The sequence below is a fragment of the Leptodactylus fuscus genome, chromosome 4 (genome assembly GCF_031893055.1).
Source record: "Leptodactylus fuscus isolate aLepFus1 chromosome 4, aLepFus1.hap2, whole genome shotgun sequence".
NCBI lineage: Eukaryota > Metazoa > Chordata > Amphibia > Anura > Leptodactylidae > Leptodactylus > Leptodactylus fuscus.
In genome coordinates, this window is record NC_134268.1 from 47,981,599 (window position 1) to 48,053,687 (window position 72,089).

The 72,089-nt window shown below is 43.8% G+C and overlaps 2 protein-coding genes across 2 annotated transcripts; both read left to right on the plus strand.

Moving 5' to 3' along the window:
• Positions 1-5,576: 5,576 nt before the first annotated feature.
• ELOC (elongin C) lies at positions 5,577-12,309 on the plus strand. The gene is made up of 4 exons (XM_075272128.1): positions 5,577-5,657; positions 9,254-9,290; positions 10,646-10,789; positions 11,863-12,309. The coding sequence occupies exons 2-4, from the start codon at positions 9,287-9,289 to the stop codon at positions 12,051-12,053; spliced, it is 339 nt and encodes a 112-aa protein (XP_075128229.1). The 5' UTR covers positions 5,577-5,657; positions 9,254-9,286; the 3' UTR covers positions 12,054-12,309.
• A 2,227-nt stretch (positions 12,310-14,536) lies between these two features.
• Positions 14,537-47,369, plus strand: UBE2W (ubiquitin conjugating enzyme E2 W). Its single transcript, XM_075270377.1, has 6 exons — positions 14,537-14,606; positions 21,334-21,425; positions 31,773-31,875; positions 38,445-38,600; positions 41,285-41,360; positions 44,146-47,369. Exons 1-6 carry the CDS (start codon positions 14,592-14,594, stop codon positions 44,157-44,159), a joined length of 456 nt encoding a protein of 151 aa, XP_075126478.1. The 5' UTR covers positions 14,537-14,591; the 3' UTR covers positions 44,160-47,369.
• The last annotated feature ends 24,720 nt before the right edge of the window (positions 47,370-72,089 follow it).

Genomic DNA, 72,089 nt, shown 5'->3' on the forward strand with positions numbered 1-72,089 from the left:
GTTACAGGGATAGTGGCCGGGGATTACTGCTGCTCCAGCAATGTTACAGGGATAGTGGCCGGGGCTTACTGCTTCTCCAGCAATGTTACAGGGATATTGGCCGGGGCTTACTGCTTCTCCAGCAATGTTACAGGGATAGTGGCCGGGGCTTACTGCTTCTCCAGCAATGTTACAGTGATAGTGGCCGGGGCTTACTGCTGCTCCAGCAATGTTACAGGGATAGTGGCCGGGGCTTACTGCTGCTCCAGCAATGTTACAGTGATAGTGGCCGGGGATTACTGCTGCTCCAGCAATGTTACAGGGATATTGGCCGGGGCTTACTGCTGCTCCAGCAATGTTACAGTGATAGTGGCCGGGGCTTACTGCTTCTCCAGCAATGTTACAGTGATAGTGGCCGGGGCTTACTGCTGCTCCAGCAATGTTACAGGGATAGTGGCCGGGGCTTACTGCTTCTCCAGCAATGTTACAGGGATATTGGCCGGGGCTTACTGCTTCTCCAGCAATGTTACAGTGATAGTGGCCGGGGCTTACTGCTTCTCCAGCAATGTTACAGGGATAGTGGCCGGGGCTTACTGCTGCTCCAGCAATGTTACAGGGATAGTGGCCGGGGCTTACTGCTGCTCCAGCAATGTTACAGGGATAGTGGCCGGGGATTACTGCTGCTCCTAAAGTGTACGCCAATTACTGTGCTGAGGTGTGAGGAGGAAGATTACATACACTAGGACGTAATCTGTCTGGCTGCCACTAGGTGGCGCACTCCCTCCATTAAACAGGCGCACTATACAGACTTCTGCAGCTTGCTCCCCCTACTGGTGAATGCTTTCTATCTTTCTGAATGGTCAGATCAGATATATCATATGTTTTACATGCACTGCAATAGCATACACCAAGGGTGACCAATGGACACCATTGACTAGAATAACAAATAAGTTGCCCTTGCTTTATTTCTTCAGGCGATTTTTGTCAGTCACTGCAATGGAGACTGCATTGAATGCAGCGTCCAGTATGCGCACATCTGCACCCGAGTGTATGTTGTTCTGGTCCATCAGAGGACAAAAGCAAGGGCCAACATGGTCACTGTATGCAGTTAAAACAATAGCGTTGAAGCCCAAGCTACTCTGTATGCAGTAGGCCACACAGTCCCGGGCCATTCTGGGCTACTTCAGGAAGTTGGGTTGATTCTATATTTTTTGGTTAAAGGAAAAAAGTAAAGAGCTTTCAAAAAAGTTTCATAATAAATGAACGATTTCTGGTGTAATTATTATGGCCATAAACAGGGGTCTGTGTTTCACTGGGGACTAATGGGTTGTTCTTGCAGTGGCTTAGCTGCCATGATGGCTTACTCGCTCTCACGTACAGTAACTGTTGCATGGTGGATGATATTTTTACAGAGCTCATACACACATTACGACTCAAACCCACAGTGATCTGTGCTGCAGGTTGTAAACTCACAGCATGGTCAGCTATTGATAGGGGTTCACCTGTGGCGTTCAACCTTTGCAATGCCAAAAGAGATAGGATAGGTCATCAGTATGGTCCAACACCGGGGGGCACATAGATCAGCTATTTGGCAGCATCTAATTCAAAAGGGGAAAAATCTTTTTCTACCACCTTTTTAAGCATATGCTAGAGAGTCTTATTAAAGTGCTTCACTAACCCATCTGTCTGGGGGTGATACAGAGGTCTGTATGCGGGTAATTTTAAACAGCTTGCATCGCTCTTAGCTCTTTCATCACCTTTGACATGAACGGTGTGCCTTGGTCGGTCAGTATCTCTTTAGGTATGCCTGTCCTTGAAAGCATATAGAATAATTCACAGGCAATACTCTTTGATGTCGTATTACGCAAGGGAACCGCCTCAGGATAGCGAGTAGCGTAATCTAAGACAACCAGAATATATTGGTGACCTCTAGCTGACTTGACTATTGGACCGACCAAGTCCATACCAATCCTTTCAAAAGGCACTTCAATGATGGGCGGGGGAACCAAGGGACTACAAAAATGTGGGGCTGGGGCATGTACCTGACACGTAGGACAGGACGCACAGTAGTCCTTCACTTCCCTGTACACGCCTGGCCAATAAAATCTTTGGAGAATCCTCTCCTGTGTTTTCTCCGCCCCTAGGTGTCCCCCAAGCACATGATTATGGGCCATATCAAGTACCATACGGCGGTATGGCTTTGGTACGATAAGCTGCTCCACAATTTCCCCATTACTTTTTGCAACTCGATACAAGAGGTCATTATTCATAGCAAAATGTGGGAATTGGTGGTCAGCATCAGGTTCCTGAAGCACATTGTTAATAACTGTCACATTATCATGAACATTAGCAAGAGTGGGATCTCTCAACTGTGCAGTACCAAAATTAGCCCGTGAGACCTCTAATTCAGGTATGTTAGGCTCAGGAGCTGGGGAAGAGACATCATCTTCCTCTCCAGCTAGGACCCGTAACAGAAAGGTGTCATCTTACTAATACACTTTGGGCATAGGCAGGGTTTCCACCTTTGGCTGTGTGGTTGTACCTTTCAATGTGATACGCGCGTATCACATTGAAAGCAATAGGGAAAAAAGCAGCCCATTCATTTCAATGGGGAGTGCACGTAGGCCGGCTCCCATAGAAATGAATGGGATCTGCGGCTTCTGGGTTCTCATTCTGAACGTGTTTTACGCTCAGAATCAGCTGAGCGTAGACTCAGTGTGAATGCACCCAAACAGATCCTAATATCTCTATTGTGACCTTGGACATGGGGTAGTCTTTGACATCCCCATGGATACAACAAACACTCATACGTTTGTCCGGGATAAAGTCCCCAGCTATCAAGCTGGCATGCACCAGAGTGACCAGGCTACCAAAGTCCAACAAGGCCTGGACAGAATGGCCATTCACCTCAACTTGACAGACCTGAGGCCCAGTCTTTAGTCCCGATGCCACAGCACAGACAGGTCTGGCAAATAATGATCGACGCCCACCAGGGTCACAGTCCATTGGCTCAGAGGTGACTGGGCACTGGGCAGCAATATGTCCCTCACTCATGGCATCTCCAACACTGTACCAGCCCTGGTTTCTCCAGCAGAGAGTCCCTTCTTGGGCTGGTGGACTGCCTAGAAAACACATCTCCAGCTCTTTTCCCTCCGTTCTCAAATAACGGAACAGTCTTAAAGGGAAGTGCCCTTCATCGGGTGTTCCTGGGGGATGGTTGCGCTGTAGGGTCATCACAGAGTTCTGCCTCAGTCGCCAGGTATCTCTCCAGAAGGCTGACGAGCTGGTTGGCATCTTTGGGGTCTCCATGTCCAACCCAGCGCTGCAATGCAGGAGGAAGAGCTCTGGTGAACCGGTCTAGGACAACCTTCTCCACCATCTTTGCAGGGGTACAGGTGTCTGATTCCAGTCACTTTTTCACCAGGTGAATCAGGTTGTACATCTGGGATCTAGCAGGCTTGTCCATATGGTAACTCCAGGTATGTACCCCCCGGGCACGAGCAGCAGTGGTTACCCCCAGCCGAGAAAGAATTTCCGCCTTCAACTTATCATAGTCCTGGACATCTTGCTGGCAGAGGTCATAATAGGCCTTCTGGAGTTCACCGGTCAAATAGGGTGCAATGGCGTCTGCCCAGTCAGCAGCTGGCAGTTTCTCCCGTTCGGCCACTCTCTCAAACACAGTCAGGAAGGCCTCCACGTCATCACCTGGGGTCATCTTTTGCAAAGCTCTTTGCACAGCCCGCTTCTCATCTCTGTGCTCCACAGGTCTGTGCAGGCTAGTGACACCATTCTCTTTAAGGAGCGCAATTTGCTCCATCAGCAAACTATTTGTTTGTTGTTGCTGCACATTGGACTGTACAAGATGCTTCAGTATCTCCTCCATAGTCTGGGTCTGTATAGCGGCAGCAGCCTTCACCCAAGACAAAAAAAAAAAAAATTATCCAGCAAGGAGTGGTCGTGTTGTTGCCCCAAGCAACCACTGTATGCGCGCATCCTCCGCCAATTGTCAGGGTCTGGGGTTGCTAGGTGGGGTGGCATAGACACACAAGTCCAGTTTCTTTTAGTCCAAAACAAAGGTAGAGTTTATTTTCACTCAAAAAGGTAGCGCAGCAACAAAAGGAAACAATACAAAAATAAATACCTGCCCGGCTAGGCTCTAACTAATCATAGAATAGGTTACCTCACCTAGAATAACAGAAATCCAAAAGCCAGTAGAATCATTCAGGACACAGCTCCAAAAATATGACCTCTCTGTCAGCTCTCCAGCCAAGCTCTGCCTAAAGTCTGCTGCTGGAGCTGGCTTCTTAAGCCTCCTTGACGAGGAGACTCTTTGAGTTGCTGCCGGATCATCCCCAAAGTGTGGACTGTAGGGGGGGTGGAATGACAGGTCCCACTACCAACCTACCTGTCATTCCTAAAAATCCAGCCCAATACTGACGATTTACCAAAATGCTCAGCAGATGAAAGTTGTCTGCTGAGAACAAACATTCCTGGAGTTTTCTCATCTCACCCACCTGAGTAGTCTGGGTGATATGTACACCCCCTCCATTACCAGCCATCGGCTTACAATAGCTATTGGCCCACTGTCCCAAGTAGGATTCACAATCTAAATTCCCTATCAGTATGTTTTTGGAGTATAGCCATACAAACACAATGAGAATGGATGCTTCCCACTCCGAAAGAGTTGTCAATTATGCTTAAAGGGGTTGCCCCCCATCAATGAGATAGGCCGTTAAAACCTGTAGGGAGGGTTACCAACTTTGAGGCTAGGGCTACAGAGTAAATTTGGTAGCGACACCAGAGATTGCTGTGTAACTTTTCCACTCCTTCACTAATGTTAGTGAATGGATTCGCATTGCAAACTTGAGTGTTGCAACTGCGACTTCTACTTACAAGAAAATCAGACATGATCCGAACCTATTGTGACTAGAAACCACTGTTGCGGCATCCTCGAGGTCACAATGGGACATCATCCACTAACATTAGGGGTTACCCAGAAATCTTTGGTCTCGTGACAGGAATAATAGAGGCCAAAGTCCTTCTGTAGCCCCGGCCTAAAGGTGGGTATAGTCAAATTTTCTTTGCCAGTTTATTCCCTGCTACAGCAATTCTTAGGGTCCATTCACACAGAGTAACGTGCCGTGTGATGTGGCACGTATACGGCATGTGAGATTTTGAGCGCCGTTAAAGCTCCCATTGATTTCAATGGGAGCCTGGATCGTATATGCCGCGTTATTTTGCGGCCGCAAAATAACGAAATCAATGGGAGCTTTAACGGCGCTCAAAATCTCACATGCCGTATACGTGCCAGGTCACGCGGCACGTTACTCCGTGTGAATAGACCCTTAGGCTCATAAATAGCTAGGTCAGCCTCCATGGCTATCCCGCATGTATGACTAGTGTGACACTTTATATCACAGGGATGAATGTCATAGTTCACACTGATGCTTTATGTTAATGCGTTTCTGCCTATTTGCATTCAGCTGATTAGAATTTCTGCTGCGTTACCGGCCATACTACAAAGCAGCTTCGGTTACCAAGGTTACTAAACAATCTATTTGACGCACCGAGTTGACGTAATTTCCTGTTCCGCTGCGGGGGCGAGACCTACCGGAAGTGATTGTGACTGCCGTCTCTCGGTGGTCAGCGAGCCTGTGGGAGGAGCGAGTGCCCGGCCGGTGAGTGTCCGCAGTGTGGTGTGGGGGCCCTGTATGTTATATGGGTGACACGGGGGTGTTATAGCTATCTCCATGGAAACAGCACGTCATGGAGGCTGCTCTGTTACCCCAGCGGTCTCTGGGTATAGCCATACACCGGGCATAGGGGATCGTGCAGGGCCTCTCCGACCACTGCCACAGGGCCCCACAGCGCAAACTCCTGAACTGCAGATAGTGATGGGTATATACACAGAGCTGTATGACAATAGGTGTATACACTCGGGCATAGGCCAATAGGTGTATATACAGAGATATAGGCCAGTAGGTGTATATACACTCAGATATAGGCCAATAGGTGTATATACTCCGCTATATGACAATAGGTATATATACACAGATATATGCCTATAGGTATACACACATAACTGTAATTGTATGCTAATGATAATACATTTTATATAACAACGTATTCTGCAGCACTTTATAAAGCAGAGGGTTCATGAACAGACAGAATGAGACATTACAGAGTAATAAATCAATTCACACGATAGAAATGAAGACCTTGCTCACAAGAGCTTGCAATCTGTTAGGTAGATGGGGCGGCATAAGGAGTAAAATGAAAGGTTGTTTTAATCATTCAGTCATATGAGTTATATACCAACAGTTACATGTACACCGCCACAATAACTCGCGGCAGAATCAACGCTGATAAAAAGACTCCCATTGTCTTCAATGGGTTCCATTTAACGCGTGGAACACATTAAAATCAATGGGAGGTTTTTTAACCCATAAGCGAATTATCGTGGCAGAATCAGCGCCACTTTACTCCGTGTGAGTGCCCCTTTACACTATTTTCACACTCCGTTCTCAGCTTTCTGTCTTCTGCCAGCAGAAGACAGAAAGCTGTCAGAGCGTGTCCGGCTGTGAGCGGCGGTGAGCGTTTTATGCTCTCCGCCGCAAAACCGGTTTTTTAAAACCGGACACAGAGTACTGCATGTCCGACTCTGTGTCTGACTTTAGAAAACTGGTTTTACGGCGGAGAGCATAAAACGCTCACCGCCGGACATCTTTCAAACCCATTCAAATGAATGGGTATGAAAGAGTCCTGCAGGTTTCCGTATCCTGCCTCTGTTTTGTGCAGGAAACGGAAACCTGCAGAACGGAGACCGGGCGCAGATGTGAACGAGCCCTAATAGTGTTTTTCCTGCATTATGATATAGTATAAACTCCACCTAGTCAAGGCTACAGTGCCCACCTGAACATTGCGGCTGGGGACAGCGCTGTATACTGTCGGCCAACTGTGCTTCACATTGCATCTTAGCCATAGTCTCTTGAATGGGACTGGCTTCAAACTGGCCATTTGACTAATAAACTTGATGTCACTGGCCTGTGAACCAGTTCAGGACTGGGCCAATTTCCCTGGTTCAGGAACACTTTTTTTTTTTTTTTTTTTTATAGGTTTTATTGTACAATTTTGAGGGCTCTAACATTTTTTCCGTTTGGGTTATTCAAACAATTTTTTGTCTTTTTCTGAGACACGAAGGTTTTTATTTTTATATATCAGTGAAAATGTTAACAAAAAAAAAAAGAGGAAACGTGTCTGGTTTTCACATGGTTGACGTTTTTTTTTTCTTTTACTAGTATGTGAAGCTTTCGCTCTCCATATGTTGCTGACTCCTATTGTGATTCGCTGGGGGATGGGCCAGAGCCTGTGATGTGGGCATGGTATTGGGGTCCCAGCAGCCTTTACAGTTCCCAACCTCTGGCAGATCACATGACAGGTCTTAGGAAACCCACATCATGGTGGCTCCCAATGCTGTGTACACCTGCCTTGTCTATGGGAGGACTGGCTGTACATAGTCATTGGGTGGTCTGGAACTGATTGGTGAGGGGTGCTGTGTGTCAGAGCCCCTCCGATATCATCCCATACTAATCCTAACGATAGGACATCAATATTATAATCCTAGAAGCCCCCTTTAAACCTTGGGTCATCCATATAATGCAGAAAAACGGTTTCTAATCATTTATTAGAAAGGATTATTGTGTGTAATGATCCTCCAGCACGTCTACCTCCTGTTTAACCGAACAAGACCTACGTCATCACAGGTTTATTTGGTAATCTCACTTCAGTTCAGGTGCTCTGACTGTATAGGGATGAGCCTGGTGATGTCACAGCACATATAGAAATAATGTCACACAGTATAATAAATATATTAATAAAGACAATACAGAAAAACCTGAGACTTCTGACTGTGGACTAAATGTTCAGTTAACTTGTACTGAATGTGATAGACTTTAATATACACCTTCCTTTGTTATTCAACAGCCAGGGGTGTCTGGCACAGCCTTGCCTCCCTCTTGGCACTGAATAGAGCATGCATGCTCCAAGTGTAGATGGTAACTGTTGGCTAAGTATTCATCTGGTTGACAACTGCAGTATTGTCTGTGCTTGTGTAAATGTGTAACTATTATCTGAGCTCCCACAATGCACCACTGTTCAGTACCAGGAAACCAGAAATGTGCTTCCTTGTGGAATGGATGCAAACTAATTGAAATAATCGATGTGAGCAAGTTCACTTTAATTAATTGAGCTGACTTTTAATTTCGATTATTTTTCAATAATTGAGCAGCCCAAACTCCTTTACAAAGACGTACAAGTCATTGGAATGTTGTGACTGATTAGAATTGGGCTTCATGCACACGTCCGAGTGCGCCATCCAAGGGCAATCTGATGAAAATAGAGCAGGTCCTAATCTGTTCTGTTTCATCGGAATAGAACGTTTCAGTAGCCCCATAGAGGTAAGTGCATAATGCAAAGCACTCGGATATCACTCCAAGTGTCATTCATCTGGATTCTGCTGCCAAATCTGCCCCAACTCGGATGCAGACTTGGCCGTGTGCATGGGGTCTTGGGCTCGTATTTGTGCCAGTGTCTTCATTAGAAGCTTGAATCATAGAATCTGTTATTAATTGCAAAATGACAGACACTAGAATGGAAGAGACCCAAGTGGCGAGGCTACGGGTCTAACCCCACATCAACTCCCCCTGAGGTGTATAGCGGCACAGTGTGACCAGTAGCCTCACCGCTTGGGTCGCTTCACTATTGAATGCAGCCTGATATATACATTTATATTATATGTTTTGTGATGAAGAGATTCTACTCTGTACTCTGGTTGAGGGAGATCAAAGACATGTGAGGGCGATTATCCTTGCACCCCTCCTTAGCACACTGATTTTCAGTTCCCGTATATATATATTTTTGGCATGTGGGTGGATTGTATTGACTTCTCTCCCCTTCCTCTTTGGCTGTGATATAGATTCTTTTTATTCTTCTTATTATTATTATTGGTTACAAATAGACACACTGTATTTATTAAAGGTTCTATTTTAACCACACTTCTCTCTATTTAGAAGCCTGTCTTACTTTACAGATCTCCTCCTTGACTAGTTTTCTTCTCTGTGCTCACACAATGTACTATTAATGTATGAAGGTTAGGTATACTTTCTAAATCCCGCAGCCCTATTCGATGTGTATAGATAGACCTGTGCTATATTTAATATAATATGTATTGTACTTCCATGTATTGATGTATGAATTCTGTTTGTTTTTCCTCTAGACATCACTATCCGGAAAATACATCATCATTAGGATGGGTAGGTTCAGTATTATATGCTATGCGGCATACATGTAAATGTCATGATTTACTCTTCCCTCTTTTATCTACTTTCATTACATTTGGACTAGAAAATAGGGAAATTATCTAAAAGGAAGTAAAGATTGCTCAGTATTATGTTCAGCGATCATGGAGGGGTGGAGAAGTGTAAGCCAATAGCAGACTCTCCTGTACACACCAGTAACATGCTGGAGTTTATTATTTCATGTTATTTCCATATTGTAAAGTAAAGGCAGATCACTAGGACATGCTATAATTTTATAATTGGTGGTCCAATCTCTGTGACCCCCCCCCCCTTCCACATGAGCTTTTATATACCGCTAGAAAGCCCAGTGTGGGCTGAATTCAGCGCACGGTCTGCTTTCATGTTATGTGCCCTGGGGCTGGAGAGGCTGGTGTTATTAGTTTCAGCACCGATCTCTTGCCCACTGTCAGAAGGGTGTTCCTGACAGTCTAGCTGGGCTATGAGGAACGCCCCTCCTGACAGTATAGTATATAATGTGTTGGCATGTCCCTAATATACATATCCTAGTATAGTATAAAAATGTAGGTATGTAGCAGGTAAAAAGTTCTCACATTGAAATTGAGCACATAGCTCTAACATATGCAGTCACCTCCTAATCATAAGAATGTAGTTGCTACAGCATTGGTGTAGCCTGCAGGCCTTTCATAGGATTTCCTTATAAAGTGGTGCTTTCAGCTGTGCAGGGACCCGTTCACTTTGTAAAGGTATGCCATCACTTTCTGTTATGGGGGGACCTTTATAGGTGTCATCCTGGTGACAGACTCCCTATCTATCCAGGTTGTTTTTTTAATAAGCAAGACTCACCTGAATGTAAAGCCCTTTTCCCCATGTAATGTCTCTGTGCAGAGAGATTCAATACGTAATTAAGGAGTATGGAGCACCGAGGGCAGGTCCATTGCTCTCACCGCTCAGGAACACCTTCCTCCACCACTCCCTTCTTTGCATGAAAGGGCCAGGCCTACCTGTCCTGCCTGGCCCCGTCACTCAAAGAAGGGAGGGGCAAGAGGTGCGTATTATAGTTTGGAGCAACAAAGCTGACCTCAGTGCTCCAGACTGCTCATTTGCATATTGTGAAGTAAAGGAATATTTCTACAATGGAGGTATGAATTTTCATGGGGTAAAACGAATTACATTCAAGTGAATCTGACCTATTCAGTGTACAAAATAAGTTTATATAATTAAAAGACAATGTACGGTACATCAGACAGAGATGAAGCACTTTAATGTCTTTGTGATTCGTTGCAGTTCACTAGATTTGTTATTCAAGGTTAATAAATGGGTCACAGATTCTTATTGTAATGTCTTTCCAGATGGTGAAGAGAAGACATATGGCGGCTGTGAGGGGCCAGATGCTATGTATGTGAAGCTTATTTCCTCAGATGGCCATGAGTTTATTGTTAAAAGAGAACATGCTTTGACATCTGGAACAATAAAAGCCATGTTGAGTGGTCCAGGTATGCTTGATTTTCATTCTATACCAAATTTTAGTTTCCACAAAAATTGGGCTAGATTTATTTATTTTCTTAAATGAGGGCGGGTTCACACCTGCGCCCGTTCTCCGCTTTTAGGTTTCCGTCTTCTGTCGACAGGAGACGGAAACCCGGCAGTAGTCTATGAAGTCTGTGTGCTTTCTTAAGCTCATCGCTTGTCAATGCGTTCAGTTTTCCGTTTGGGGGGGTTCCCATGTGTACTCCCTGAATGGAAGACCGAACGCAGATGTGAACTGGGCCCAAAAACTCAACTAATTGCTTTATGGTACTACAAAACAAATGATCCCTGTTGTGCCATTTGTGCAGCTGTAGCCTTACTGTAACTGCATGTTCTGCTTTTGGAGCATGTTATGCAATAGACCATAGTAATACAATGTGCAGAGGCTGCGGATAAAGCCATATACAGTGTGTTGTTTGAGTGTGTCAGGACCAGGTTGTTAGAAACAATGATGGGAAATGGTAAGTAACAGTGAGGACAGCTTTAATTTAAAAAGAGGGGGGGAACCCTCCAAGATTGGAGCACTGTGGAGGATATGAGTTTGTGAATTTTACTTTTTTGAACGCTTGGTTCACAGCAGTTGTGGGACGGGTCATGTCAGCAGTGAGCCAAACATCGGTCAAATATTTATATACTGCTGATATGCTGTAAATATCTGATATGGCAGTGCCCCGTTACACTTCATTGTGCACTCTTAATGTGCTATAATCAATCCAACCATTGCTGCCATCCTTAGGGGTTGCTCATACTTGTGTCCGTCCACTGGGGTCAGTATGCAGCCTTTTTGCGAGGAAACCATTTTTTTTTTTTTTTCCCCAGACACAAAGTACTGCATGTTCGATTTTGCGTGTGGGCCAAAAAAAACCACCAAAAACTGTTTTCCTGCAGACGAGCTGCATACAGGCCTCGACGGTTTGCTTTAAAACCCATTCAAATGAAGCCGTCTCCTAGGCACAAGTGCGAACACCCCCTCACACTGACTCATTTAAAGATTTTTACATTTGTATTAAAAATTCCTATTTTACATCTTTTGTTACAGGACAGTTTGCTGAAAATGAAACCAATGAAGTGAATTTCAGAGAGATCCCTTCTCACGTCCTGTCAAAAGTGTGCATGTACTTTACCTATAAAGTCCGTTATACAAACAGTTCAACAGAAATCCCAGAGTTCCCCATTGCACCAGAGATTGCACTGGAGCTCCTGATGGCAGCAAACTTCCTAGATTGTTGAATAAAATAAATTATGGGAAATTACTATGTTAAATGTTTTTCTTTTGTATTTAAAACCAAACCCGTCTCCTGATGAGTAATTTTTTTGGGTCATTTTAGCATGTTTGCACCTTTTCTGTTTTTGTTTTCTCAGTTATGTATATTATGCAACAAGATCTCCATACTACTTCGCAAAGCACTGAAACCCTTTGCATCTGCATACGTATTCTTTTCCCACATGGTAACATGAATAAACCAATATGAGAATTGGATATTTCTTTTATGGTCTAGACATTTTTCTTGTTTCTGGTGTTCAATGTTAAATATATGGGATAAATTATAAGGAGAGTAGATGTCAACAAGGAGTTCCATGGTCATAGAAAAGACCAAGATTCTATGGAGAAACAGCGCAGACCCACAGGGACATCCACACTGGACCCCACTCCTGCCAGGTAACTTTCTCATGCACCTCTTGTCTACCCCGTAATAGGGACAGGAAAAAAACACTGAAGAAGGGGAGGTAGGGAGGGGCTATTTTAACCTCTTGTGTACTTTTTCCCGTCCCTAATAAGAGGTGGAGATTCAACCTCCTGTGGTGCTGCCATGGAGGGCGTTTTGAGAAAATAACATTGTTGAGCATTATGTGATTATTAAGGATCCCAGAATCAGATCAGAACAGAGTCACAACTTCTTAGAATGCTCTTCCAATTGAGAGTGCTGCTCCACTTTACCAGTACAATTGGAATTTTCTTTATAGCCCCCCAGTTCCTGAGTAAAAAGCACAGTTAGTTTGCGTGCCTGATGTGCCCCAATCAGAGGCAGCCAATGTCTGTGCTCAAACTCATACCCCTTGTCTGCTCCTACCTGACACCGCCCTCTGGAAAGTACAGAGCCTAAACAGTATATCAGGCACCAAAACTCACAGCACTGATTTCTCAGGGACAAAGGGGCTGTGCCAGAATCCATGGAGTAGCAACAATTGAATGAAGTAAAAAACTGCACCTGTTGGAGGTGGTAAAAGGTTCTCTTTAAAGTGATCCTTTCTGATCCCCTGGCCGCAGCGTCCTAACAACCTCCTGCCGACCAAGACGGTGGGACACAACCCGGAATCCGGGACAGTTGGGAGAGGGTCCAACTGTATTGTTCACCACCTATCACTTGAGAAAGGGGCAGTACCCCGAAACGCTTTTACAAGCGTCGTGTATATTATGGAAATTGGTCTACAATTAAGGATCATCATTGAAATCTACAGGTCAAGCGCAGTGTTGATTTTGGGTCCTTGATTCTAAGGCACATCCATTGCTTTGTGATTCCAGGATAGACCATCACTCTCATGAAAACTGCCACCAGGTAATATTTACAAAGACCTGAAGGGCAGCCCCTGAGATTTAGGGTGGCAGATGGTTTGGAATCCGATCTGCAGTTTATAGGTTTCCCGGACAAGGAATACAAATAAGACCTCATGAAAAAAAAGAGGACTTTGCCCCAGAGCCTATAGCTCCCAATTATTAATCTATAGCCTGTAGCTTCCTATAGATTAATACCTGGTTCACAAGGAAACCCAAGGGTACAATTTGGGGATATTGGTGAGGCCAATAAACTTCTCCAGAAGGAAGAGTTTCCATCTGCAGACAGCTGTTTTCAGGCTCTTGGCAGGTATTAATCTATAAGTAGCTACCTCCCAATAGGTGGTGCTAGGGGCAAATTCCTCTTTTTGGGTCTGTTCACACGGAGTATTTTGCAGGCAGATTTTGAAGCGGAATCTGCCATTTCATTGGGAGTCCCTTGCTTTTCTTTCCCGCTAGCGGAAAAAAGTAGTGACATGCGCTATCTTCCCGTGGATTCTGTAGCTGACTCCGCCACGGCTCCATATTCCGATTAGGCCCATTCATTTGCCTAATCAGGAGCGGGATGGCGATGCTGCACCAGTATCCCATTGCGGCTAGCCGCTCAGAGAACTCATGCGATGGAGAAGGTATCCGCCATGTGAGTGCGCCCTTCACCACTCAGGTTTTGTATTCCTTACCCAGAATTCTTAGCAGGGCATCGTCTCATAAGTCCATGTGCCAGTCTATCCCTAATCACAGGTATAGCAGATGAAATGGTTTCTGGTCAAGTGTCTGAGAAAGGATTTCTACACAAAACAGACAAGGACAAATCGGGGCACAACATTAATTTTAACCCCAATGATCCTTCCGCACCATAAGATCTTTTTCAGTTGTGGTCTTAGAGGTCCTGGATTGTCTTGAGAAGTAAAGACAACTATTTCAAGGACTGACTCTAGCTCAGTCAGCTCAGGTGGGATATGGGATCTCTAGTATATACAAGCACACCCGCCAAGTTATAGCTTTTATCAGTTATCAACAGAGAGTCCAGAAGCTAAACACAATGATGGCACTACAGGACACAGCAGGACACATGCGCAGTACTATCGACTACGGCAGAGAGTAACGCATGCGCTTTGCAACCGCTTAGCAATGCGCATGCGGCGAAGGGCTTCGGACGTGCAGGTCACGTGAGATGTGACGTCACCCCAGGCGGGAGGGGGCGGGTTCCCATCATGGCGTCAATGCAGGTGAGTGCTGCGCGAATTTAACACCCGGCTGACCCGGATCCGCACCCTTCGTGTGCCGCACGTTTTTAGGAGTTTGTTGAGGGTGGGGGGTCCTAATGTCACGGTCCTGTACGGCCGCCATGAGTTCACTGACAGATGCGTGTCCCTTCCGTGTTGTCAGTGTGGAAGTACGTGTTGTGACTTGTGACCTAATGGGCTCTTGCACCTGTCTGTTATTATATGGGAAGTGTATGGGCGCACTTGTAACTTCTAGGGGACAGACCGAGCACTTGTCTAATAACACCCTTATGTGTATATAGACCCGACACCTGTATATACATCCCTCCTATACATGCTTATTATATACCTTGTATGTATATCCCTCATATACCTGTCTGTTATATTCCCTGTATATTCACCTCTAGTCTACCTGTCCAGTTCTGTCTCTATGTATATATCACTCCTATACCTGCCTGTTGTATATACATCCGTAGTACAGGAAATAGAACAATATATAGTTATTATGTTACTGTATATACATCCCTTGTATAAGGGTCCTGTTATCTCTTCATGTACATCCCTAATATCCCTTTATTATAAGCATTACTCATATACCTGGTCTGTTATACCACCTGTGTATACATCCCTCATATACATCCTATATACTTCAATATACCTCTCCTGCTTTATATCCCCTGTATATACATATTCTATCTCTTGTACATACATCCCTTGTATACGTGTCCAGTTATGTCCTTGTATATACATCCCTCATATATCTGTCCTGTTATATTCCTGTACACACGTCAGCTATATCTGATATCCCCGTATATCCATCTCTCCTATTCCTGTCGTGTTATATCCTGTATATACATCCCTCATATACATCCTGTATACTTCAATATACCTGTCTTGCTTTATATCCTCTGTATATACATCCCTTGTATACGTGTCCAGTTATGTCCTTGTATATACATCCCTCATATATCTGTCCTGTTATATTCCTGTACACACACCAGCTATACCTGATATCCCTGTATATCCATCTCTCCCATTCCTGTTGTGTTATATGCTGTATATACAGCCCTCATGTACCTGTCTTATCCCTGTACATACATCGCTTATACTTGTATTGTTATACCCCTGTTTATACATCAGCTGCACCTGTCCTGTTACATCCCTGTGTACATATTCCATACACGTCTTATTATATCCCTGTTTATACAGCCATCCTTTTTCTCCCCTGTATATACATCTATTCTGTCCCGTTATACCACTGTATATACAGCCCCTAAACATTTCCTTTTAGTCTGTAAATACCGCTTTACCCCTGTCCTGTTATACCCCCTTGTTCCTGCCACCAGTTTTAGCAACATCCTTCTATACATCCCCATACATATGTAATGATATCCCCCTATCTGTCCTCCACGCTGTCCTGTTATACTGACCAAGCCCCCTTTTCACATCTAGTATCTATTTAGTAAACACCCCTACATCTGTAAGGTTATAACCCCATATAGATATGTATATAATGCCCATCTACTTCATTTACCCCAGTGTATACATCCCGTACACCTGTCTTGTCTTATCTACTTATATACTTCTCTCATTTATTTCCCCACCCTCCTGTCCTTGTTATACTTTCCAATGTTTTTTTCCCAGATATATTTTTCCATACCCCTGCCCAGTTATGCTTCCTTATATGTATGCCCTATACCTATCCCGTTATACCTCCTGATCTGTATGCCCTGGTTTACACCCATTTACTAATCCCCCCCCCCCCCCAAAAAAAAAGGAACAGCTGTTTTATTATGTGCCCTAATGTTCTCCCCTCCAGCTATGCCCCAGATCTGAGCCTTCCCACGTAAACCCCGGCACATCTAGTTCTTGCCTTTGTAAATGAAGATGTTTGCATTGTAATGGGACAGAAAATGTCATCCAGTCCTCTAAGTGGTAATGTGATGATATTGTCCATGGGTATAAACCTGAATGGATACAGGACAAACGGAAATTGATGAGAAGCTACAAGAAAATGCTCCTAAAGTCTCTCTCTTTTTGGTTGTAATATATATGGTAGGGAAGAGTGGGAATGGTGCTGCTATGGCACTCGCTCATGCTATAATGTCAGGCTATAGCAAACCCACACTGAAATATTCACATCAGTACATTGACAGGTCTAGGTAATATGCCGAACTGGCCTTAAAGGAGATGGGGTGCCTGAAAGAAATAATATAAGTGATATGTCAGAGGCTGGATACAGGGCGTTGATATATAGAGAGTGCTGTGTTCTTCCCTATAACCCCTGTTTGGGGCTGTTTTACCTTCTTCTGGATCACTGCTGGATGGGGATAAGTTTACATGGACTTATTTTCTTTGTACAAACCATGTTACTTATGTCACTGGCCACTATAACAAAAAGTGGGGATGGTCTATTCTCCATGAATGTATAGTCTTTTCTAGATCCATATGGCAATTGGAATGGGAGATGTTGCTACTTACAGACATGAATTCATCTAGACTTTCCCTAACAAACAAGTCCCTAAGACCATGTACAGAGACATATTAGTAAAACTTTGCACATTGCGCCATACAACAGCAACATGTGCTTTGTTAGGTGATCCACATGTTATGGGCTTATAGGACCCGCTCCTACTCTCACCCAGGCAGCCTAACTCCATACTCAAATACGGTCCACAAATGGACGGTTCTTCCCGCCCGAGACTTGGTTATGTAGAAGCAGCCGTACACTGATGTGGAGACGTCTGTAGCATGTCTCCAGTAACATCCTCTTCATGTCACTAACCTTGAGAGCTGTTCGCAGTCGGACACATCTTATAAAATGGCTACCAGCATACGGTATTCTACTGAGGAAGCGTACCCTGGCAGGTTGTCAGATTCTGAACATGGTAGCTGCAAAACTGCTCCATAATGCAAGCACACAGCGAGTGACATGGGCCAGCATTTATCTATGTCTTACAATAAGGTCATCTATGAACATGTTCATTATTGCTGTGTTTGGATGTGGATTTTCCAGGTGAGCTGCACAGGAGACGTCTTGTGAAACCTGCATCGCAAATTTGACTATTTCTGCCTTTTTTTTTTGCCATGGATGGGTCTTGTGTAAGATATCTCCTATGCAGCCATTCCAATGCAAACTCGTAGCATGTGGTCCTTGCCAAAAGAGGTTTTCCAGGACTTGTACATAGATGGCCTATCATCCATATTCTAGCACCTCAGCGATCAGCTGATTACAAGGGCTGAGCTTTGCAAACCATGTGCTGTCCGTCAGTCAGTCCAAATCACTTGAATGGAAACTGGAGAAATGATCATGTGACTGACGGAGCACATCACTTGTTAAACCACCACTAATATGATATTATGACCTATCCCCGGAATACCCTTATAGTGCCATGACACTATTGAGTGCACTCACCACTCCCTGCCATGATCTCTGTGGTAGTGTTGCAAAATGTGAACTGCCTTTAGGATTGTCTTTAGAGCCTGGCATCGCTGATAACTGCGTCCTATTCTTTATTCACATAATGCATTAAAACATGGTACTGGCATAAGAGTTGGCATGAACCCATTTCCTGAGCAGGGTCACTTGGCTAGCCTTGTGCCACTTTCCTTATAGTCTGTTCTGGTGGGATGATCTTAGTTTATGGCTGTTGGTATTTTGTGGCCGGCGTTGTGCTGCTGAGTACATGGAGTGAAGAGGTTAAGCACAATGAGAAATCCCAAGGGAGCCAATTCATTGTAGAGCTGAGGAGGAGAGCGCGAGGCTCCATTTCCCAGGGCCTGATGAAACATTTGCATTTTGTGTCCTCACTTGGATTTATTCGTACTTTGTTCTATATGTATCTTAGTAACTTTACTATGCATTGCTAGATGTCACTCTGTCAGTTCTTGTGGCAGAGATCATGGTTATAGACCTAAGGGAGCACACGTTTAACATATATGCACTCTGATGGAGTGTCCTTTTGGAGGACCTTTTTTTTTTACCTTTGTATGGTGGCACAGCATACTGCACTTGCTTATACAGAGGGCCACTGCAAATAGAAACGTAACCATATTGTCACAAGCCTTCGTCAGATGTATACATCCTATAGAAGCATGCAGTGTTACGTATACTGAGCCTAATAAGTACAAGGTTGAAAGACAGGAATGGCGCTCGTCTCCCTTATGGCGCCCTCATCTTTCTGTGGTTCTATGAAGACTAGTGTGAGTACCGCCAGTCTTCATAGATCTGCCCCAATAGGTAAAGCAGATGTATAGTGCATACCTCTAAGCAATGGTTTACTACTTAGACTGTTACCATTTATTTTACTTACATAGCGCCAACATATCCCACAGCGTTTTACAGATCTTGTCATTATGCATTGTCCCCAAAAAAGGTGTTCAATCTACAATCCCTTTCTCTGGAATATAGGAAGAAACTGTTACAAACAATGGGAGAACACAAAAACTCCTCGCACACATTGTCCTAACTGGGCTGTGCACTGGTGGTATTACTAACCCTTCAGTCACCAGGCTGCCCCCTTATGTGTAATATTGAGTTTTTGGTTACTACATATTGACATTGAAGAGGGCGCAGTTCTCCTGAGTAATGTCGTCTCTTCAAGCAACCGCTTGGTGTTGGTCCTGAGTATCAAATCCAGCCATATATTGACCTAGCCTTAGGATAGGATAGGTCACCAGTAGGCAGGTCCTGGAAATCGCATTTAACTTATCCAAGCCGCCCCCTCACTGCTGTCGTGTTTCCCGCAGGGGGTAGCTATCATTGTACTATGATGGAATGCTATTGGAGCAGATTTCCTATAATACTTTACAAGTTGCTTACCCCAGCCCCGTATTTATTATGGCAGCCCCAGTGATGTCTGTAATGGTAGTAAGGTAATGAATAGCTCTATGACTGTGGGCAGAGGCTGAATTTTTCATTTACCCTGGATTGACCGTTTACTTTGTGTTGTGTGTTTTAGTTCGCTTTCTGATACCTGTGTCTTTTCTGCAGGGCGTATGATTAAAAGCAGCCATGACTTGTCATAGAGTCATGAACATGTATAATGACTATTGCACATCCTGTCATACCTGGAACATGCCCCTACTGTTATACATCGGGGTGAGAGATGCGCTTTACACCATATAAAACCAAAATGCAGCAGAATAGTCGGGTCCGGTTCACATTTATGCATGGTTTTCAGTTTGGGGGTCTGCTTGGGGAACCCCCGAACAAAAACCTAATCTGCGTAAAAAACAAGGTTACTTTAGGAAAGCTGCAGACCCCATAGACTATAGGGGTCCATGTGGTTTCCGCTCAGTTTGCGGAGAGAAAAATGCTGTTTGCAGTGTCATTTTTTCATGCGGAGAGGGGAACGGAACGGCCTGAACACAGATGTGAACTGGGCCGATGTATAGAGCCATAGTCGCACATATAAGTAAGTCCTAGACCCAAGTCTGCAGAACATAGGTTCCTTTGGCTTTGGCGCATTGTACATACCCTCAGCACAAAGTTGCAACAACAACATGGCAAACACATTTCTAGAATGTAAAAATCTATAAATTCCTCTTTACGAGAATGTCTGACCTTTTATTGATCTGTCGCACCCAAGCAACATACACACATTCACATGTTACAGCACAACTAACAGCGTCGTGTGGTCGGGGAAAGTGACACATTTATTTGGACACTGAGCACATTTTTACGACCTATTGTGGAAACCAATACTGACAGATGTATTATCTATTACTGCTCATATGAAGGCTTCATTAAACACCATTAAAGAGCTATGAGCAATTTGAGCATGATAATAGGAATTTCTCCACCAATGTTCAAAGCCCCATATAGGGCTCACAATGTACATTTTTTTTCTACCTATCAGTATGTCTTTGTAGAATAGGAGGAAATCCACACAAACACGGGGAGAACATACAAACTCCTTGCAGATGTTGTTCCTGGCGGCATTTGAACCCAGGGATCACATGCCTCCAAGATGATGCCATCTTAATGTTGTGAGAGCAAAGTACAATCTAATTGTATGTGTTTTGCAATGGAATGTTTTTGGTACGTGAAGCAGCTTAAAGAGATTTTGTCAGTTTTCCCCTATATAGTGAATAGAGCAGTGTAAACATATCTGGGGTGACCACTATGCAGGTGTTTAATGCCCCCGGCTCCATAATCACAAGTGCCCGTGAGGCTGCCCCTTATAGTGCCCAGGCTCTGCACTTCGCGCTCTCCAGCCCTTTACAGGTGCCATGGGCATTAAGCATGACTGTCACCCAAGATATGTTTACACTGCTCTATTCACTATATAGGGGAAAACTGACAAAATCTCTTTAAGCTGCTTCACGTACCAAAAACATTCCATTGCAAAACACATACAATTAGATTGTACTTTGCTCTCACAACATTAAGATGGCATCATCTTGGAGGCATTTATCTTCTGGTGCCGCCCGCTTGTGATATTTACTTTGCTCGCAGTCCTGTTACAGATCCTTTGTTTGCAACTGGCATAATCACCGTTCACATTTTTATTGTGCTGCACGTGGGTTGTTTGTAGGGGTTTTTTTACGGGGAAGTTTTTTAAAGGTCAAATGTGCTCCGCCCTATATGATGGCACACATTAAAGCTGTAATTCAGTCCTTACCAGCAGTGACTAGATATTGTCTGTGTTTGTATAGAGTATAAAATACAAGATTATGTTATGGCAAATGGATGTAATAATCTGACACCTCCTCTAATGCTTTGCAGAAGCGGCTGCAGAAAGAACTGTTGGCTTTGCAGAATGAACCTCCACCGGGGATGACCTTAAATGAAAAGAGCGTTCAGAATTCCATTACCCAGTAAGTGAAATGAAAAGGATCTTTAACCGCTTCCTCCAAGTGCACGGCCGGCATAAATAGCTTACATTTTAATGGGCTTTTCATTACACATATGAAGGAGCTGGGAAAGTGTCACCTGGAAACGCGCAAGCACCATGAGCATTGGGGGGGAGGTAAAAGTGTGTGTGTGGGGGGGGGGGGACTGGTTCAGGGTTCAGCTCCAGATCTCGTTTTTCAGAGGCCTTCTAGAAAGTGAAAGCAGGAGCCTAACTATTTGCTATAGTACTAAATGTCCTCTGTTGTCCGCGAATCATGTGTTCTTATGCGCTTGATACTATCTTCTTATGGGATGTATGCTAAGCTAACTGATTTACTTGGTACATTAGTTATGCCTTCTGTTAGAGGACCCAGAGCTAGATTCCTACGCATGCTTGTTACATATCTCCAGTACACCATTCACACAATGCAGATTTTAAGACTTTTCTCTGTTATGCTGCAGAAAGGTGACGGATTTCGCTGCACATTTCTGTAGATGATTACTGGTGTGTTTTCTGGTTAAAAACACAGTTTAACCGTAAATATTCCACTAGGTATATAATTGAAAGTCTGTACTGTTCAGTAGAATGGAGTTGTGATGCACATGGATTACTGCCAAGGCCTTTGAAATCAACGGGAAACTTTCAAGTATTTCTGTTAGGCCTGGTTAATGTTTGGGGAGTCTTCTTGGGGACCCCCAAACAGACACCTAATCTGATTACTTTAGGAAACCATCAGACCCCATAAACTTTAATGGGGTCTGTGTGGTTTCCATTTGGTTTCCGCACGAAAAATGCAAAAAGGGGAACAAAATGGCCCGAACGCAGATGTGAACCAGGCCTAGCAAGTCATTACTTGTGACTATACCTTTAATAGGGAGTCTGTCACTAGAACACACCCATATAGGTTAGGGTCACCTGATTCAAACATGCCGAGCTATTATTGCTTTTGTCAATATGCAAATGAGCTCTTTGGTGCATTAGCAACCCTTATTGCCCCAAATAGCTAATCTGCATATAATCAAAATACTACGGTATTTTGGCAACAGACCCACAGATTCACACGAGAAAACAGCTATTTGATTTAGGCAGTGCTGAGTTGATGTGCTATTTTCTGGTGACAGACTCCCATTAAAGACAGCTGTACACAAGCGATTCACATCCATAAAATATGGAGCGTATATCAGCCAGATCTTATCTGGAGGCCCAGAGTTCCAGCATCATGGTTGCATATAACGTTAGAAGTCCCAGGTCTCCCTACGGTTATACTGTCATGTACAGAAAAACATGATGACCGTGCAATGCAGCTGTCCTGTGGCAAGTCAGGGGCTCCTATAATGATAGGAGTCCAATTAATAAGCAGTCTGTATTTTTTTTTTTTTTTTGCCCTGTACATGTAACAGAAAAATTAGCTGACCCTGGATTACCAGTATATTTTTATATTACCATCATATTTTTTTTTTGGCATTTCAACACTCAATCCTTTTGTTCTGACAGAAGAAAATCTGCCCTCTGAGGGGTCTGGCAACAGCTTTCTCCTCAATAGGAACATATGCATGCTATCTCCAACTGGGCATGAGGAGCATGAGGAGGTCTGAAGGAATAGTTGTTAGTCAAACAAGTGATCAGCTATGGGGGGTTGTTTATCAAGCCATACTGGCTTTGTATGGTGACGCGCGTTGGGGTGCGTTTTCATATGGTGAGATTTAGGTGATATTTGTAAGGACAGAATGGTGGTGTTTCATTATGATATTGCAACCTTGTATGGCTTTATGTATCCACTTGATTGTATTATGAGTTCACTCTCTTTTTTTGTATACATTATGTCACTGCGGTTCTTTTAGCTATACCTGTTAGCATATAGATACATTTATATCACCACCCGTTTCCTTGTATCATATTATTGTTTCCATTTCTCCATATGTGATGCATTATGTAACATTGGCCTCCCCCTTTCTTTGTTCCTTTTACTACCTGCTATTTGTGTTATGTCATTTTATTGATATCATTAATAAATTTATTCCATTTTATAATTGGTGGTTCTTTTTTTTTTTTGATAACATGCTTTTTTTTTTTTTTAATTAAATATGCGCTAAATTTATCAAACGCCCTCCATGTTTAACACTTTTGGCTCAAATTCTAGCGATGCAGACTACAGCAAAAGTAGCTTTAAATGTTTCCCTTACATGGATACCGTATATACTCGAGTATAAGCTGAGTTTTTCAGCACAGTTTTTGCTTTGTTTTTTCTGCTAGCAGGCCAGGAGAGCAGATCCCGCCCCCCACCACTCCATCACACGCCGGGTGACGTGGCCACGTAAGCTCAGGCCCGCACCTGGCATGTGTCTGCTTCCCGGCGTGCAAGCAGAAGTACCGTAAGTACTTCTGCAGTTTTTAATGTACAGCATTGCCATGCTCCTGCCAGGAGCGTGGCAATGCTGCGGGCCCCGGCACCAGCCCCGGTGTCTGGATGCCGGGTCTGTAAGTGTAATGGCGCTGCTCTGCAGAACGCTCGCCATAGAAACCGGCACCTCCGCTGTAATACTGAAGCTTATGCCTGGTCTACTGAATATAGGGTATCTGCAGTGCTCCTGTTCCGTCAGGAAGGGGTTAATAGGAGCACTGCAGATCCCCTATATTCAGCCAGGCTGAGTTCCAAGTGGGGGAAAAACCCTCAGTCCTCAAGCTCAGGGAGGGGGGCAGACAGACAACCAAAACATCCCCTCCCCTTCCCCAGCACCTACTGCACCCAAAAACTCCGACCATTTTAATTTATGAAATTTTCCAGTAGTAGCTGCATTCCCCAACCCCCCCCCCACACACACACACACCTTGGCTTATACTCGAGTCAATAAGTTTTCCCGTTTTTTTGTGGTAAAATTAGGGGTCTCAGCTTATACTCGAGTATATACGGTAACTTTCCCCCATTGAAGGTGTATGGGCACCTTTTAGACTTCAGTTTCCTATTGTGATCTTTCAGTAAGTAGTGAGTCATTTCCACCCCCTAGCAACTACATCTTGATAGTTTTGCGCACCCAAATAGATTACGGCCACAGCCTAGTAACATGCTACTCCCCCAGTCAGTGAGGTCAGAATATTACTGACTATACACAGGATAGCTGGTCATGCTGGAAAGCCCTCCTTAGTTATACATTGGGGGTCTTACAGAGGTTCTCTTTAACCTCTTCCCTGAGATTTGATATTCTGATATCTAGCTACTGTCTAATACTAAGTGGTGCCGCAGATATACTCAGAATCATATGGGAGTCTGGTTGCTGCCTTCTAACACTATATAGTAATGTGGATGGCAGCGCTGAAACGTAATGCGTTGTGTGTGAGCGTATTCCATTAGGGAGAGAGGCAGCTTATATGTCACATTGTCAGGACTGATCTCTGAAGTGAACATGAGCCGAGTTCTCTCTTGTAACACACAGCTTAGTTTTATATATGTGTTGGGTTGTCCTGCAAAGACATGGGGTTGATGCAATGTGTTTTGGGAGGCCCTGTCCTTTTCACAGCAAAAAACAGGACAGCTGGTTCCTTTCATGTTACCGGAATAGAAAATCTGTTTATTGTTGTCTTGATTCAAATTGTATCCTGAAAAGCTGGCTAGCGGCAGTAAACCAGAGGAGGGGGTTATGAGGGGGGTCTTCCCTTCTAGGACGGACATAAGCCGTATCCTTCTGTAAGCCGTTGGTTCGGAACCCCTCCCTTCACAATTATATGGCAAGTGTGATGGTGTCAGGAAGAAAGGAAAGGTTAAAGGGTTTATCGGGGAAGGTAATATTACCTGATACATACTGATGCAGTGAGGATGTGTGTGCAGAATATGGATCTGGGTTTTTTGTTTTTTTTTCGTTTTGTGTTTTTTGTGACGTGAAAGCCACTGTGGTTGTGTGTATGTATCCTTAAAGGGGTTGTTCAGGGAGATACGTTCTTGTACGCCCTGGATGATGACCCAGGGGTTTTGGCCTATGGGGTCATGTGATCAAGGCTAGGCATTTTTTCCCCTTTTTGCATCGGCATTGCAGAATGTTTTCACATGGACAAGTTGCGCTCCATTTATAAACTGCAGAATATGTTGGCGCTATGTAAATAAAGATTATTAGTTTCTACATTTTGGGATATATATGTACCTATAATATATGTGTATGGGCCATATTAAGTGTAAGTATATATCCAGCTTATTTTTCCTCATGTATTCTATATATTAGGGGCAATTCACCCTTCCCTCTAGGCCAGTGTTCTGGTGTAGAGGGACGATATTGTGGCGCACGTTTGGTGCAAGGCCCCTTCTTATGCTAAATACGTATCAGAAGTCCTTATCCGTGACCACATTGTACGAATGTCGGGGGATTGGCACGGGTGTGAGTTACAATGAAAATCTACATAGATCTATATGGCGTAGATTTCCATTCTGGTGCAGCGACATTCGGCTAATCTATAAAGAGGACAAAGCCTCTTCCTAAATCTCTCAGCACCTGCGCCAGTCACTCCTACAATAAGCCAGTCTTAATAAATCTCCCCCATGTGTAGGTATTGTATTTTACCTATGAGTGTGATATCTGAATGGAGTTTGGGATTGGTACAGTTTGGTATACTTTGTTTCTGCCGCCCATAATAATCGTACATCTACTACTACACCACTGTAGTAACCACACATGGCTAGCTTTCATGGTATGGTGTAGTTGCCTGAGTCATAGACGGCTCTTTCCTGTTATTGCCTTCCTCTCCATACTGGACAGACTTGTTTTAGATCTTCCCACCATGTCAGCGAAGAGAAGACTGCAAGAATTATTATAATCAAAAGGCGGCCCATATACTGTAGATGGCAGCTGACGGAAGAAGCAACTCTCTCTCCTAAAACCCATCACCTTTATACACAGGCCGTCCTCAGCGAGACATGCAAGTATCCTGAATAGTGACACATGGCTTTGGCTTATCTCCCATGGAAACAAAGGGATGGTGCATGCTGAAATCCAGTTGACTTATCCTTCCCTGGCATCTGGCATCGAAGGAGAGTCTGAAGACCCTCGTACACATTAGATTATTAGCGGGCTCAGCTGACATGTAAAGGGGTTTCCATCCCCCAAGTGCACGATTCGTACTAATAACATTATATAGCGCCAACATATTCTGCAGCACTTTATAATTTGTAGGGTTCAAGTACAGACAAAATGAGGCATTGGAGAGTACTAGGTCAATTCATACAATGGGACTGAGGATACTAATAACTTATCCACTGGATCTGATCTGTGGGGTCTCACACCCGGGCCTGCACAGGTCATCTGTTCTAGAAGCTATAGCAGTGTAATGCGAGCACAGTGTAAGGCTTGTCTTACACAACGGTAAGTTTAGTCTGCAAATGGTCTGCAATTGTGGGTTCTCAATTGCGCACCATTTGCGGACACATTGTATTCAGTGCGGCCTCTTACACCACCAGATATTTTATCCGTGGCGTGCTGTGCCGTGATCAAGGTCTGCACTGAATACCGCAGGTCTGCAAAGGCTGTATATTCACGGCACAGACTGTCCCATAGAACTCTATGGGCGCGTGCAGCTGGACACTGATGTCTGAGGAATAACTTTTTGGATTGAAATTTTGTGTTGCTGATCAACAAATTGCAGACAGCAAAAACCACTACGGTCGTGTAAGACCAGCCTTCTGCGTATGGAGCCACTGCCCCCTCCACTCTATAACAGGATCCAGGTACAGAGCACTTATATCATAGATAAGTCATTAGTATGAAGCATGATTTTACGGCCAGAAAACCCTTTTAATGTAATTTGTAGGGTCATTTTAAGGCTGTATTCCCATCTGCTTTGTGTTGACACTAGAAGGCGATTACTCTGCCAGTTCTATAGCACACCAGCGGCACTTGAATGTCTTATTGTATAGTCCATTGGATTCTGCCAAGGTGTTCATCATTTTGACAAGAAAAACGGTAGTGCGTGAGAAAGAAGAAGAAAAATTGATGAACTTTCTTGCAACCTTGTTTTTCTGGCAGCAATTAACAAGGTGCTGCTACTATTCACTGGTTAGTGTGCACAGGGCGCTACAGCTACATAAGGATTGGTCCGCTATGTGTTTTATCCTGATGATCTGCCAAAACATTACATGGTCTAAAATAGGGCTGGGCAAGTAATCAAATTAATTTAACAAATTTGTAAATTTTTTATTTAGATTGTGAGCCCCATATAGGGATCACAATATACTCCCCCACACACACACACACACACTATCAGTATGTCTTTGTAGAATGGGAGGAAATCCACGCAAACATGAGGAGAACATACAAACTCCTTGCAGATGTTGTTCCTGGTGGGATTCGAACCCAGAACTACAGCACTGCAGGGCTAACTACTGAGCCGCTGTGTTGCCCCGCATATTTGCCACTTTAGAGAAGCCGAATTCTAAAAAACCTCTGATTTTCATTTGAATTGTGGAATTGATCTTCGTCTCACCCCAGAGTCTTAGATATTCGGTGCTCCCGCAGCGAGCTGTGATCAACCGTTTCTTTAAGGTAGTAAATAATAGGATGGTAGGACAAGGAAACTGCATTAAATATATCAGACTCCTCCTCGCTGTGCCAGCTGGCTGAACTTTTTTTTTTTTTTTTAAATATTTTTCTTTAAGAAAAAATACAAAAGTCGAGATTAAAAGGGAGACTCTCCCATGAGCTTGAAATAGAAATCTAATTTTATTCTTGGGTATAAGCGCACAGCCCTAGTCTGAAATAATATATACAAAGATCTCCCTAACCACTAATTCACACAAATGGATTTTGGCTTGTGTCTACAGCTGACTATACATGGACAGCGTACAGTTGTGCATGCTGCAAGTCGCATGTCGAAAAAAATTGCAGCATGGGCTATTTCAATATGTTGCGACGTTCTCCAAGTATGTTTCCTGTATGGATGGTCTCCAAGCATAAAAAAACCCTGCATCAACAATTTTCCAAAAACCGCCGTGTGTGAAACCATCCTTAGGCCGGGGACCCACAGGTCGTAAACGCCGCGATTTGCCCACAGCGGAGACGCATCCCATCCCCACTTTGCGAAAAAGATTGCAGCGCGGACATGCTGTGATTTGCAAATCCGTTGTGGCTTTGCAAATCGCAGCATGTCGATTATATCTATGGAAGCGCCGGCGGCTTTCCCGTAGATATAATGTTAAGAGAAAGTCCTCAGAGGAAAACTCCATGAACTTTCTCTTCAAAGTTCTGTGGAAAGAACCGCAATGCGTTCACGCAGCAGTTCTTTCCGCAGCGCTTTAGCGCTGTGATTACGGCCCGTGGGGCCTTAGCCTTATACTAGATTAGGAGTCTTCTACCGCACATCCCCCGAACATCCAGGTAACTTATATTTATATGGATGCCGTCAACATGTGAACAGCGTCCTGAATGTGCGTCACAGTTTGTCAGCCTCTATTTGCAATAATTAACTGGTTTCTTATGTAAGCGCCGGCAGCTCCCACAGGTTGACAATTAAATTGCTCGCTTGTCCATAAAGAGCGAGCAGGATCCAGCGTGGCTTGTATCTGAGAACGTAGATCCTAATTACAGCTTGTCGCCAGCGCCAGAATGACATCTTGTGCTTATTTGCTCTTTGCTTTAGCAAATAATTATAGCTGTTATATCATGTAGGATGGGGGAACTGGAAAGTTCTGTTATGTTCCCTGCAATGTAGTGTCTTGTATGCTGTAGGCAAGTCAATGGAAGGTTTGCGTGTAACATGATGGGTGACGCATTGTACATGTTTATAAGGGGGGCCTGGACGACTTATTTGGAAGTAATAATATAACAAGTTATGGGGGTTGCGCTAGGTTAACACTGGTGTCACCTGTCTGTTTTTCTGGGGTGTTGGGGACCAGATCAGTGAACGTGCAGACTTAGAAAATAGTGGTTACATACAGACAGCTTTGTATACAGTGTGTGTAATTAAAATTATATTTTTATATATATATATATATATCTCTATAGATAGATATAGATTGTATACAGTGCTGTTGTCATGTATACTAAAAAAAAACACAGTATATACTGTAAGGCTCATAGTATATGCTGTATAGACTGCTGTTCTTAGTATATATTACAAAATAGCATGGTATACAGTATACTGCATATGCTGTATACAAAGCTGTATACTCCGCTGTCCTTAATATATAATGTCTGTACACAAGACTGTACCTATATGATGCTGTTAACATATTATATAGTATGCACGCTGTGTACAGTATTTACTGCGTGCAGCGTATACTAATAGAGCATCCATGTGTACTATAAGAAAAGCCATCTATACCACTGTATATAATGTACACTGTTGTACACTTGGCTTTCTATATAGCATATACTATATATACTGACAGTACTGGGTAATTCATCAAGAAATAAAACCGAAATTCAGAGCCATGTAAAAGTGCGTGACCTAAACAAACAGTCCAGTAGTTAGAATTGAGGCAAAATGTGGGTCTAATTGCTCAGCCCCAGTCACTATGTAGCGGAGGCTCTTTATGATGCTGATTTGTGAAATTTGTCTTGATTACATTTTTGGCACATTACAGTAAAGTTTTTGTCTGTGATAATTAGACTTCATTCACATCATGTTTGTTACATCCGTTGAGCAGATCCATTTAACAGATGCTAAAACCTAGACAAACACTTGGCCATCTATAAAATAATGAAAAATGAGTTTGGACAGTCAGAATTGCAGAAATGGATCCTATCCCTGTGTAGATCGACGGCCATCAGTTTGTATCCACCGAATTGGGTTGTGGAATCAGTCAGGACCAATATTGGCTGGAGTTAAAATTCATACAATCAAATATATATATATATATATATATATATATATATATATATATATATATATAATTTAATTTTAATACTCCGTTTATTACAGTTAAATGCATAATAAACAATGAAATGAGTGTGAAATTTATTCTCAAAGTAACACAAAACTTAAGTCTGCATTATAATAAAAGAAACATAAAATCCAAGTACAAGCACAATAAACATGACAGAGCGTAAAACGCTTCCCTCCTCTCCCTTCCCCGTGTCGCTTCCTGCTAAAATGAAAATATAAAATGAGTCACTCACACCTACAAGAGATGTTACAAGTACCAAGCGTGTATTTAAAGAGGACCTTTCTTGTCTTCAGGGATGTTCGGTATGTCATGCCCCTAGAAAGCTGGCAGTGCCAACACCCCGACTCTACAAGTCTGTGGCAGAGTATGTTCAGGATTGGGTGTTCCTCAGTGCCCAGCGATGCCCCTCGGCTGTATGGCACACCCTTCTGACACTTGGGAGATATTGATGCCAAAACTAATGACCCAGAGATCTCCAGCAGCAGGGAGCATACTGGGAAAACCAGCAGCAGTAGTAGTGGTAGTTGTTGTAGTTTATTATAACATTATATGTATTGTGTAATTAGATAAATGGTTTTCATATTTCATAGGAATTATAATCACTAGGTTTTTGGGGAGCTTTTAATGATTCTGTCAGCCATTTGTGAAGGAGTTGGAGTCGTTTTGGCCTTCGGACGCCAGAGCTCTGGTACAGTGTATGTAGTAATGTCCTGGATTATCTGCATGCGTTAGGTGATGGCTGACGTTGCTTGTTATGAAATGGTAAGATAATCCTTCCATCATGATCTGACTGTTTCATAGAACTGTGAGCTTCCTAACCAATATGATGTGTAAATTGTGATATAACTTTCAACCTCTATGTATGGCGCAAGCGTATTATTATTATATTATACTATTACTGCCTTTATAAGCAGATGAACCATGAACTGCTGCTGAAAGACTTACATCACAGTGGCATATTTATATGGCAGCTGAATTTCAAGGTGCTGGCACTCGATGGCGCTGCTGAGTTCTTATCACTGCTGTCATGTGCAGGAGAGGCAGAGCAGGACACCGTAGAGTAAAGGTAGCATGTAGAGCTGAGCGAGCACTATTCGAAACAGCCGTATCGAATAGCACCCTCCCATAGAAATGAATGGAAGCGGGGGGTTAAGCGGCCGGCCACCGGCTATGTCCATTCATTTCTATGGGAGCGTGCTATTCGATACGGCTGTTTCGAATAGTGCTCGCTCATCTCTAGTAGCATGTCATATACACAAAATGGTGAATAGCGGGAATTTACAATGCAAAATAGTTAATATTTACTGTGGTCAGCGTGTCTATGTCGTGTGTGTCATATACTGCCTCTTAAATAAATTGAGATAAAAGCGATAAGTTTCTGTGCAGGTAATGGCCGGTCTTACCAAAGTCATCCTCCCTTTATTTTGTGATATTCTCTAGTAACTCCTTTTCCTTTTATACTTCCAGGTGGATTGTAGACATGGAAGGAGCACCAGGAACACTGTATGAAGGAGAAAAGTTTCAACTTTTATTTAAGTTCAGCAGTCGATACCCTTTTGATTCTCCTCAGGTAAGATATTTCTAGGTGTCACGCACACAACTTTATCCCTAGTACAGCTGCCTCAGAAATAGATATAGCATATAATGTACTTTTGCTCTGTGTTCCTCTCATTTCGTACAGAGGCACGTAGAGGATTTCTCTCTCACAGAAATACACATACATAGACGATGGAGGTATTGTCTCTAGAAGCCTTGTATCTATAGGATAATGTATGAGTTGCAAAATAAAATAAATTAACGTTATTAATTTTCTGTATATTAAAATTTAAGTGATCCGATAAAGAACGCTATACTCCTTGTCTAGGAATTGGGAAAACTGGACCTGAGGCAGGTGTAACACTAAACACACAAAAGAAATACACTCCTGTCCCCTGCACTAAGTCACTGATCCCTCTATATGAAGCCACTGATTGGTCTGAGTAGTCACAAGGGGTGCGGGGCTTCAGGGGACTCTAACAGAGCGCAGGGGACTGGGGATTATTGTTATTTTGTTAATCTTACCTTTTTTTCCTGAGCCCCTCTGTAGTTTGGCCAATTTCTGAACTACCCCTTTTAAGGACGCTCTCTCCTTTAAAATCCCACTCTACTAGGTCTCTTCCGGGAGTCACTGCAAAGAGTAATATTTAGGGGTTTTTCATATACCCACGTTCACACTAGGAAAAGCAATCTCTGTATCTGCCAGATTTACTGACCTGAATGTTGCTCAACTAAACGGACACTAAACTCTGGCAGACTAAGACCTTACAGCTTATTCACATGATCCAAGTTCACCTGTCTGTGTGAGCCATAGGTCGGGAGAGGGCTTGCTAGTATTGTAGTTCGCTGTGATATTAGGAGTCCCTGCCCCTCCAGTGACATACTTGTTCTTAGTGGTCGTGCTGAGGCCAGGAGTGAATGAAAAGCACAGAACAGATGCAAATGTTCCCATTCTGTCTTCTCTCTGCATAGTCTTCACTCCTGATTTTGGCTAAAAGCATTGACGTAACACTCTAGCATGTGAATAAGGCCTCACGGTGCATTTGTATAAAATGGTTATGGCTTCTTTTTCTTTTCTTCATTGTATCAGCGTAGTATCATCTTATACATGGCATTCAGCACTTCTGCAGCTTCCACTACACGTAATGGCTGATGATACAGAAGCTGGACTTTCTGTAGTCATCTACAAATGAATCAGGAGCTTTGTCAGGAGCTTACAAATGAGCCCAGTATTAAGGAATGGACTATAGTAAGATAAGATAAGATAATCCTTTTATAGTCCCACAGTGGGGAAATTTCAGCTTTTTTTTTTTTTTAATACCCTATAAATAAATAGTAAAGTAAATACCCTGTCCTTACCTTATAAATCTCAGCCAGTCTGTTTACCATGCTATAGCATTGATGTTCCATACATCTATGTGATCACTGCAGCCAGTCACTGGGTTTAGTGAAAAAGGTCATGCATTTTCAAGAAAAAAAAAAAAAAAAGCTGTTCCTCTAGCGCCATCTGTTGGATGGTAGTAATCCTACAGGCCACATCTGACTCTTGGATTTGCAGCATTGCTACCTTCCAACAATTCATGCTAAGCACATCTCTCTGTTTTTGGAAAGGGCACTAAGTTGCACATCATATTCCTAGAGGAACATTGTATGGCCCATAAGACTCCTCACACCTTCATGGCAATCTCCTTAAGGAGGAACTGTACTTCTGACATGGCCTCTGCAGTGACACTTGTAAGTATAGGATGTGGCTGCTGAGGCCAGTCTTTGGCTGCAGCAGTTTCACAGATGTGACTGTGGGCAAGTAAACAAACATTGGCCATGGATTGCTGGAGCCGCAGGGGCTTACCAGGGGAGTATTGCTTGATTTTCTGTTAGCACATTTCCTACTGTTGGTCCCACTTTCTTTTAACTCCTTAAGAACCTCTTTGAGGCTAAGCCCTTACGTAGAAGGCCTCAGCAAAAAAGCGCTGTGGGAATACCTGCTTCAGAAACGCATTGCGGTTTTTCCAGCAGCGCTTTTCACAGAAAGCCCGCAGAGTTTTCCTTTGCCTACTTTCTGCTTCAGTTATACCTATACGGAAACCGCCGTCCTTTCTGTAACGTATAGTTGACATGCTGCGATTTCTAATAACACAACCGTTTTGGAAATCGCAGCTTTTCCGCTGCACATATTTTTGTGTAGTGTGTAGATGGGATTCACTAGAATCCCATCCACTTTGCAGGGACCGTAAAACTGTGCGGTATGGCTGCAGCATTAACGCCATTTGTGGCCACAGCCCAGCAGAGACAGTTCTTTTGAAATTTTTAGAACAAAATCTCAGCCACAAAAATACAATTTTGTATCCCGCATAGATTTAGGTATCTGCTATGTTGGCAATTCTACACATCTGCCGTCTTTGTGTAGATCATGACAGGAAGTGCTCCAAATGTTGCAAACAAATACGCCCTGAGCAGGGGAAACATGATTTTGCAAGTTTAAAAAGGAACGTTGGATAACTGAATCATTTTAATTGATGTTACTGCCATATTCATGTCTACCGTGCAAGAGGTTTCTGGTTATCTCACTTTTTTGGTGCTAAATGTGACCATTGCCAGCAGGGAATAGTTTTAGTTGCTATATTGAAACACTGTAAGTTGCTTCTTGGATTTAAAGCGACGCTCCGGAGTGGGTTTTTTTTTCCTTCTTTCTCAGGCCGAGTTCACATGGAATTTTTTGGACCGGATTATGAGGCGGAGGCCACCTAAGAATCCGGTCCAAAAACGTGTATCCGCGACTGGATGCTGATGCGGCATTCCACTCCAGATTAGGCCCAAATGAATGGGCTTTGTCAGAAGGGAGTGTCGCAAGGCGGACATGACTCAGCCGCGGAATCCACCTGAAGAAAGGACATGTTTCTTGTTTTTTCTGCGAGCGGGAACAAACCTCCTCGCAGAAAAAATAAGCCATTTATTTCAATGGGAGGTGGGTTTTTAAGCTGGATTTTGACACTTGATTCCATGTCAAAATCCAGGCCCAAAAACTCTGTCTGAACCCAGCCTCAGACTTTTGAATCTGAGGTCACGTGGTAGTTCTTAATAGTATTTGCAGGCAGCAAGACAGACCTCCTGTTTGTACCGCAACCCATACTAGAAAAAAAAGGTCACACTGATCATGTGACTTGTTAAAGAAGGTTGAAAAGGGATTCTGTGAATAGACACTGTGAATAGACGTCTATTACTATTGAGGAGATGATTTTCAATACAATACAGTCGACTCTCGATATAACGTATTGCTGGGACCGGGAAAAAAAATACGTTATAAGGCGAATACGTTATACGTATATAACGTATTTCACTGTGCCGGACCCTGACTACGTTATTCACGATAGCACCTTTTTCGGCCCTATAAAATACTGTACGTACATGCGCGTGTCATGCACATAACGCCGAATGTAAGAATGTCAGAACGCAGAAGCCAAATGAAAAACTATTTACATTTATTTATACAGTACTGTATGTCTGTGTGTGTGTGTGTCCGTATCATTCACTTTTTAGGACAGAAGAATTCCTCAATACGGGTTTGTTTTTGCACAGCTTTGGTGCGCAACCCATACAGCACACTCTCGACGTTTGCTACCTGATTAATGATATGTTCACCGACATCAAAAGCGCTAATGAAAGTCTTCACCTTCTGAAATGAATCGAGAACATCAGAATATTTTGGCACGATTGTTTCGGAAACGGAATTGCTGCTTTCAGAATCAGAATTTGGTTCCTCAAGAATACACTCCTCCTCCTGCTCGTTTTCGTATATTTCCTCAACAGAAAGCACTTCTGATGTAATCACCTCATCGTCCATGGTTGCGTACGTTTCGAAATCTAAACCAGACCCTGCGATGAGTTCCCAGCTTGGTGTATCAATAACTTCTTCGGCGTCACCTGGGATTTCTGCTTGCTCCATTTCTTCTTCCTCATTTTGATACAAAATCACTGCTGCTCCAGCTGCTTCTAGCTCCGAAGGTTGAGTGTGGTTTCCAGCACTTTCAAACCCTGCTTTCTGGAAACAATTCTTGATGCAAGCGGGGGTCACTTTGTTCCACGAAGCTACCAGGAAGTGCATGGCCTGGAGCAGGTCCGGTTTTAACTGATCCAATTGGTTGCGCTCCATCAGCGCAAGTGCCCGCTGCACGAGCAAACGCCTGTAATTGTACTTGAGGGACTTAATTACACCCAAATCGAGTGGCTGCAATTTACTTGTGCAATTAGGCGGGAAAAAATAGAGGTCTACGTTGCGTAAACCCTCCACTTCTTGTGGGTGTGCGGGGCAACAATCCAGGAAGAGGGCCACTTTCCTGTTGCGTGTACCCATCTTTGCGTCGAAGGCTCTCAAAAATTGCATGAAAAAATCGCCTGTCATCCAAGCTTTGGTGTTGTTTTTGTACTCACACGGCAGTGTGCGTACGTTCTTGAAACAACGTGGCTTCTTGTACTTGCCTGCAAGGCAAATTCACAGTAATTCAACATTTAAATTGAATTTAGTGAAACTCGTTTATACAGTACTGTAATTTTAGTTTACTTGCCTATCACCAGTATAGGAATCTTCTCCGAGCCGTCCGCATTGGTGGTAACGAGTACGGTGATCCTCTCCTTGCTCATTTTGCCCCCGTGGCATTTCTCCCCCTTTACAGCGATAGTGCGATTCGGCATCAAATTAAAAAATACGCCAGTCTCATCAGTGTTGAAGACATCTTTTAGGTCGTATTTCTCTAAAATCTTCGGCAGTTGCTCCGTTGTCCAAGTTTCAACAGTAGCCACATCTACAGCCCCACTTTCGCCAGCAGCAACACAATACGAAAGACTGTTTCGTTCCTTAAATCTCGTGAACCAGCCACTGGAAGCAACAAAGTCTTTCACATTCATTTTTGCTGCTAAAGTGTTTGCCTTTTCCCTGACAACCGAACCATCAATATTAATTCCGGCAGCTCGTGCTTGGTTAATCCACTTCATCAAAATGTTTTCCAATTCCTCATGCTTTGCTTTGCGGAATTTGGAACGTTTTCCTGACATCTTCCCGAGTTTCTCGCTCTGCTCTAGGATATGCTTTTTGTTTCTCACAATGGTATTGACCGTCGTCAGAGGCATATTGTAGCGATTTGCGAGATCTGTCTGTCTGAGGCTAGAGTTGCCTTCCAACTCCCGTATGATTTCAACCTGATCGATGAGAATAGAAACGTACAGTAATGAAATCGCAATGCAATCAACACAAAACCATCTTTACCAGTGTGCAACTCCATGTCACGCTTACCTTCTGCTGCACAGTAAGCTTAGTCCTCTTTTTGGGAGGCATTCTGGCGCCAATAAACAACCAAAACCGGAACTTCACACGACACGAGACACGTACGACTTCCTTCCGGTGAACTAATCTACCCAGAGGGCACTGTGGTGAGAGACTCGTCAGAGGCTCGCACGTATAACGTACTACGTTATACGCGGCAGAAAATGCATGCGATTGGCTAGGTGGGACCCTCCTGTACACAACGTTCTACGTTATATGTGGCTTGCAATTGGCTGCGGGGGTCCAAAAAAGAGTACGTTATATGCAAACCATATTACGTTATAACGGGATAAAAATACATGTAGGTTAGTCGGGACCTGAGAAAATATACGTTATAGCCTATATACGTTATATACCGATATGTTAAATCGAGAGTTGACTGTATAAGTAAAAAAAAAAAAAATCACTTGCAGGATTCCTACAGGAAGTATTCTGCCACACCCATAGCTGCAGTCTGTTGTTCAGAGCTTCAGATGTGTTTCTAGTGACGTACAAGGGAGGGACATACATAACAGGGTGTATATTGGTCAAGTGTTGCCAATGTTCCAATACACAGTGATAGACGTCATGCAGAGGACTGTGCATTGTCAGTGTGCTTTTGCCAGTGTTTTTCATGGCTAGCACAGACCCATTCATTTCTATGGTCCCATAAACATGACAGTGTATTTTCACAGTTCCGTGTAATGGCCTATGAGCTCGGGGCAAAACTCAGGACAAATATTTTTGTTTTGCGGCCTGTGCTCATTGACCACAGTGTATCTGGCTGTGAAGTCGTGGGTGGCACACGGATGTCATCTATGTTCCATTTAGTCCCGGCCCCGTACACAGTCATGTGCATGTCACCTTATTCCTAGTTCGTGAGACCATTCAGTGAGTCGGCATGGTAGACTCCCAACACCCAGTAATCTGTTATTCAGCCCTGCCCATGTACACTCATACCTGTGTATTAAAGCATTGAATCAGCTGTGCTCCCTACAGTACCGGAGCCAATTTCCTGGTAATTTAAAGGGGGTTTCTGTCACTTCAAAGATATTCTCATATCCGCCTTTCATTCCTGAAATAAGAGAGCCTGTGTTTCCAGCCAGTCAGGAGTTATGGAAATGGCTGAACGCAGTATATGTTGTATATTGGCTGTACTTGGTATTACAGCTCAGCTCTAGTCACTTAAATGGGATTTAGCTGCAAATAGACCCCCTGACTGCTGGCATTAGACTGTCATCCACTGTTATGGTACATTCATAGTGGTGTTTCCTGCCTAATATCTTGGTACTTTGTTGTCATTGCAGGTCATGTTCACTGGTGACAATATCCCTGTCCATCCTCATGTTTATAGCAACGGTCATATCTGTTTATCTATTTTAACGGAAGATTGGTCTCCTGCGCTGTCCGTGCAGTCCGTCTGTCTTAGTATAATCAGCATGCTGTCCAGCTGCAAAGAAAAGGTACGTGCAAGTGTGGGCTCTGACTTCTTACAGTATTAGCAATACAGCAATATATTCATCACATGCATGTATACTGAATTCATTCTAACCGCTTAGCTTACAACATGGACATTGTAATATCATGTTCTCTGCTATGTTTTCTGCCCAGTCAGCAGTAGGCAGGTGCCTTTGTATTGGCAGTCTGTATACATTTAATACATTCTTTGGAAGAATCCAGGCTGCTGTAGGAACTTGCAGATAACCACTGTGTGACGATTGCTCCTGTCTTGTTGGTAAAGGCAGAGATTCTAAGATGTAAAATAATATTATGGTAGGGACTTACTAGTTTCAGCACCCCAACTGATGAGTAGTTCTACACGTTCTTTGGCATCAGAAGTAGAAGACTCTGTGCCTGTGTAGTGGCTATTAATGGCCCTGCCGGAGTACTGCAGCTCTGCCACCATACAAGTGAATGGAATAGGTCATCAGTATCCTTCTCTACCCCCAGCCCAGAAACCAATTTAATCCCTTTGCTATTTAACATTTGGGCCTTGTTCTTGCGACAGGATATTTGTGTTTGGTGTGATTTCTCTGTGTGGCTGGAGCAATATCTGTGCCACAGTGCACAACATAGTATTGGTGTACATGCAGCTCTGCTTCACATTAATGCAGATATGTCTGCTACTGAATGCAAGGGCGCCATTGTGCTCCTGCAACCCTGCAGATCCTTCTCTAGTTACATATTGCTGGCTTTGCTAAAGTTGTTAAAGGGGTTCCATCCTTAACAGGATTATTTATTTATTAATTTGCAGAGTTTTAAAGATTTTCTCTAACCATCAGCTAGACCAGGGGTAGGCAACCTTTGGCCCTCCAGCTATTGTCAAACTACATCTCCCAGCATGCATACTTGGTCCGCTGTTCTTGGTACTCCCATGGAAGTGAATGAAGCATGGTGAGAGTTGTTGTTTCACAGCATCTGCAGTGCCGAAGGTTGCTGACCCCTGAGTTAGACAATCAGTATGAGATGAGTGAGGGTCTGGAGCGGTGGTGCGGCCTCTTCATAGTTTGCACAGGTCCTTACAGCTCTATGTATTACACATGACATCAGTGGAAGTTCTTTTTACCTGTTGCTGGAACCCTTTGTATATGAAAAATACCTGCCTGCCCAACAAACAGTATAGTGGGGTGTATCGGGCTACCTCAAAAATTATATATTGCAGGGTGTCCTCTCATGTACAGGAATCTGGCACACAGACAGATCAGCAGTGTGTCCTGAGATTTCGGCCACCACCAATATAATATTGATGACCTGTCCAATATTGTGATGCCTGAAAACCACTTTCCTTCCTGGAAAACACATATAATTCATCAATATTAATATAAAATATCATTTTGCACCGTGTTTAATGTCTAGCCCGTAACATTGCTGAGACAGGTGCACATCAAAAGCCATGTATTTCCTCCATTACTGTTATGTAAGTGCTCTGATGTTGTAGATATTCCCATTGCCAGCATGTATGTTCACATCTGTCAGCACCTCGCTGTGGCAGGAGCAATGTCCGGCAGAGACGGTGCTTTCTGTCTGTAGACACTAAATGAGGTCACTTCATTTATAGCACAGGGATATAACCTAGTTTTCCCTACTACCTCCTATGATCTGTTCTCAGCATGCCACCTGTGCCACTCCATGGGTAATCCCTTTGTACTCTGCCAGCATCGCTTGGGTCAGTATTGTCATGAATCATTTTAACCATTCCTCCTATTACATTCATGGGTGAAAGTGTTCAAGACTTTCTATGATATGTGTATATGTATCCGGACCTATATATTTCAGTGTAATCTATTATAGTGACTCTTGCTGCCTTCTATTGATATGAAGGATTTGCTCATAGAATAAAGTACAGATGGGACAGAGTGGGCTCTGCTTTTTAGGTTCCTGTACTCCTTGCTCTGTGGCTATTGTGACCATCAGTAGAGGCATGTTGCCTAATAACAGGCTGTATTACAACCAGGGCTGTGGAGTTGGCTCAGACTTCTAATTTTCCAAACGCTACGACTTCGGCCCCACAGCCCTGATACAAATAGTGTTTATTAACCTACACACCAGCAGCTGATGAGTCAATATCACAAAAAGATGTATGTGCATACTGTGGTATAAAAACACCGATCACATCCAAAAGTAGTTCTGATATCCTGAATGTATATAATGCTTGTTAAAGTCACATATGGCGGCAGTACAACACTAAACGCGGCACATTAAAAGACAAAAAACAATATGGCGTGAAATCTAGGTGTAATGGTGGTGGACGGCGATCCCTTTCACTTGAGAGTACATTACACCTACATTCAGCTTGGCTGCAGTGAGGATCGCCCTCTGTTCTATAAATTGGGGGTTTCAGACCCCCCAACAGTCAGGTATTTATTCTCTTTCCTAAGGATAAGAGGAGACATACTTTTTAAAGGGATTGTACGAGAATTGAAAAATGCAGCTGCTTTTTTCAGGTTGTGTCTGGTACTGCAATACCAGACAAAAACTGTATTCGTGTGTGGCGCTGTATCTGAAGCTAAATGTGTTTTTCTGATAATAAACCCCTTTGGCTCTTAGTAAAGCACCTCAGCTGTATAGGAAAAGGTTATAGGTCTAATTTGTTGCTTTTATCCCTTTTGCCCTGTTTTTATTTATTTATTTTTCTTCTTGTTTTCAGAGACGACCTCCAGATAACTCATTTTATGTAAGAACATGCAACAAAAATCCAAAGAAAACAAAATGGTGGTATCACGGTAAGTCCACAAAGCATTGGATGGGTAGATGGATTCCAATGCAATAGTTATATTGTTATGACAAAATGGATTCAGGTATCTCCAGTTCTGACCACGTCCAGAAATATTTACTACACGCTATTTCTAACACATGTATTGCTGACAGGTAAATAAGACACTGTTGGAGCATGACCACATATCACAGGTATAGGACGCCCTCCATCCAGTAAGACAGTTCATTGTATTACTACTCTACTGCCTGTCGTACTGTTATATTAACTATAGGAAACACAACTGTGACTGAGCCCATAGGCCCGGGGTGCCCTCATGTAGCCCTCACCACACACAGCCTGGTTAATGGCAGGCAGTCTGTGCCTTGTAAAGTCGTTACCTCTAATTTAACCCTTTACTGCCAGAAATAGTGGTTGGTCTACATAAGTCAGGGCAAAAGTCTGTGAAGGAAGGCTGCGGCACAAAACGTAGCACGGTTACTGTGAGGGCAGTGGCGTTGTATGGTAAGTTTGTGTTCAGACTTGTTGTATACAAGTCTTCATGGCGGTCTAGGCCCAGATAGAGAAGGAAAGTTATAACTGCACAGTAAATTCTTCTACAGTGTCCAGATGGGATGCAGCTGATGGTCATGAGGAGAAGTTGTGCGGGGGTCCACGATGAGTTTTTAGTTGCACCCCAGTGAAGTGATTACCTCTGTAAGCTTCAACGGTTAAGCTGTGAAGTAGTCCACACTAATTCACTGGCGAAGACCTTTAAGCAATGAAGCATGTACCGTGTGAAATTTGTCCTGGGGGAGCACAAGGTCTGCGCCTCGGGAGCTTTACTAAGTGGTTTCCATGGCTGAGCAGCCACACACAACCCGGAGATCAGTAGTGGAAACTCATTCTCTGGAGTGGGGCTTACAGCAGTACATTGGTTAGAAGCCGAATCCCACTACCTTGTTCGGAGGCCAATTTTCTTGTAAATTGGAATTTCATCATATGCAAAGGATGGAAAAGTGCTTTGGGGATGTGTCTTTGCAGGTCTGTCTTTCGTTCTCCATTCTAGATTCTTTCCCGCCGAGTTCTTCCCTCCACTACTTGATTCACAGATCTCCCCCTGGTTTCAAGCATTGCTGTAGTTGGCCATGGTACACAGTGGAGGTGGACGCTGTCAGTCTAAGTACTGGGGGTAGAGTTCGGCAGGATATAACATGGAAACAATCGGCTTTCCCATTATGTGCCCCCGCTGAAGAGCTATCAGTGCCCTTACTGTAGCTCTTCAGTGTCAGAAGGGCGTTTCTGACAGTCCCATCAGGAACGCCCCTCCTCACAGTACTGTCTGTAGCTCTGTACTGCAAGGGGGTGTTCCTTAGTGGCCAGCCATGACGCTGTGCGGTGAGGAACGCTGCCCCCCCCCTTTTCCCAGTACTAGTCTATGGATGAGTATTGTCAGGAGGAGGGCAGTCATCAGCATCATCGCTGGGCATTAAGGAACATCCCCTGACAGTACAGAGCTACGGACAGTACTGTGAGGAGGGAGTTCCTGATGGGACTGTCAAAAACGCCCTTCTAGCACTGAAGAGCTATAGTAACAGCACCGCTAGCTCTTCAGCAGGGGCACATAAAGGGAAAGCGCTGAATTCAGTGCACGGTCTGCCTTCTAGCAGTGTATTACACCGCATGTGCCCGAGGACGTTAAAGGTCCTCTTTTGAAGCTGAATAATAGAGATATTGAAACTGTAGAATCTCCTCTACACTACCTCCATTTTATTGCTGACAAATTAACTTTATACAGAGTTTACACAGATTTATGAAATGATACTTATAGACTATAATGTATTTATGTGAAAATGTAGATGTTCTGTTGTTTTGTACTTATTTTTTATATTTTTTTGTTGTGGGCAAAAGAATTGGGCATTGAAATTCAACATGTCCTTTTTGTAGTAGCCCGGCCACGTATTGCTGATCGGCTCCCATTCAGTTGAATGGGACCTCAGATGTGTCAGTTGCGCCACTGCACAGCAAACGACTGCTCCATTCTCTGTGTATTAACTGATTGATAGGGGTGCTGGGTGTCAGACCTGCACCGATCTGATAGTGATGACCGATCCTTAAAGGGGGTTTTCCCATCTCACTTATTCAACAGCTTACGAACTCCTTTCTCTTCTGAAATCAATTTTTCATACTGATAACCTATCCACAGAATAAGACATCAGTATGTGAAGGTCTGACACCTGGACCACACAAAGATCACCTGTAGCAATGGCCTTTGGATGCCAGAAGCTGCTAATGGGCAAGGGGCACACACAGCACCGTTCCTTGGCAAGTATTATGCTGCTTTCACACGGAGTAACGCTCCACTCATTCTGACACGTAAACACGTGTCAGAGTGAGCGCTGTAAAACAGAATCCCATTGACTTCAATGGGTGCCGTCTTACGTGCGCTACTTATTGAGATCAATGGGTTAAAAAGCCTCCTATTGATTTCAATGTGTAGCGCGCAAGACGGCACCCATTGAAGTAAACGGGATCCTGTTTTACAGCGCTCACTTTGACAAATGAGCAGAGCGTTACTCAGTGTGAAAGCAGCCCCAGGCGTGGTGTAGTAGCCCGTCCATTGCATTGTGCTTCTGGAGAATTGTAGCACCACTCCTATTACTTGCATAGGAATGGTGGTGCACACCGTGTCTGTCCACTTGCTTTCCAGAGGCTCATGCAACAGCTAATCCTGTAGATTTTGGGTCAGAAAACTCCCTTTTAAAGGGCATCTCTTTTATATACTGTAATGGTTACTCTCTTGTTTTTCTTCTTAGATGATACATGTTGATGCCAGCCTCAAGCCCCTCTAGAAGAAGATTAATCCTGCTGAAAAACAAGCACTTTGATCCTTCAAGTCTTTGAACTTTTACCTTTTGACAAGAGGTGACTGAATGAAAAGAAGACTACTTCCTTTTTACTGCATTTTTACTAGTGTGCATTGTGGCGCATGTGGCTAGCTGTCTGAGCACATGCAGCTGCCATGCTTTGTTAGTCATACTGGAGAAATGCAGGCGTCAGGATGAAATTCCATTTTACTTTTCTCTTATGCTTTCCAAGATTTCCCAGGTCCTCATGTATTGTGCAATAACAATTCTAAATGCATGATAGGGCCTACTGGATGTGTTTACCAAATGCATTGGGATAAGAAGGAACACTTCCATTACATTGCCATCCATGACATCAGGATACTATGCACTGTGATTCTAAAAAAAAAAAAAAAAAATATGGCGGCATGGCTCGACATGCTTGACCTGAAGGACTGCGAAACAGGAACTCTGTATATTTATTATCTTGTTTCCTTTATGTCAGGTTACTTGTGAATGTCTTCTGATGAGTGCAATGGACAGGTACAAATATCTCAAACCCAGGAGGTGACCTATATATAAGTTGTATATAGCTATTGATAGTATAGAGGAGAAGAGTGTGTGTGTGATATGCTAGGCTTTAGGCAAAGTGTACTCGCTGCCTATATAATACCGTGGCAGACATTTTGTTAGGGTCGACTCCTAATTTCATAGTTCATTCTGCAAATTACTATCTGGGCTGGTGACATTACTGAAATATGAGGCTGAAAGCGGCTCGTACCTCAGCAGTGTCGTAAACGACGGGACACCTGCAAAATGGATGCGGTGGATACACTTTATTCAGGGCTTTGTATCGGATGGGGCGGTGATCTAAATGTGCTGCAGTCTTTACATAGGCCTGAGTTTTTCGACATAGCCTTTTTTTCTTTCTCTTATGTTAAGCCCCTAGTTACAATTTTTCGCCATTGGAACGGGCCCTGCTCAGTCTCATGTATTTATGTTTGAAAAGAAACACATTTTGTCACTTTTTTTTTGTTTAATTTGTTGTGTTGTTCGTTAAGTTTAATTAATACAAAACTATACTTAGACCAAGAGACATTGTCATTTTTTTTTTATAATATATAATTTTTCTTGATGCCTGCGATCATCCGTACAAACCACAGAGTAGAATAAACTTTACCGAAAAAAAAATCTATTTTTCTGAGTCCACAGTCCTCTTTTTACAGAGCCTCACAAGTCCATAAAACTTAAATATTCAATTTTTTTTCTTTAGTTTAAGCCAGTTCTTAAAGGGGTTGTCCCAGAGTGAATATTGTTTGTATTCAAATCCAGCAAATAATCTTTTTTTTTTTTTTTGCAAATATAGCTTTTTTCTTGCTTATATTCCAAGATATTCCAGGAATAACATTGGATTAGCGCCACCTGCTGTTTCTACAGTATAACTGCGTTAAGTTCAGTAAGGGTGCTGAGAAGGACATGCATGCACGGTCTTGCTTCAGATAAGCAGAAGGTAAGGTGACTGCTACTGAAGCCGCAGCATCTTCTTTACTTGTCAGAGGAGATGTCAGGCAAGTGCAGTTGCAGTAATGTTGCGTCTCAATGGTCCCTTGCTAATCCCCTTCAGTGTTTCTCTGTATAGCAGAGAGTCTCACCGTAGCCCCATTGTATTAAATAGAGCGGTGTTGCAGTTCAGTACACAGGAGAGCCTCTGTGCTGAAAAACAAGGCCAAAACTATGTCATGGCATGTCCTAGGAAATATCCCTTTCCACATGCTCTGCCTAAATGGTTCAAGATAGAGATGAGCGAGTAGTATTCGATCGAGTAGGTACTATGGTATTCGAAATACTCGTACTCATTCTACGTTTACTGCGAGGTATTCGACCGAGTACAAGTATTTAGAATACCGTAGTATTCGATAAAATACCTACACGATCGAATACTACTCGCTCAGCTCTAGTTCAGGACTATACTATCGATTGTTGTGGCCCCTTTATTACTTACTAAGCCCAGCACTGTGCATTGCAGCTCAGCCCCCTCATTGAATGGGGCTGAGCTGCAGCCTGGCCATGTGACCAATGGATGTGATGTCACTGGTCTTTGAAGAGGGAAGTTGAAGCGCCATATCAGAGGTTATAGCATAAAGAATATTTCTTCTCCATCTATAGGGTTAGGGGATGAATAGCTGATCGGTGGGAGTCTGATCAGTGAGATCCCCGCCGATCTGTCTTATTGCCTGCATTGTGAATTCAGCTGGACTGAATGTAGACATGCCTCTTGCTGAAGGGGATTCATTCATGCTCCCATTTACTGGTGATAGTTTTGAGTGCTGTACTTTTGGCTATCTCTGGATCTCCTATTGAAGTGAATGAGAGCATGGATTCTTCCCATCCAGCATGGGGCTCACCTACTTCCAATCCTTCGTGTTATGGTGGTCAGTCATTTATCCTCTATTCCACAATAAATATTCTTTCTGGCAGAACTCCTTCAAGAGTGCCTGTTTTCCGTGAAGACGACCAGAGGGAGGTCATATAATTCTTGGACACTAGTTCCTTAAAGGGGTTGTCTTTATAGCAGACAGGGGTTTAATCTTAGAACTATCTATATAATCGACTGACCAGCTCTAGTCTGGCTCTAAAGCCACATAGCACAGAGACACTAGAGGGGATATGTATACTGACATCCATTTATTATGTGGAGGGTCATTCAGGTGCACCAGGACCACTGCTTGTGATCAGCTCCCTGCTCTGGTTTATTGGGTAGGGGACATTGATGACGTCCATAGCTATTAATAGGGTGGCAGTATTTGTTCTGAAGGGACAGACACTTTGAGAACAAGTCTTTGGTCGAGGAGGGCAGACGGGTTTTGCACTGTCTGTACACAAACTCTGAGAACCCCTTTTAAAGCAAAACACATACTAGAAGGACCCCCGAATGTTGCACATATGGTATATACTTTGTAATTCTATATTGTGAAGGAAAAAAAAACCAACCTCACTACTTTTATCCATATGAGTTAAGATTTTAACACTGACCAGTTCTTGAGTCGACCTTGTAAGTTACTGAGCAGCATTAAACCTTTGCATGAAGGATACAGAGCGGCGTTGACAACAGATAAAGCATTATTTCTTTACAAACCCATCATACTGTTTAATGGATTTAATGGATTCTTGGTCAAATAAATCCTTTTTCCTTATTTTGTTTGTGTCATTAATATCCATTCACTATAGAGACTCAGTGCATTATTTATATAGGACAATCCTTGGGGTCTGGGCTGTTTCTGGATCTCAGTGACTATACAACAATTTGCCCCTATAGAGGTCTAAACTACCTTTCTGCTCTCCGTAAAGCATGTCACTTGGTCTGTCTTACACTTGGGCAGAATGAATGCACGCCTAGCCAAATAAAGTAGTAAATATACTGGGGGAGAACTTGGTGATGATGCTGAGCTGTAATGCTCTCCCTTCTGACAGTGGAGGGATATCTGTGCCGAAACTATCAGCACCAATATCTCTGGCACCCAGGAGGGAACCGGTTCAGTGTGCTGAATTCTGGACACTGCCAACTTTCCAGCGGCATATACCACCGCCAATATCCGAGGACATGAAAGGTCTTCTTTTTAACTTCCTAGTGATATCTCAGGATTTGTTTTTATAAAGGGTATAAAACCGGAGATGCAGCTGTATGAAATGACCATTCAGCTCTGCACATTCACAATACAAAGAGTACTGTATATACTCGAGTATAAGCCGACCCGAATATAAGCTGAGGCCCCTAATTTTACCACAAAAAACTGGGAAAACTTATTGACTCGAGTATAAGCCTGAGGGGAAAATGCAGCAGCTACTGGAAAATTTCAAAAATTAAAATGGTCGGAGTTTTTGGGTGCAGTAGGTGCTGGGGAAGGGGAGGGGGTGTTTTGGTTGTCTGTTTGCCCCTTCCCTGAGCTTGAGGACTGAGTTTTTTTTTCCCCCGCTTGGAATTCACCCTGGCTGAATATAGGGTATCTGCAGTGCTCCTATTAACTCCTTCCCGATGGAACAGGAGCACTGCAGATACCCTATATTCAGTAGATCGGGCACTGTCAGACACAGGGATACCTAATGTGTATGTGTTTCATAGTAATTTTCTACTTTTATATGTACTCTAGGGAAAGGAGGGATTTACAACTTTTTTTTTTTTTTTTTTTTTTAAAGCTTCTTTTTTTGTCCCCCCACTATTTTATGGGAGATTCTATGCATTGATATTGCGTCTGGTCATAGAACCCCCCTCCCCCCCCAAAAAAAAAAAAAAAAGAAAGAAAGAAAATATTATTTTATTTTTTGCTGACTCGAGTATAAGCCAAGGGGGGCTTTTTCAGTACAAAAACTGTGCTGAAAAATTCTGCTTATACCCAAGTATATATGGTATATTACAAAAATGGGCACCAAACAGTCCCTGACAATAACAAAGTGGAAGTGACACTTTAAGCACATTTGTGACATTGACCATGTTGGCGTGAACTTTCAGGTAATTTGCTCCGCTCCTCTAGGTGTGTCTCAGGTTTGCAGCAGAACATTTTGTACCAAGTAGGATTGTAGAGGCGTCCGGACAAAAAGAAAGTGGCAGAAATCCAATAGTTATAAAGTATGGGCAAAAGCAGGATCTGCAACTGCATTGACTAAGAGACTCCAGACTTGTGTGACTGAGGTTCATTCCCTTTTCTTGAAAACCCACAAATGAAGCATTCAAGTGTATGGGGAGTGTGTGCAGATCATCTCTCTGATGAACAAGTTTCTGGCCGACACCCAGTCAGAGTATAGGGTCGGCATAAATCTGATCATTTGGCCCTACTGTTCAGTTATTCAACAGGTACGAAATTCCTCTATTAGTGTCAGTGAGCCCGCACATACGCCTGTAGAAGATAATTGTACATTGTATTGTCTTCTGGCATCTGTAGTCCACCTGTTGATGCTTTTCTCTGTCTGATTTATGACCAATGTCCTTGCACTCTCTGCTAAACTCTATATTTATCCCTTAAGCCCATGATATTTTAGTCTTTGTCCTTTGTCTTGTCAGCTGTTGAGTCATGGATTTATACGCTATAAGGATTATATTCTATAACGTGGCTGAAAATTGCTACAAAATCATAAAGTGGAAACCATTTCATAACCTATCCCCTAAAAAGTACATCCAAAAACCAGATTATACTATAGATGTCCCATCCAGTCCTATTGTGGAAAAGGAAAAGTAGTGTGTTACATTGGGTACCTGTATTGTAATAAATGAGGAGAACGTAATACACATACATAATATCCCGTGCACAGTTTGCCGGAAGATGTGCGGCCGTCCGCTACAGAAAAGTGTCCTGCAGGGACCACACTGGAGCCCAGAGGAGGTAAGGCGAAGGCCCCGAGTAGCAAAATCTAGGAAGGAGGCGCTTTCTGAACAGCCTGTGACACATGGTACCCTTTATCTCCAAGGTGGTAATAAATGCAGCTCACTCCTTAAACATCACTAAGGGCGGGTTCACATCTGCACCTGGTCTCCGCTTTTCAGATTTCCGTCTTCTGCCCCGAGAAACTGGACAGGAGACGGAAAACGGAAGTTACTTTTCAAACCCATTAATTTGAATGGGTTTGCAAAGTGTCCGCCCGTGAGCATTTTGTGGTCTTGCATGTCCGACTTTGTGTCTGGTTAAAAAAAAAAAATTTTGCTGTGGAGACCACAAAATGCGCTCGGTTGGACACTTTGCAAACTCATTCAAATGAATGGGTTTGAAAAGTAACTTCCAGTTTCAGTCTCCTGTCCAGTTTCTCGGGCAGAAGACGGAAACCTGAAAGCAGAGATCGGGGCACAAGTGTGAGCCAGCCCTAAGGGTGCATTCACACTACTGATACGCTGCCAGATTCTGAACGTTAAAACACGTTCAGAATAAGAGGCGTATAAAGCAGTTCCCATTCATTTCAATGGGAGCCGGCATACGAGCGCTCCCCATTGAAATGAATGGGCTGCTTTTTTCACTATGAGCGCTCCCATTGAAGTGAATGGGAAGTGCTCGCGTGTACAGCTCGGAATGAGCAGAGCTAGCCGTACACGCGAGCACATCCCATTCACTTCAATGGGAGCGCTCGTAGTGAAAAAAGCAGCCCATTCATTTCAATGGGGAGCGCTCGTATGACGGCTCCCATTGAAATGAATGGGAACTGCTTTATACGCCGCTGATTCTGAACGTGTTTTAACATTCAGAATCTGGCAGCGTATCAGTAGTGTGAATGCACCCTTAGTGTGGCATCCTTTTTATTATCTGTGGTCTTTATTTTACATGTGGAGCATTGAAGGGGCCATTCTACTGCATGTGGGAGCACTGATGGGGATATTCTATTTAGTGAAGGCATCATTACAGTTAACAAAGGCTCCAAACAACTCTTCATTCTATTAAGATTTATAAGTGATTGCTACTTTGGGGTACTTGTTTGGGACAATTTGGGATACTTGAAAAGGTTAAGAACTGCTATAATACGATAGAATATATGATGGAAAATAATGACAAAGGGCTTATTCAGATATCTGTTCAGTGTTGCGTTCTTTAAAAACAAAATAAAATTGAATGTGTACAATACAATGAGCTAAACTAATTTGTGACAAAATAGCACCTGTGAATTGACCCGCCGGCTATAATGTTACCTTCTGTTCAAGGCTCCATGCACACCGATGACTCCAGATTGTACACTCACCGGCCACTTTATTAGGTTCTGCTCGTTAACACTTAATTTCTAATCAGCCAATCACATGGCGGCAACTCAGTGCATTTAGGCATGTAGACATGGTCAAGACAATCTCCTGCAGTTCAAACCGAGCATCAGTATGGGGAAGAAAGGTGATTTGAGTGCCTTTGAACGTGGCATGGTTGCTGGTGCCAGAAGGGCTGGTCTGAGTATTTCAGAAACTGCTGATCTACTGGGATTTTCACGCACAACCATCTCTAGGGTTTACAGAGAATGGTCCGAAAAAGAAAAAACATCCAGTGAGGGGCAGTTCTGTGGGCGGAAATGCGTTGTTGATGCCAGAGGTCAGAGGAGAATGGCCAGACTGGTTCGAGCTGATAGAAAGGCAACAGTGACTCAAATAGCCACCCGTTACAACCAAGGTAGCCAGAAGAGCATCTCTGAACGCACAGTACGTCGAACTTTGAGGCAGATGGGCTACAGCAGCAGAAGACCACACCGGGTGCCACTCCTTTCAGCTAAGAACAGGAAACTGAGGCTACAATTTGCACAAGCTCATCGAAATTGGACAATTGAAGATTGGAAAAACGTTGCCTGGTCTGATGAGTCTCGATTTCTGCTGCGACATTCGGATGGTAGGGTCAGAATTTGGCGTCAACAACATGAAAGCATGGATCCATCCTGCCTTATATCAACGGTTCAGGCTGGTGGTGGTGGTGTCATGGTGTGGGGAATATTTTCTTGGCACTCTTTGGGCCCCTTGGTACCAATTGAGCATCGTTGCAACGCCAAAGCCTACCTGAGTATTGTTGCTGACCATGTCCATCCCTTTATGACCACAATGTACCCAACATCTGATGGCTACTTTCAGCAGGATAATGCGCCATGTCATAAAGCTGGAATCATCTCAGACTGGTTTCTTGAACATGACAATGAGTTCACTGTACTCCAATGGCCTCCACAGTCACCAGATCTCAATCCAATAGAGCATCTTTGGGATGTGGTGGAACGGGAGATTCGCATCATGGATGTGCAGCCGACAAATCTGCGGCAACTGTGTGATGCCATCATGTCAATATGGACCAAAATCTCTGAGGAATGCTTCCAGCACCTTGTTGAATCTATGCCACGAAGAATTGAGGCAGTTCTGAAGGCAAAAGGGGGTCCAACCCGTTACTAGCATGGTGTACCTAATAAAGTGGCCGGTGAGTGTACATGGTCCATACATTGGCCAGGATGTACTTGCTCAATCATTGTGATCTATGATGCCAGGAGTTCCTGCCGGCCCACGGCTCTACTGTCCCGTATTGTATATAGTATAGAATAACAGAGCTGTGAGCAGGCAGGGACTCCGGGTAATACTACAGATCACTTGGGGCCCTATACTTTGACATCACACAAAGAGCATTTAGCTGAATGGGCCCCTAAGGCCTCATAAGAGTATATAGTCACATGTGACAAATTGTTTTCCAAAATTTCTTTGGAAGAAAAATAATCTAAATGGGAGTATGTTGCAGCATATGGCACATTTCTGTAACAAATCTGCCATGTGTGCCGGGGCCCCATGTGGTGTAAACGCCGCAGTATGGCATTTTACAATCACAGTAAGGTGGATGGGATTCTAGCAAATTCTATTTAAAACTTTGAAAAAAAAAATACTTAACTTTTTGGTATAATGGAAGCAGAAAGTCCGCAGAGGTTTTGAATTGCTGCTGTTTTTTTCCCACAGCGCTTTTTTGCTGTAGCCGACTACATGGGGCCTTAGCTTTAGAAGAGAAACCTCACCCAGGGGTGAACCTGCTTTTTTCGCCGCTCGAGGCGGACGACAGAAAGCTGCCCCCCCCCCTCCTGGAGGAGGGGGCGTGGTGGAGCGAAGGGGGGCTAGGCTGACTGAAGGGGGCGTGGCGGAGCGGCATTAGCAGGCAGAGAGCAGGCATGGAGAGGACCTGCTCTCTGCCTGAGTGTGAGGGGAGGCCGCTGGAGCAGCACTGCTCCAGCGGCCTCCTCAATCCACTGGTCGGTGACACTAAGCCAGTCCAGGACAGCTTGTCCTGGACTGGCTTAGGTAAGCAAAAATGCCGCCCTCCCCGGGGCTCTGGCATAGCGCCACCTGAAGCGGTCGCTTCAGGTCGTCTCATGGGAGGTGCGGCGCTGACCTCACCCAAAAGTAAAGGTTTCCTTCTGCTCTATTATGACATTCCATTTGTTGGTTTCTCACCTGTTCTTTTTCTTGCTGTTTCTCTATACCAGGGGTCCTCAAACTTTTTAAAACAGTGGGCCGGAGGCAGAGCAGGTCGCACAGACATCGGGAGCGGTGCCCTCCAATAGGTAAAGTGAAGTGCGCTCCATGGCCTGGCCCAAGCTCCCCAGGAGCTTCATTTTAAATGCACGCTTGTCGGCGGGGCCAGACAGAAGTGCTTGGCGGGCCGCATGTGGCCCTCGGGCCGCAGTTTGTGGACCCCTTCTCTATACATTATACTGGGACGGTTGCCTAGGAGCAGGTGAATCAGGTTTCGATGTGTCACCCATCACAGATTCAGCAGTTCCTAGATGATGAGATTGTATGGATTGTACTATACAAGTACTCCACAGACGAGGGGCAGAAACTCATCTCACAATTATTGCTGTTTATTAGGTAAGCTCTTGTTGTACCAACTCCTCAGTTTTTCCACACTCCAAGCTTGGGTCCAGCGCTGAATCCTTTGACTGTTTATTAATATTATAATTTTTTCAAGACCCGATCGCCAGTTCCACCAATGATAAGGAAGACGAGTGGCATTTACATCCATCAATCCATGAATGGATGCAAAAAACAGATAAAACCAACGCATTGGGTGGCCATCTGTTTATATAGAATCAATGTTAAAGAAAAAAAAGTTTGTAATTTTTTTTTTTTTTTTTTTTTTTTTAAAGGACACAAATACATAGTACACCATACTTTTGAGTCTGTCCCAAAACCTTGTTGCCTATGTAAACGAACGGCCATCTATTTGTGTTGGGGTTTTTTTTGCATCTGTTCTCTTTAATCTAATAAGCCGATGTAAAAAAAAAAAAAAGAAAAAGTGATCTGAGAAGAGCCTTACAATGAGGCCTCACAACCGAACTTCGATACATTTCTATGGGCCTAAACACATGACTGCAATTTTTGCGGCCTTGTGTCTGTGCTATATTCAAGGATTGCAAATTATAAAGTATATCCTATTTTTGGTCGCATTTGCAAACACAAACTAATGTAGGGAATCCAGTGGCGTAACTAGGAATGGCTGGACCCCAAGGTTGACGTTTAACATACTCCCCCTTCCCCCAACCTGCATAAACAGCATTCCTGCACTCACTATTATGCCCCATTGTGATCCACCCATGAACAATTATACTCTGGGGTCTTTTCAGACACCGAAGTATGAGTATAATGATCGGCGACCTAGGGGAGGATACAAGCATAAAAAACACTGTTGCTTATCTCTCCATGGCTCCAGCCAGTCACCACTACTTTTGGCCATCTTCGATGTTGGAGCAGATGTCACGTGAGCCAGGCCAGCATCGAGAGCAGGATAGGTAAGGAACAGTGTTTCTTATGTTCCCTCACCTCCTCATGGCCTCTGATAGTTATACTCCTGGGTCTGAACAGATCCTGAAGTATAATGATAGCAGTGTTTGTAGGGTTCGCTGGCCCGTAGCCTTACTTACTAATTCCTGCTCACAACCGCTTCCGTATAAGGAGAAGCGCACGTGGCCGTGAGCAGGAGTGAGGATAGGTAAATAAGTAGGACCCGTTATCTGCTGGGGTTACTCCAGCAGGTAATGGCCTATTAAAAAAAAAAAAAAAAAAGTCGGGGATCCGCCAGGCACCCTAATGTCCCGGGCCCTGTGACAGCCACTACCACTGCTATCCCTGTATTTACGCCACTGAAGGAATCATACAAGATCTGTGATTGTGTATGACATACTGATGCAATGCGGACATGTTTTTGTCTAGATTGCAGATCAATATTTACAGATTGTACATCCACTACGGTCATGTGCAGGAGGCTGATCAGTTTGACTGTCATTGACCATCAGCCTTACATACATTAACCCATTCATTGCCTATACCAGGGATATAGATATTACCCATTCATTGTTCAAGACCCTGCTTATGATGCATATTGCATTTCTTTCCACTCACCACTGCCCTGTGTCTTCCTTGCTACCATTTCCTCCTTCTAGAAACTCCGGAGCTACTTTTCTAGTGTGCACACACCCAATCTAGGCTTGTATGTTATTGTGCCAGCCCTGACTGCTGTTTGCTGTGTCGTGTCCTAGGGTCACCTTCGGAGCTCATTGAAAGCTGTTGCTAGTAGGGTTAATGGCCTGGATTTTCCATGCAGCAAAGTCTAGCTTTTCATTCATTTATTTATTTATTTATTTATTTGCTATTGTGGAAATGCGACTTTTTAATTTTTTGGGGGGCAGATTTTACTTTTTTTTTTTTTAACCATGGCAAAAATGGCTATACAAGGAATGGGGAATATATAGGAAGCTCTCATACATCTGCCTTTTATCCAAACCATCCATTGTCTTTGTCTCAAAAAAAGCAGCCACAGTCTTTGGCCCAAGTAGCGAGTTGCTGCCAAAAGGTGCCTTGGAGAAGACCGCAGCAGAAATGCATACTAGTTTTCCTATACAGGATTTCTATCCCTACACCTGTATGGAAAATGCCAGCATTTCCATAAATATAATTGACATGCTGCAAGCTACAAAAACGCGTCAGTTTTTGAAATTGCAGCATTTCTGTTGTTGGATATCTTTCTGCAGTGTATGGATAGGATTAGCCAGAATCACATCCACTTTGCAGGTTTGCTTCTGCTTCCACCACAGCCAAACTAAAGCCCAGGCCCCACGTTGCGAAAATGCTGCAAAGAATGAATACAGGTCAATCCTTTAGACTTTACTCTAGGATTTCACCCAAAGCCAAATTCATGTGGATCCATGCTAGTAACAAAGTGTATAACATAAGAAACAGGCAAAGATTTGAGGGCTGGTGGACAGGTGCAATGCAAAAGAACATCAAAGCAGCTAATACTTACCTCTTCTACAGCAGGGCTCAGATGAATGGAGAGTTATAGATGGAGCCCGCAGAGCAGAAAAACGTCTGAAGAATGTTTCATACAATGTACATAGTCAAAAATATTGGTACAAGTTGTATGGCTTATTTTTCACTTCAAACGGTAGGTGCCCTTTAAATGAGGGATACACTACTTCAGCCATCATAGGGGGCCCCAAACCATTATGTACTCTTCTGTGTATTAACTGATGTAGAAAACTTCAGTCACTTTCTTCTCAATGTTTTGGGGCCACTGTGGCCATTCTCTTTCCTTATCTAAATCATCCCTGTCCTAAAAACCTGCCACAAACTGCACCAGAATTCTTACACATTTTGATAATTATAAACATTGTTTCAGTTTTACCTAAAATATCTCCTCTCTATTTCAACATGACCTTTGGAAGAAGTCCTCGGACCAGAAAGGTTTGTGCAGTTCTGTTTTTTTGTGTTAACATTCGAGATTTCATGTAGCCACCACTAGAGAGCGCTGCATATGGATTTTTACAGCTAGAATTACAATGCTAATATCAATGGGGCTGATTTAGTAAGACTAGTGAGTAGTAAGCTGCTTCACTTGCTTGAGATCAGCATATTGGGATGTCGGAACATCTAAGGGTCAGTGCACACTGAGTTTTTTGGCGCTGATTTTGATGGCCTCTATTGGGAGCCTTTTTTGGAGGCTGATTGTGAGGCGGATGCAGTGTCAAAATCAGTGCTTAAAAAAAAACTCTGTGTGCACTGACCGTAAGGCTAAAGGCCCCACTGGGCGGAAACGCAGCATTTTTGGGCATTGTGGAAACTTAGCGGAAAAAACTGCTGCATTTTACAGTACCAGCATAGTGAATGCAATTTTGTCTAATCCTAGCCCCACACTGCAGAAAAAAAAAACGCTGCAGAAAAGCTGCGTTTTTCAAAAATGCAGCATGTTAATTATAGATTTCCATAGATTTCTATGGGGAGTGTGAAAAACGCAAATCCTAAAAATTAAACACCTGTGAACCTCTCTATATCATTCCCAGACAGATGGCTTAGTGGAGGAGTTCAATAAAACCCTTAAAGTGGACCTTTCACCACTTGGGGCACATGCGGTTTAATACATCGCTAGAAAGCCGCCAGTGTGCTGAATTCAGTGCACTATTGGCTTTCCCTTTCTGTGTCCCTGGGAAAGAGCTATCGGTGCCGATAACGAAGCTCTTCATCGTTAGGGTACGTTCACATGGGGTTTTTTTGGTCAGGATTTTGAGGCCATATCCTCCTCAAAATCCTGACCAAAAAGACTCCTTCTATTGAAATCAATGGGAGCCGCTCAGGTCTTTTTTCCGGGAGCCGGTTTGTTCCGACTCCTGGAAAAAGAAGCGAGATGCTCATTCTTCAGGCCGATTTACCTCGCATTTCGGCCTGAAGACACTCCCTCCTCCGGACTAGGCCCATTCATTGGGCCTAATCAGGAGCGGAGTGCGCCGGGATTCAGTTGCAGCTACCCGTATTTTGGACTGGAACCTGAGGGTACAAAGGTGTACCAGCTGGGCAAGAGAAGGCCCAAATAAATATACCATATACCATACCTCCCAACCGTCCCGATTTCCGCGGGACAGTCACGATTTGGGTGACATGTCCCGCGGTCCCGGTTGGAGGGAGGTATGTCCCGATTTCAACTCAGATCTGCGTCCAGAGGTCGCAGATCTGAGTTGAACACATATGCGGCTGAAGCAAGGAGCTGACACAGGTCAGCTCCTCGCTTCGCCGTTGCCCGCCTCTCTCCCTGACACATGCGGCTGAAGCTGCTGGCGTGCTCGCTTCGCCGCTGCGTCTCTCTCTCGCTGACACATGCGGCTGAAGCGAGGAGCTGACCTGTGTCAGCTCCTCGCTTCGCCGTTGCCGCCGGCTCCTGGCTTGTAGACGCGATGTACAAGCCAGGAGCCGGCGGCAGCGGCGAAGTGAGGAGCTGACACAGGTCAGCTCCTCGCTTCAGCCGCATGTGTCAGCGAGAGAGAGACGCAGCGGCGAAGCGAGCACACGAGCAGCTTCAGCCGCATGTGTCAGGGAGAGAGGCGGGCAGCGGCAAAGCGAAGAGCTGACCTGTGTCAGCTCCTTCCTTCAGCCGCATGTGTCAGCGAGAGAGGCGCGCAGAGAGCGGCGAGGGAGCGGAGGAGAAGGTAAGTTTAATGTGGAGGTGGAACGTGAATCTGGGGGCAGATGAAGGAGAGGACGGCATGACACTGGGGGCAGAGATGGAGAGGACGGCATGACACTGGGGGCAGAGCTGTGGGGACATGAATCTGGGGGCAGAGATGGAGAGGACATGAATCTGGGGGCAGAGATGGAGGGACATGAATCTGGGGGCAGAGATGGGGGACATGAATCTGGGGGCAGAGATGGAGGGACAGGAATCTGGGGGCAGAGATGTGGGACATGAATCTGGGGGCAGAGATGTGGGGACATGAATCTGGGGGCAGAGATGGAGGGACATGAATCTGGGGGCAGAGATGGAGTGGACATGAAACTGGGGGCAGAGATGGAGGGACATGAATCTGGGGGCAGAGATGGAGGGACATGAATCTGGGGGCAGAGATGGAGTGGACATGAAACTGGGGGCAGAGATGTGGGGACATGAATCTAGAGGCAGAGATGGGGGACATGAATCTGGGGGCAGAGATGGGGGACATGAATCTGGGGGCAGAGATGGAGAGGACATGAATCTGGGGGCAGAGATGGAGGGACATGAATCTGGGGGCAGAGATGGAGAGGACATGAAACGGGGCAGAGATGGGGGACATGAATCTGGGGGCAGAGATGGAGAGGACATGAATCTGGGGGCAGAGATGGAGGGACATGAATCTGGGGGCATAGATGGAGGGACATGAATCTGGGGGCAGAAATGGGGGACATGAATCTGGGGGCAGAGATGGAGGGACATGAATCTGGGGGCAGAGATGGAGGGACATGAATCTGGGGGCAGAGATGTGGGGACATGAATCTGGGGGCAGAGATGGGGGACATGAATCTGGGGGCAGAGATGGAGAGGACATGAAACTGGGGGCAGAGATGTGGGGACATGAATCTGGGGGCAGAGATGGGGACATGAATCTGGGGGCAGAGATGGAGAGGACATGAAACTGGGGGAAGAGATTTGGGGACATGAATCTGGGGGCAGAGATGTGGGGACATGAATCTGGGGGCAGAGATGGAGAGGACATGAATCTGGGGGCAGAGATGGAGAGGACATGAATCTGGGGGCAGAGATGGAGGGACATGAATCTGGGGGAAGAGATGTGGGGACATGAATCTGGGGGCAGAGATGGGGGACATGAATCTGGGGGCAGAGATGGAGAGGACATGAAACTGGGGGCAGAGATGTGGGGACATGAAACTGGGGGCAGAGATGTGGGGACATGAATCTGGGGGCAGAGATGGAGAGGACATGAATCTGGGGGCAGAGATGTGGGGACATGAATCTGGGGGCAGAGATGGGGGACATGAATCTGGGGGCAGAGATGGAGAGGACATGAATCTGGGGGCAGAGATGGAGAGGACATGAATCTGGGGGCAGAGATGGAGGGACATGAAACTGGGGGCAGATGAAGGGTGTATATGAAACTGGGGGAGAGATAGAGGGGGGACATATAATTTACGGGTGACTGTAGGAGGATTATACTGTGTGCGGGCACATGAAAAATTAACAAGTGGGCGGAGTCAACACAAAAGTGGGCGGGGCTAAATTTGCCACGGCGCGCTACGTGCGCCACACATTTTGTCCCTCTTTCAGTTCTTCAAAAGTTGGGAGGTATGCATATACAGTGAAGGAAATAATTCTGATCCCTTGCTGTTTTGTGCAGGCTGTGATTCTGAGCTCTGACATTGCTGAACTGAGTATTTTAAAGCCTCCCAATACGCTGAGGTGTAAGTAACCTTTTAATAAAAGTATATAGGGATACAGCCGTCAACTCAATGGTGTGAACGTAGGGTCCCAATCCTTATTGCATATATGAAGGCAGACATCACACTTGTATGTGCCAATCAAATATGTTTATTAAACACCAGTAGTGCATATAGCAGAGCTAAATGTTTTTCGGTCAAACATTGACCTTCATCAGACTCTTATATTTGTACAGAAAGAGTTTTGCCAAAATAGACAGGTGGGTAAGGCAGTCTCCAGCTTGTGTATTGTACAGAATGGGTTTAGTCAGAACAGATAGGTGGGTGAGGCAGTCTCCAGCTCCATGGACCCCCGGGTAATGTCCGCATAGTAGCCAATTGGGATATAGAAAGGCTCCGGTGGTGGTAGAGTGTGGAGAAGCACATGTAGGACGCCAATAGTATGGTGGCAATTGCCTAAAAAAGCAGCGTAATCTTTTAATTAACTCCACAAACTATTATTAAATCTAGACCGGTGGAAGATGGATAAGGCACATACCCAGTCATGAATTAGGTATATCCTCTAGGAGGCCCTGGACTGAAATTTATGGCAGCTCATAGCAGATGTAGATTTCTGTGGTCATTTATGCCACAAAAGTAGCATAACTAATCATGCATGTGGTGTAGGCGATGGTCCTGCCCACCTTGATAAAAGTGGCAAGGCCCGTGCATTAACTCCATGTGTGCCTGTATTAGTCTATTTTATGTCAAAAACAAAGTAGAATATTGATGAAATTCCCTCTTGGTGTCTTGATCTTTTATTACGCCACTAGTACTTGGTTCCTTGGTCACCATCATGTACACCACCATTTAGAAAGCAGGTGAAACGATCACCCCAATACTATCATAGTGCACCCTCTATGATATATACACATTACAACGTATCACAGACTGTGGGTCCATATGATAAGCACGCAGTTATTATCATAGATTCTCCCCCCAAGTCCTCCTATATTATAAAATGCTGCAAGAATGTAAAACAAACACCCCAATGCTTATGCTATACCCCATGATTTTGCTGCTAATATTGCCTAATATCACTTCAATGGTAACAGTGCCCGCATATGCATATGAAAAATAATGCACACCCACTTAGAATATTATGGTAGGATCTACTGATAGCAGCACACCCTGGGTATTCAGTTATACCGCTGTGTGCTCGTTCTATCCACACCGTCCAGGGATTAACAGTTCTCAGAACTTCCAAAAATAAACAGCACCACAGACGTCAGAAATACTTTATATGACTGCACTTTTACTTCAGTCAATGTATACATAACAAAAAAAAATGAATTCAGTCCAGGTAGCTCATAAATAGAAACAACATGCTGATATTACAATGTCTCCAACATTTTAGATCCTAAAATCCTTCATCGGGCTGCAAAAACTTATAAAAAGACAAAGATCACTGACTGGATAGAAAGTCTACAGAAATAACCATATGTATCCTCCTATAAGAAGCAACTCAAGAGGAAGACATAAACCATAACATTGTAAGTATGTAAGACATAATGCTTGCATGACATTGATATGAACCATACACAATGTAATATGCAAATAATTAAATAAAAGGGGGGGGGGGCATAACACTTGCATAACAAAAAGAATAAAAACTACATACTGCAGCAAAGGCTTCACAAGGAAATAGTGAGTAATTTAGCTTTGCTGTGGATGTATTTGCAGATGTTTTTTGGAAGCTAGATGACCCCCTTTAATTCCAAATTACCTCAAGAAAATAACCATTGGTGGCAGTAATCAAATGGGTCACCTTCCTGAAGGTCAAAGTAGGCAGAGACTGCATCACAGGGGAATATGTGAATTTTCCAGGGGATCTAGTGGGCCAACCCCTGTAAGGGTGGTGTATGGCGCAGTATACTCGCTGCACTGCATACAGATAGGTAGCATACAGAATATCACATAGCCTGTACTGACATATATTTAACAAACTACTCAGTTACATATAGAGTATGGGTGGCTGAGAAGACATATAGGCCAAGGGGCAAGCTGACCACTAGCCTCAACCCTGGACCCTCTTTCCTTGTCATTGTAGGACCCCATCTCCAATAATCTTGCTCACAATTCCAGGGTCGGACTGGGGTGTCTAGCGCCCAACAGTGGAATTGTTTCTAGGGCCCACCATCAGGACCCCTGCAGACCAGTGATACCGAAACAGGGTGGCTAAAGGTAATAACATATCAGGAGCCATGCTGCTCACCCGCCATACAATGTGCACCACTGCACTACCTAAACCTACTGCTACACACTGTATAGAAAGTGAACAGCGCAGCTCCTAGAATTGTTACCATTACCTATAGCCACGCTGTCCTGGAAGAGCTGATCTGCAGAAGTCCTGGCTGTTGTATCATCACAGATGTAATATTGATGGCCTATCCTAAGGACAGACCATCAATATTATAAAGTTGTATAAATCCTTTAAAGATTTGTCCAGGAATTGGAGCAACCCATGTGCTGGGAGGGAGGTGTAAAATAAAAAATAAATAAAAAGTGCATTCACTTTTCCCCATTGCTCCGTTGTCCGCTGCCAGTGTCCATTTAGTCTCATGCCGACGCCTCCTTGCTGGGAGTCCTGCACCTCATGTGATTGCTGAGACTAATTAGGTACAGGATTTCCAGAAATTAGGCCATGAGACCGAACAGACACAGGCGGGGACAACGGGGTGGTGGGGACAAAAACTCAATGAAAAACATTGCGTCTCGCTGTTGCACCTAATCCTTAAAGAGGACCTTTCACCATTTGGGGGACTTGCGGTTTAATATACCGCTAGAAAGCCAACAGCTTTCCCATTCTGTGCACTGTACTGTGAGAGGGGGCATTCCTTACCACCCAGCGATGACGCCCCCCAGTACTCACCTATGGATGAGAACTATCAGGAGGGGAGGGGGCGTTCCTCACCAGTCACAATGTACAGCGCTATAGGCGCTACTGTGATGAAGGGCGTTCCTGACTGACTGTCAGAAATGCCCTTCTGACAGTGAAGAGCTAAAGTACCTGCACCAATAGCTCTTCACTGGGGGCACAGAACGGGAAAGCTGATATCGGCTTTCTAGTGGTGTACTAAACCGCATGTGGCACAGGAGGTGAAAGATAGCCCCCACGTAGTGAACCCAAAGGGGTAGTGGAGTAAGGGCTCATGACTTAAAATGGATGAGGAGCAGTTAGGTCATAGGGAGTTCAGAGGGGGTTCAACTAGGGGCTGGTGGGTGGCTAGCTTTGTATTCACTTTTCACTATCTGCTGTGCAATCCCACTTGGGATACTAATGCTCATTACATCCCCATGGTAAATTCAGTGAGAGGTGTAGTTTCCAAAATGGGGTCACTTTTGGGGGGTTTCTCTTGTTTTGGTACTCTAGGGGCTTTGCAAATGAGACATGGCGCCTGAAAACTATTCCAGCAAATTCTGCTTTTCAAATACCAAATGTCGCTCCTTCTCTTCCGTGCACTCCTGAGTGCCCAAAAATCAGTTTACACCCACATGTGGGGTATTTCTGTGCCCAGGAGAAATTGCATAACAAACAGTGAGATGCATTTTCTCCTTTAACCCTTTGTGAATGTTAATAAATAAATGAATATATTACTGGATAAAAATGAAACGTCTAAATTTCATCTCCATGTACTTTGAATTCCTGTGAAATGCTTAAAGGGTTATCAAAGTTCCCAAAAGCTGTTTAGAATTATTTGAGGGGTGCAGTTTTAAAAATGTGGTGCTTTATGGGGGTTTCTAATTACTGTATATAGGCCTTTCTAATCCTCTTCAGAACTGAAGTCATCCCTAAAAAATGAGTTTGGGAAATTTTCTTTTAAATCTGGGAAATCGCTGTTACACTTCAAGGCCTTTGAACATCCAAAATAAATTAAAGGACAATTAAAAGATGATGCCAATATAAAGCAGAGATAGCAATCAGAAAAAAAACATCCACAACAGGAAATTCATATGAAATGTAAATATTTTATTGACATTATATTAAAAGACATATAAATACAAACAATAAATGATGGGGAGACAAGGATATAATATCCATAAAGCACCAAATGACAACTCCAAAGGATGGAGGGACCCAGGAATATATAGCCAAATAGATATAGACACATACCATGGGGAAGTGAGGTAAAAGATCAATTAGTGTCACAGAGAATCATGTTAGAACTGATACAAAATTACAGTGCAAAGGATAAGCAATAATACAATAGAATTAAGTGAATTGCAACCATGTTAAGGAAGCAAATGCAAGGATCAACGAGCCCCTAAGTGACAACCATATTAATGGAAACAAGTGAACCCCCCCCCCCCCCCCAAGGAAAGGTAAGGACATAAAGTTATGGTGTACCTGGGATCACCACCACGGCCCAATCAAAAGCAAGGAAAGTTTTTAAATACTAGAAAAATATATATAATTACACAAAGAAAACAATATAATGTCAGAAAAATAAAGACATTTATTAATGATTATATATATATAAATATATATATATATGTACTGTATATTCTATATCTATACTTGCCATTGGAATACTTGCAGACCATCTGGATACATTACCCATGTGACGGGCATGCGGCTGATCAGCTCCGGCACCTGCACTGACTGTTATGACTTGTTATGATTTGAATTCTCGGCTCACTTGTTACTGAGCTGCCAGTCAGTGCTGTAGCAGGATTGGAGCGTGTCGTGCATTACGAGAAGCGATTTGGATATTTTGGATTGCGAAGCTGCATAGGCACTTTATTGTTCTTTGTATTGTATTGTCTGCTGTTCTGTGTGTGTCTGTGAGTGGTTTAGTGTCTTTGTGTTATTTTTCTTGCAGGTACCATCTTCACCACCGATTGGTAAGTCCTAATCCACACAATATATACACTACACACAGGGTAATACATCCATAGCACACAGTGTATATACGTAGAGGTGACCTGTGACCAGTTTGGCCTCTATTGACCCGTCCATCACACTATAGATAACTAGCACATATACAGCACCATGCACAGGGTTATTCAATAGAGGGCGCTAATGGACAGATCTGGGTATATACTCCTCTATCAGGGGTCATTTTGTATCTGAACAACAGGGAAGCTGTCTGTATTCCACAAGGGGGCAACACTGCTCAGCGGGGACAACCACCATGCCGGGCTTATTACAGTATATTAGTAAATGCTCAGCGATGTTTCCAGCACATTTGTTACAGTTAGGCTAAAATGGCCGACATATTTTACACATCCGTGTTCACATTGGTTAATTGGTTACAGTGATGAGGTCATGTGACTGGTATGTGATGGGCATGTACTGGGTACTACCTGGCATATCTATGGTACTGGCAAATTATAATGTGAACTGGATCTTAAAGAGGTTTTCTCACAATTACCCCTTATTCCCTATCCACAGGGTGGGTTACATGTATCTGATCACTGGGGGGTCTCAACACTGGGGGTTCGTTGTTTTGTTTGGTGTGTGTGTGTGTGTGTGTGTGTGGGGGGGGGGGGGGTTGTGCCACCCCGTTGTCACCTTTATTCCATGGTTCAGTATGATTACAGCGATACCACAGACCTGTAGCTTTTCTATGTTTTTTTTACTTTTGTGCAATAAAAACCGTTTTTAAAATAAAAGTTTTTTTTTGTATCGCTGCATTACCAGAGAAATAACATCTTTATTTCCTAGCGTAGCTGCCGGTCGGCTTGTTGTGGTGGAACAAGTCACATAATAGAACCACTTTGAGGTCCATTGGGGGGGGGGGGGGGGCAAAAAAATGACACCGTCCTCCTACTGTTATAGGGAGTCTGTCACCAGAGTGGATCACATTAAACCAGCAACACAGTTAGATAAATCTGCCTCACCTGTCATATTTTGCCATGGAAATTTCTGCCTCCATTGCTAAGATATTCATTTATTTTACAATATGCAATTGACCCAACTGGAGCACCAAGGGCGGCTCTGTTGTTCCAAATTGATGCCCCCCACATTGCTCTAATACGCCCCCACCTCTCTATGAGTGACAGGGATAGCGATGCTGAAATCTCACCCGGCCCTGTGTTCTCACATTCATACTGGTGGATTAGAGCAGGATGGGGCCTAGCAGTTTGGAGTAACAGAGCCGCCCTCAGTGCTCCACACTGCTCATTTACATATTGTAAAAAATATTAATATGTGATCAATGGAGGCAGAAATTTACATAGGTCAGGCTCACCTGGATGTAACACTATCTAACCATGTGGCTGGTTTATTATGCTTCACCCTGGTGACAGACTTGAATCCCTATAGGTGCTGCAGTCTCTATATAAAAGAAACCTGTCAGGTGTATTTTGGACAATAAACCACCTGCAGGTCCTTATGGACTGGTATCCATATTGTATCCCTGTTTATATTGAAATATTCAGCTCTTAGATGTTGTGTTACCACTCACTGATGCCAAATGTCTCAGGTGAAAGGTTTGTATATTAATCCTATAAAATGTAATTATAAGGTACGTTATGAGTCCAATGGCTTCCAAGGAGACTGTATAGGGGAGTCCAGGTGTACTGCATAAGGGACAGTAACAGGAGTGTATATCCTAGTGAATCTAATGCACATCTCTCTGTTCAGATGGTTTGGCAGGTGCAGATATTTATGGCAGTACATTGATATTACATGTTAGTGAATAGGGTTTCATGTATTCCCATTCACAGCTTCCAAGTGCAGCAGAATTATATATATATATATGACACTACATGAACACGACATATCTTGTATCACATCTTCTATCCCTTATATATCCTTATACAATATCTTTTTGTTCAGGAGCCAGCCAAACCAAGGAGACATGGAGCGCCTTCCAGAGGACGAGGAGATCTACGACGTCCCTCCCATGATGGCAATGACACTGCTGGCCGGATTCACCATCAATGTCGTTGTCAGTGTCTTTTTTTCTGTAGTTGTTGCTTTGTCTATATTGTATTATTGAACGCATACAACATGTCTACACTACACGCAAATGTTACATGCAAATGTAGCTCAGGACAAATAAATATAAGAAGTTTTCTTGCAGCATTCCCAGGTTTTCGTCGTGGTGCACATCCTGAGGAGCGGCGAGGAATATGTAAGTGACACCAGCCGACACGACACGACACTAGAGACACGTGACCACATTATCATCACACATAGACAATCTGAGAAGAAGAGAATAAAAAACTATGTAAAACAACACTTTATACATCATATTATACAATCCTACTCTATAACATACTGCCAGGTCGTTTACTTCCAATGTGAATAGCAAAGGGAAATGATGGGTTAAGACTCTGTTCACATTAGAAGTAAATGACCTCGCCAGTGTTTCATGTTATTTTCATTTCTATATTTTTACAGGCAATACTCATCAGAATCCTGATCATGGAGAGCTACGTAAGTGATATCAGCAAATCATTAGAACATAGGACAGAATGTGATATAATATTAATATTTGTCACATACATGACCGTATCTGATATTACAGAAAATCTGCTTCACTGCCCCCTCCCCACATAAGACAATATCATACAATTGTGTTAGTTATTGTGCTGTATTGTAGCGCTCTATAGAGATTGTCATCATACACATCAGTCACTGCCCACAATGGGGCTCACTATATAATGTTCCTATATCACACACATATACAGTAGGGTCAGTTTTATAGGAATATCAGTACATTATGGAGTGTAGAGGAAACTCATGTAAAGACCAGGAGAACAGACAAACTCTATGCCCATGTACTTTGTTGGATCCAGAACGCCTTAGATTTAATATATTTATCTCTTTACTTCTCTAAGGATGAAGATGAAGACGATGAAGACTCTGAGGACGGGGTAAGAGCCTTGTACATATAGACTGTAATACATACATGTGATACACAGCCCAGAAGATCTCAGAGTCTATAATTCTGCAGATTCTTCTTATTCTGTGATTGCACGTTACTGACTGATCACTGACACATAACATGTCAATCCATTACACCAGCACCCGAGATCCTCTATAGAGCAGGATCTTCTCACCATTTCACCATAGAGCCACTAGATTACTGCACATGATCATAAGATTACACGGCACAGAAAACTAACCATTACCTGATCTATTGCAGCCGATCTACGTGAATCCGGGCGACGATGTAAGTGATGTCTCCACATAGTCATATTATATCATAGAGATCCATATCTTATCCTTACATCCATCTAAAATAGATATTTATTTATTTTTATTTGTGACTTCATTACAGAAATAGATTGACAGGCTGATCAGAAGGGCCAGCTCTGTCCTGGGGAGCCCCCTGGACCCAGTACAGGTGGTGGGTGACAGATGCATACTGTCTGTGGTGACCTCCATGCGGGAGAACAAATTCCACCCCATGTATGGGACCCAGATGGGACTTGGCAGCACTGTAAGTGACCGTCTGCTTCATCCTAAGTGTGAGAAGGAGCACTATCGCAGGTCCTTCCTTCCAACCGCGATCAGGCTGTATAATCTACATCAGACCAAGCGAAGATCACTCCGCACAGAAAACTAAATGATTATGAAGTCTTCCTTCTTCTGTTCCTTAGCTACTATGGACTCCTAGTATATCTTCTCAGCATATGTGTGTCTACTTCTGTAATATATTACTATGTATATATCCTGTATTTGTATTACTGTCAGAATTTGAACTTGTGACCTGCTGTCTTGCCCAGTGTCTCCTTGCTTCCTGAGCTATTCAGCTTGTTGAATATCTGTCTGTTGGACTTCTGTGTGGAATCTGCTCCTGAGGCTCATCAGCTCTATCTAATGATTGGAACCCGCCCTGTATTACTCTGATTGGGTTGCCTATATATAGGGGACTCTGACACTTCTTGATGTGTTGGTATTGTGTTCTGTTTATTTCAGATACAGCCTGAACACCCAGGAGCCCTCCTTGCTGGAGATCTTCTTCATTTCCTTGGAACTCCACCTGCTGACTGCAAGCTCACTGTAGCTCTAATACAGCTCCTGAATTACTATAAACTTCTACCTGGTCTTTTCTCATCTTCTCTTGGACTACTGCCTCAGCCCCCTGTGGGCTACCCACGTGCTGTCTCCAGCTGCCTCTGCATTCCCCGACTACTGGACTCCTGATCCTGTACCACTAGTATCGTGACAATTACTATGCTGCTGTAACATGCTGAAATTTCCTATTAAACATCCTATTAAAGGATGATCTTATCTTATCTTATATTATTTATAGGAATCAGAGACATCAGAAGAAGAAGCCTCAGAGTCAACTGAAGATGCAGAGTAAGAAGAGACATCAGATGAAGAGGCCTCAGAGTCATCTGAAGATAGAGAGGAGGAAACACCTTGCTGCGCCTGGTCCTGCATCCCAGTAAGACGGATCCTCCGCAGAGTTAGGGCCAGGATCGCCTCCTTCTTGCGCAGAATTTAGGTAAGTATAGTCACAATAAAATTTAAAAAGAAGAAAAAGTCAGAACATAATTATAATATAGAGTGATAGTGGTCACATATGATATAAACTAGACAAGATAGGAATAATTATAAATCTAAAGTTATAGTAAAAAAAAATCTGAAAAATACACTAAATAGAATATTATTTCATCATGTAAGTTAAAGGGGTTGTCCAGGAATTGGGACAATCTGTATGGAGGCCAGAAGAGGTGTCGCATTAAAATACCCATTCTCCCCTATGCCCAGCGCTCGGTTATCCACTGCCTGTGTCTGTTCAGTCTCTGCTGCTACCTGGATGCTGTAAGTCCTGCGTCCCATGTGACTGCTGACCTCAATCAGTGGCTTGAGTGGCCGCTGGAGAGGGAACTGATGACATCACTCACACCATCACCGGTTACTTACCAGCGACTGCTGTGGCTACTCAGCGGTCACGTGGGACGCAGGATTTACAGCATCCAGGTACCAGCAAAGTCTGAACAGACACAGGCGGCGGGTGACAGTGTGCCAGGGATAGGTGCGGGTGCTTTTCTTTTATTTTCCCTGGCCTTCACAGGAGTTGGTCCAATTCCTAGACAACCCCTTTAAGATAACAATATAATCTAAGTAAAATAATAAAAATAGTAAAAAAAAAAATCTAACATAGAAATAGACATAAAATATCATAAACAGGGTTTAAGTTTCCCTGCACACATCAGCTTGCTGTGCCGCCCCTCCCCCTCAGCATCGGAGTGTGAGGAGAGAAGTCTCTTGCAATGTCAAAGCTTACTCCACTGCCAGGCAGAGCTGCACAGGAGTTTCCTCCATGTCCTGTGCACCCAACAATACACTCAAAGGTAAGTATATATTCTTGTTTAAATATGTGTATGTGTTTACATTATGTGTCTTATATACTGTGAGTCCTGTATGTGTGTAAATAGGTGTGTGTATGTTGTATATGACTGTATGTGTGTGAGTAGATGGATATATGTGTAAGTATATACAACTATCTATCTGTATTTTCTTCTATACATGTCTACCATTATACATACTAAAATTGTATTTTATAATGTGATGCTTAGGCCTGGTTCACATCTGCGTTCAGGTTTCTGTTCGGGGAGTCTGTTTGGATACTCCTCAAACAGAAACCTATACGCACCCCTTTCCATCATGCCTTCAAACCGCCCCGTCTTGCTTGCGCTCCGAAAATTCCTCTTTCTCTCTTTCATCACCATTTCTTGCGTGCTTTCTTCGTCTGTCCACAAGAAAATGGCGCTCGGGCATGTGCAGTAGCGCTCAGAAAGGAGTGTTACTGCGCATGCCCGAGATTTCAATGTATATGTATAGTGACATGAGAGATGCTGGAGGTGGTTACAAGGGGAGAGGGGGAGGAATTCTTTGGCGCACAAGCTAAAGAGGGGCCGGTTTCAAAGTATGACGCAGGGGGGTGCACGGTGGCTTGGAGGAAAGCCAGGGTGCACAGACAGGCTCATTTACATATCGGTTTTACTGGTATGTTATAAAAATGGGGGGGGGGGGGGGTCCTTTAAAAAAAAAAAAAAAGAGTAGCAGTGACCCCCTGCAACCACTATTATGTCCCACAGCGGCTATGGAGCATAATAGAGTTAGGCGGGCAACTGTGGGGCATAGTAGAGGTTTTGGGGGCCGCTGTGGAACATAATATATATAGACGAACACATTTCCCCTGACCCCACCCCCCCTCTGCTACCTGATGCGTACGATCAAAGGAAAAGTCTAATTTAAAAAAAAAAATAAAACTATAGGTGTATAATATAAAATGTTGCGGTAAAATTAGGGGTCTCAGCTTTATACTCGAGTATATTTGGTACTTATTGCGTAGACCTAAAATATATATGTGTGACAGGGCCCTATGCAGTGTCATTACTGCAGTGAACCAGGGAGTAGCTGATCGCCAGGACTTGGGGTCAGGAAGGATTCCCCCCCCCCCTTATATGGGGGTTCTTTTCGCTTTCCTCTGGGTCACACTATTTTATGCAGTAAATCCTATAAATTATACTGGATGGTTTCTAATTATTTTATATGTATTATAGTAATAAAGCTTAGCTTAATTAAATTAATTCATTGTGTCTGTGTCTTCTTTATTGTGTAGTGTTGCCTTTTATAAAATCCCCTGAACACTCTGGTGGTTGGGATCCAGAAAGAAGGGGTCATATACTATGTGGGGGCAAGAGAAAGGGGTCAGGTGTCCCGTTGTGGGTAAAAAAAAAAAAAAAAAAAAAAAAAAAAAAAAAAAAAAAAGGGTTGTATATTGTGTGGGGGCCAAATAAAGGAGGTGTTATACTATGTGGGAGCCAAATAATGGGATTTGTTGATCTGCCGGTGGCCGCGCCGCACCTCCCATGAGGCGACCTAAAGCGACCGCTTCAGGCGGCGCTATGTCAGGACCCCTGGGAGGGCGGCATTTTTGCTAACCTAAGCCAGTCCAGGACAAGCTGTCCTGGACTGGCTTAGCACCGAGCGGTGGTTTGGGGAGGCCACTGGAGCAGCGCTGCTCCAGCGGCCTCCCCTCATGCTCAGGCCCTCTCCGTGCCTGCTCTCTGCCGGCGAACGGCGCTAAGCCCCGCCCCCTTCGAGTCACCACGCCCCCTCCACTCAGCCACGCCCGCACTCCGCCCCCTCCTCCGGGGGGGGGGGGCGGCGAAAGGGGCAGGTTCACCCCTGGCCGGTGGGGGTGTGGGTCCCGACTAGGGGAGCTCCATCACACAACTAAAGATAGCTGGGTGGCTATTTTTTTTAAATATTATGGGGGGGATAGCTTTCTAT

Coding starts and splice junctions, on each gene's coding strand:
- ELOC (XM_075272128.1), top strand. Junction 10,790..11,862: donor AGCCATGTTGAGTGGTCCAG/GTATGCTTGATT, acceptor CTTTTGTTACAG/GACAGTTTGCTGAAAATGAA.
- UBE2W (XM_075270377.1), top strand. Junction 21,426..31,772: donor GTTCAGAATTCCATTACCCA/GTAAGTGAAATG, acceptor TTATACTTCCAG/GTGGATTGTAGACATGGAAG. Junction 38,601..41,284: donor TGTCCAGCTGCAAAGAAAAG/GTACGTGCAAGT, acceptor TCTTGTTTTCAG/AGACGACCTCCAGATAACTC.